The following is a 72,089-nucleotide window of genomic DNA, read 5'->3' as shown; positions in this document are numbered from 1 at the left end:
GATAAGGTTATGAGTTTACAGGCGTCAGCATTGTGAAAATGGCCGACTGCCATCATTATCTAAGTTAAGCCCAAGAAGAGAGGCCTGTCGGAGCCCACAGCCCAAGCCAGACTCTTATGGACTAGGCAGAAGAGGCTTGGTTCCTCTTCTTGTCCGGCCCTCTTGTTTCTGGAAGCCACACATTTGTAATGGCCTCGACTTACTTTGAGACCACCAGAATCCAAGTTAACCATGTTAATTTTGTTTTCAACGTATGTAAAGCAACCTCGAAACCAGTTATCAAAAGTGAGGTGCGGACCGGCTCATCCTCGAGGGCGACTCGGCCACAGTGATTGACTGGATTCGGAGTCGAGGTCGTGCAGACAAGGGTAGGCCGCTGCTCCTTAACATTCACGGACTACTGCAGCGGTGTGATGCCCATCAGGCTACACACGTTTACAGAAAAGCAAATGGTGCAGCTGATTGGATTGTCTCCTATGCGGCTCACCATTCTGAACATTTTGTTTGGAGGAAGAGTGACATAGTGCCGGATTCTTTGTCTGCTTTGTTGTTTTCTAATTTTGTTGGCCGTATCTATATCCATAGAGTGTGAGCCGTCGTTGTACCACCCCGCGTCTTCAACCCAAGGCATTGTGGATTAAGATTGGCTAGAGTCTCTATTACTAGGAGACCTTCACTAATATAGTAAAAGCTGGTGCATGTCCATTCTGAATAAAAATGGAATATTGTACAAAGTTTCATATGAGTGGTGGCAATTCCAGTACGATGGGACCCTAATATGCCTTGATCTTATGATTCCAACCACCCATCGTCCATAATATGAATCCGATTATTTAAGCATATTTATGTTGGGAACTGTAAGGCTTGAATTCTATATTTCTTTTGATGTAGGGAGCTATAGTGAGGGAGTGAGGGGGAAAAGGGAGAGGGGTACTAGTCCCCTTCGTTCCCCCCAAAAGATCCGACTTGGTTGTGCTGTTCCCCAAAAGGTTCCGGCTAGCTACACAACTCAATCCACCATGATCCCAAGGCTATGGATGGATTGCTTGTGATCACCGGCCGATGCTTCTATGGCCGCCAATACACTATGATCACTTCTACAAGAGAAATTTGATACATGTTCAACCTCCTTATGACAAGAAAATATCCAATCTGGAAATTTTAAAATACATAGTGTTATCGTTGGAAACTGGCCTATCCTAACTGCTGAACGAGCGACGTGACAATGTTGAAGTACTCGTCGATCGGCTGCTCAAGCTGAGCTTGGTGGAGATCTGTAGTGGATAGCTGCTGCTAGGATTCTGGTTCGATGGCCGTGCTCCAATCTGAAATAGCATAGATGAAGAAGTGGAGTGTATCCAGCTGGGGACCCTTCAATGCTTAAGTGATTACGACGCTTCGGAAAGGATAATGCGGCCACACCCTTTGTAAATGCAGGATCCGAAAATCTTCATTTCCCCTACGAAAAGGCACTGTGTATCCTCCTTGGTAATCTCTGTCAAGGTGACTCTTCTAGAAAAGCTACTTCCGCAGCTTGAGCTGGCAAGCTCAACTCAGTTGCGGAAGTGGGGGCCAAGTGATGTGCATCACGGTCGAGCATAACTCACCAAAAGGATCATCCAATTAGAATTCACCACGACGCTAGGGCATAATTGGTCAAGAGCCGCCACCTCTCGCATCCAAAAATATGCGGCCAGGTTCGCACTTTGAAAACTCCCCATAGCTGGCGACACCCTAGCCAAGATCCTAGGCGATCACTGAAATTCCACCAACTTAATAAGCAGGACGTTATCCGCGTACGAGACGTGATCCGCGTGTGACATGTTTGTGCCTGATATTCAAGGCGTGTGGAGACTAGCCATTCCTAGCTAACCTATGTGCCCGAATTCCACAACGATAGATTTTCTTTACCTATACAACCATCTATTGGGGGGACCTTCCAGCTAAGTGCTAAAACGTCCTAACAGACTGTAGTGTGAGGACCTGTGCAGACATGTATTTAGTCCCACACCGGTTATTCGTTGAGAAAATCTTGGATTCTTATACAGGACTAAAAAACCTCAAAAAATACCTTCCGGCTAGCCTTTTTGGGTAAGGTCCTGAGTTGTGACATAGATAGAACCTCCTTCTATTCCCTAGGCATTGTCTTGACTTAGGCATCAGAAGGCTCCCCGTCGGATACATTCCAACAAGAGGGCTTTTTTGTCTGTACTATTTCAGATCGAAGCACGGCCATCGAACCAAAATCCCAACAACGGCTGTCCACCGCAGATCTCTACTGAGCTGGGCCGAGCAGCCAATCACCAAGTTCTCCAGCATCGTCGCATCATTCGTTCAATGCCTAAAACAGGCTGGTTCTCCCAGCAGCAACACATAGGAAATTTTTTTTAAAAAATAATTATTTTTGATGCGGCAAATAAATTAAAGCTATAAATCAAAATAAAACTAATTATTGTGATGCTGACCTAGAAGATTGCAAGGAATGGGATGCAGCGGTACACACAATCTCCCCCTCAAACCCTGAAAAGAAAAGAAGACTTAGGCTAAATGCAATAACTAAAATAGTCATGCTAATGTAGAAGAGAAAAATTAAAAGAGATGAAAGAGAGAAGAAGCAAGCTCCCCTTTTTGACGTGCGGAGTCCTAGTTTATACCCTTCTCCTGCGAGCCCCATCGAGTCCTCCACACCCTCCCAGAATGCAAAGCTTAGGAATTCTAATGATTGGCTTTTCGTTATTCCCTCGTAATTTCTGAATGCATGCAACCGGCCGGAGTGGGAGAGTAAGAGAGGAAAATTGCATAGCATGCAACACTATATATATATATATATATATATAATGAAGAGGGACTTTTCTGAGTTTACAGAAGCTAGCTATTTATAAAGAATTTGTAAGAAAAAAATACAAAAAAATAGTAAAAATCTCTTACAAAAGGCATGCAACATAATATGCATGCATACACAGAATACACATTAACTATAATCATACTTTTTGGAAGATTATCTACTTAAGACTACGAATTAACTCTGATAGAAAGCCCTGCAATGAGCTGCTTCCCAATCCGAAGCTAAAGCATAAGGAGCTGCATCCGTCAAGCCAGCAGAAGTTTGAATTCCACTGTATTGTAACCATAGAAATTTGATTGCAATGAAGCTGTAGGCCAATCGATCCAACGCATCCCTATCGATACCTTTTCTTGTTAATTACTGTTTCCACTAAAACGTAACCAATCTAGACATGCTAATCTATTATGTGTGTGTCTTATATATATATGTATAGCATGATTCTTGAAATACCATACTCATTTAATAGATTTATCATAGTCATTCTTTCTAGAGATAAGTTCTTTTATATATCTTTCTACAATTAAAACCATTTTATTTAAACAAATATTTTTTAAGGAAAGAAATAGAAAGCCAAAGTTAACAGTAATCAGTGACCAATAGCATACAACGTGAGAAATATCACCATTAGATGGAATGACATGAACCCAAAAATGTTTTCATTCATATAAGAAAATAATTTCTTGCTTACCTTTTCATGGATCCCAACCAAGTGAGAAATTAAAAGTAATCAGACTCTTAAATCATTTGATATAATGTTTATGACATTTTCTGAGATGATTAATATGTAACATATAAAATAAATATTAAAAATATATTCTTCTAATTCAACAAAAATATAGGAAAGAGAATGGAAAAAATATTTTACATGTATAGAATTATAAAAAAGCGCGAACCTTAAACTATACTATGAAGCTTGGGTTTAGATCTACTCCTTTGCAAGATATGAATACAAAATATATTTAAAAACCCAAAGATCAAAAAAGGATGATGTGGTTGCTTGGAGGTGTATTTTTTTCTTCATGAAATTTTAGATTTTCTGAGTGGACTGATATAAAAACAAATGAGCTTCGGTTGTTGAAAGGAAGAGGCCTTATCAAAAATTCTATTTAAAATTTAAAAATTTTTGATTTGATGGCCAGAAGGAATATTGAAAAAATTAAATAAATCTTTAATGTGTTAAAGAATACACTTGACACCTAAGTCCCATGCATGTACTGCCAATTTCACTTTGGAAGACTAATTAGAGATAGGACAACCGTAAAGTATTGCCAATGCTTCGAATCCGGAGTAGCTTGCAACATTTTTGCAAGGTTGTAATAGAATTCTCGCAAAATTCATATGTTGCAATAATCAATTTTATATTATTTGCAATAGAGTTGCTGACAAAGATGCACGAGAATACTAATATATATTTTAATAGTATATATTATTAGGAGGACGGGTGAGGAAAAACCATCTTGCATTTGTGTTTTTAGAGTAAGAATAGGTATGCAGAAGATGTTGAGCACAAAAATGATAATGGGTCTTCATGTCCTTTCACAATGTGCATTAATTTTGAGTTGAAAAAAGATTGGCTTGTTGTATTATAGATTTAAAAAGAACATATTAAGGGAAGAAAAAATAAAATAAGGATATTGTTTCTTGGAGTTTCTCCACCAAATCTCCTACACAAGTACTATGGATATGGAAATTCTAGGTTATTTAGGATTAGATAGATTCAATAGAAATAAACTATAAATTCTTTTGAAGGATCATAAGAACGTCTTTATGCTGAGAATAGAAATCATCATTCACTCTCCATTTGTTTAAAACATTTTCTACGACTATAATTTGTATAGACTAAGAAATCTCTCTCTTCCAATCTATGAATATGGATTGAGATGAAGGGTTATTTGTAGCTAGCAAGTTTGATTGCATAATATAATCATGTGGAGGCACTGTACACATAAATCAAGAAGTTATATGTAAATCAAATGGATCGATAATTTTGAGGTGATGATGTAATAAATATCATGGTAGTGTTTTAAGGGGTTCTCAAGAATCCCATATGCTTCCAAGTTGATCATTTTCATATATAAATGATTTTTAAAAATCATCAAATTATTCTATAATCTGACATACCCTAACCAAATAAACCCCTAATGTCAATGGGTTACTCGCCTAATAAGGATAACCTATCTTTCCAATTTAAAGGGGCAGGCTACTAGGCTATGCTGGAAAACTAATGTCATAAAAGACAAATACATTTTTATGTTCATTTTTTTAATTAAAAAATCCACTTATTTATCAATTTTGCGAAAAAAGTCTTTTTTTTCCCCAAAAAAATGATATATATTTAGGGTCCCCCGGCAATTTTGTCCTTGGCTCTACGTATAAGATAATACATATTAACTAAATGTCCAATACACATATTTGAATATATGCTATTATATTTGTTTAGACTAATGCCCACATCTTATTTAGATCCAAGGAAAAAAAATTCTAGGGACTCCTTATATATTGTTTTAACAGAAAAAACCTTTTCTTGCAAACTTATTAATCAACTCAATCTTTTATACAAAATCAATATACATATATACGTACTTATGTGAAATAATTTACAAGTATTAGATGCATGCAATTATTTCCATGTGTGTTATTGAGCTATAGTCTGGTATGTTTTCACTCTTAATGTTATCTTTTCACTTTCATTATAGAAAATAATTAGCCAATTTATGGAATAGATATATGAAGTCCAAGGGGCTGCATATTGAAAATATGGATTACCAAAAAAAAAAAAAAATCAGTCGGGCTCAGCCACTCAGGTCGTGGGCCTATGTTTTGATTGCTGGGCTCCCGTAGGCTAGATATGGACTTAAAAATTGAAGTACGGTATCAAGAGAGGCTGATATGGGCACTTACCTACTAAAGCTCAATGAGTAAAGCTTATGACTAAAAACTCCAGAATCTAGTAGCAGTGTGTTTGAGGCAAGAAAGTTATGATGTTATCTATGCTGATAGATAATATATATGACAGAGATGGAATTATAAGACTACTCATTCATCCAATCCTTTTTAGTTCTCTATAAAGATCAAAATTTGTTAGAGTGCTAGATGGATAAGAAGACTTAAAAATACATGATCAATAAAGATTCCAGGAAATCCCCAAGGTGCTACTATTAAACAACAATCCCCATTGATTCACGAGTGTTCAGGTTTTTAGGCAATGTCGACTTAGAAATATCAGCACTAGCATCATTTGCATACAATCTTCTACAAGTCTAGATGACAACATAACCTTCATTACAATGAAAACGGAAATTTCCGACTTTGGGGATACACGCCAAAATTTGCTAGTGCATGTCATCATTATAGCTAGATAAAAGTGTCGGTAATTTGGTTTACATGCCAAAATTTGCTGATACTACTAAAATTTTTTTTGTTGTGTTATTATATGACTTTTGTTGTGCATGTGTTTGGTGTCTACATGTATATAGAATTTTAATTTTTTTTAAATATTTTTTTAAAAAAATAATTCTTACCCATCATTATAGTATATATATTAGCGACGCTTATTAACGTTGCTACTTGCCGACGCTTTTAAACGTCGGCTAGTAGTGACGCTTTCAAAAAGTATCGGCAAGTTGTTTTTTGACATTCACATTGTCGACGCTTTTGCGGCGCTTTAGAAAGCGTCGGAAATAAAAATACCGACGCTTATAAGCATCAGTATATATAATAAAAAACATCGGCATTGCTTAATTTTCTTGTAGTGCTTGTCTAGTTCTTTTTAAAAAATTAAAAAAAACACGATCCGATGCAAATTTTGTGTGGCATCAGAATCCTGACTATTTAATTTCAATTTCTAAAACAAATTTACAGCAAAAACATAAAGTTATTTCAAGGGTGAGTGAGGCTGAGCAGTTGGAAAGAGGAGTCGTAACCATCCAACAGACCTAGAGACCTAACTTTGAGTTTGGCAATTGGATGATGGGCTCGTTTTTGACGCCATTCTGTCATAGGAGCATATAATTACTATATTATGGACTGTAATCTAGCTAAATGCCTTTCAAGGTATATAAAACCACTCTGGAAATACAATTACAGCTTCTTTTCTTTCCTCTATCTCCTTTTACAGTACTCGATAGACATAAGACCTACTTAAATATTAGTAACTAAAGAAAATAGTGAATGACAGTGAACTTTATTTACAGTACTCGAACTTTCTACTGGTTTTTATTGTGAAGGGCAGCAAGCTCATGATCACAAGTAGTCCTTGTGAGATGACCTAATTAGATGTGATCTCAGAGGGGGGCAAAGAACCTCGATAATTGGGTACCGTGGTTGAAGTCTTGGAAATGTATTCGTGGGAAATTTTGTCCTTTAATCGTATGGCAAACCCCTCAAAATTTCAGTAGTTGTTGCCCATGTCTGCTTAACAACAGCGAACTAGTTGCTTGGTGGTTTGAATCAAGGTAAGACTCTAGCAATAAATAATGTTCTCTCAAGCTAGCGATAGTGTTCTTACATTACATATATGGTAGCTAGCCTCTATGAAATATTACCTAACTAGTCATTCTGAAGATTTCTTTATCTCATATGGGTTATTATCAAGAGGTACTATCCTTAAGTGAAACAGTAATATTGAAGATCCAAGGTACTAGGTATGGAAAGCAAAAGTTTCTTTTTTCTCCCTTTTTTTTTAAAACCAAGCTGCGGACAATTCCATAGCACTTATCTATGAAGGAAAGTAGTCATTTGAAACTAATTAAACAACTATCGGATGAACATGGTGCACTACCAGTTCAAAAGTAGTCCTTGGCAAGGTGAAGAGGATCAAAGGAAGGCAAGTTGCTCCATAGAATAGTGGTATGGAGTTGGTCAGCTATTTTAATGGAGAACTGTCACAACTCTCACGTAAGAGATTTTTGCCCACCACAAGCAATCTGAAAGTCGACCGTTGACACCATGGAAGCCAACGATGGTGGCGCTTTTTTTTTTTCTTCCGGCCGAGCTCATGCAGGCTGCCAAGAGATCGAAGGACACAGGATGAATCCAAAGCGATCGCCATCGCCCACATGGGCTCCTCCCCCATGGTCGGCAGCCATGGAATAAATTAGTACCCGGGATGCCCGCTGCTTCGAGGATTAATTTAAGCTCGGCATGGGAGCTCTCTCTCTCTCTCTCTTCAGCTGGTCTTCTGTGAGTGGATGAGGAGCACCCATCACCGGTCACCACCGGCGCAGAAAGTGGACTCGAACGAAAGCGAAAGGCGACGACAACGCGTCGGTTCGAGGCGGTTGTTGGTGCCGGTCACATGGATGTGGCTGTTTCCTTTGAGTGGTCCCCTTGCTTCGCTTGGTGTTTGGAATTATTTATTGGAGAAGGTTGATGGATTAGCTTCTTTTACAAAGAGTGGAGGATCATGATTAAAATATGGATCAGAATATGGTTGTGCTGATGGCTTTGGAGTTGGAACTGTTCCTAAGTCTCTTTCCACTGCTGAGAGGAAGGATAAGGAGGACTCCATTCATCATAAGCATCTGTTCACATATGGGTTTATCTCTTGCTTGCTACAAGGAAGTAGAGAAAATGAAGCAAGAAAGGAATCAGAGACCAAAAAGGTGCAAAGAAACTAGGGACTCAAAAGGTGACGTATATGGAGTGACCTTTCCGGGAGAACGACCTGCCACCCTTCTTTCCTGAAGCAATACAGTGAACTTTGAAGGCCCACCAGTTCTATATGGACTGCTTAGATACCGCATGTTATTCCTTTTGTATCAAGCTTACCACATGCAAGTCTACGAGAGAGAGACAGAGAGAGAGAGAGAATGGCTGAATAGGTCGAATGTTGGGGGTGAAGTTGTTGTCCCCGCAAGGTACGGTAACTTGAGTTCAGTCTGGAAATCTGGATGGGCATGCATCCAGGCCCATCTGATATTGGCTTTTGCCTCACTTTGTGAACGGAAAAGAACAGTTTCATGCCAAAAAAACAGAGCATGAACAGCAGGAGAAAGGACCAGAAAACTATTTCTTTTGGGCCTGCCGATTTGACATCATTCATGGTTGGATGTAAAAGCCAGAAAAAAAGTTCCTAAAAATTCTCCTAATAGATATTTTATTATAGCTTATATATTTCTTGAATTTACATTGCCAACTTAAATATTAATCCAGCTATTTTTGAATTTTGACATGATTCAAGTCAGTGGATGAACTAGATTGTGTTCGACATTTTAAACACCAGTCTTAGATCAAAAACAGAAAGTTTAAACACTTGTCAGAAGTTGGAAGAGATGACAATGTGGCTTTGAAGCATTTGCAGCTTATAGATTATTATTAGATAGATAGCTGGGATTATTTTCAAATGCTATATATGTTTTCATCTTTTGTTTGAGAATGTATCCATCATTTTAACTATACTTCTCCTATAAAGGTGAAAAAAGATTAATGACATATGCAGTCCAACTAACATCTATATTGGCTTGTCCATAATTTGTAGATAAAATAAATAATTATCAAGATTAAACATTAAAGGAGTTGATACAGAGCATTTCATACATGATGATACCATATTTATGAACAAGTAGTATTTCTATGCCTCTAGCTTGCTGAATGTGATGTCCTCGAATTGTATGGCAACCTTCTCAGTTTTACCTATTATATCGGTTTTCTGAGAAAGAATTAAACAACTTAAGAAAAGAAATGAAGATTTTGATGCTCATTGAAAATAAGGAGGAGGACAGGGAGCTAAATAGAGTTCAATAAGGAATATCCTGACATTGTCCAAGGAAGTCGATAGATGATATCGATGACAACATTTTTCAGAAATCATACTTCAAAAAACAACTTTGTTTCAGAAATTACTATACAAAATGGAAGATAACAATATGGATCAACAAATTATTACTGTCATTGAGCAGTGATTCTGTTCAACTACATCAAATATAATTTACCCAGATATGATTATTAAAATCATAATGTATAATGAAAAAAGAATATACTTAACCCAGTTCAGATTCAAAGGTACCGGTCTCTACATTGAAGTAAATGGGAGAGGAAAGAAAGCGACTCTGGCTTGATTGCAATATTACAAATAGTTCACATTTCATCTAGCAGACCTTTAATATTATACTTTACACATACATACATCATCCTTCAGGATGGTACCTACTGTTATTCCTAAACATGCCATAATGGACCCTCTCTTTGGCTTTTGCAAGACTAAAGCTCATTCCTACTCTAGTGTACTTACTATAGAATCTAAATTTTGTCGCAATTTTCTAAGGAGTCAAAGTTGATTCTCATGAAATTATCTTCACATCCATACAAATTTGGTCCAAGAAACCTCGAAATCTCTCCTATCACCTTAATTTCCTCTAGTTAATGTAGTGTATTTCGTGCATATGGATACTTGATTGCACCTCTTTTGGTAGAATACTTGATTGCACCTTGCTTTAGTCCATCTGATTCCATGTCATGCTTTATGGTGCATAATATCTGTAATTTTTCCCCCAATGAAAATTTTATTATAAGATGCTAGTCTTACCATGAGGGCTTGTTTTGTTGTACATAATTGAATTTGCTGAAATTCCAATTACTACAGGTAGCTCAAATCTAGTACTTAGTTACTTGTAATTCAACATGCAATGTGTAACTATGAGTACATATCTGGGGTTCGAATGCAGAATTTCGACATACAACCAATGATTGCAAGTTGAACTGTAACAGTCTGAGAGTTGATACACGATATCATCCATATATATATAGTGCTGGGCAACAATATCATGAATCTATGTGCCCTTTTAGAAGCTAATTAAGTTGATTGTTTTTGAATGCCATCACTAAGGTTAAAGCCTTGGACCTCTCGCATGTCGAGGGGCACGCCAACCAGTTCAGCTAAGGTTGATGGTCTTTCACTTGACAAGTAATATTAGATGGTTGTGATCTCCTATATATATAATGCACATGAGAACTAATATGGATCAATAGTTGGGACCCTCCAATCTAATTGAAGTAATCGTTATTCATGTTATTTGACACCTATACTCTTAATTTTCAATTGCTTACTTCTATGTTTCTCTCCTAAAGCACAATCAAAATTAACAAGATGCAATGGTCTCATAAAGGAGTGGTTATAGTTGTGAAATACATTGAGACGAACAATGGGAGCCTCAAAGCATGACTATTGGGATTGGGGTTTAATACTATTAGAATAGATACAATAAAGCATGTCATCTTATTTTCCTTAGACAACACCAAATCTTCCTTAAATCAATCAAACTACTGCCATCATAATTCTCAGATCTTCTACTCAACCAATTATTCTAATTTATCCAGTTGAGTATCCGAATGTAACAATATATAAACGTACAGGTTCAAATTTATTATTAGGAAGTCATTCTAGCAAGTTTGTTATTGCTTAAAAGAAGTATTTTTTGCAATTTTGAAGCAAAAATATTTCCTAAAAATAAATGTCTGGTAATAGTGCCTGAAAAGTTATTTCTACAAGAAGAAAAAAAAAATGCTTCTAGAATAGTTTTAAAAAACCTAGCTCTGGTTCCTCCTTCTCTACTCATATAGCAGAAGCAACACCAAACATGCATGCCAACCTCTTCTTTCTTTTCTTTTTCTTTCTTTTTTTAATTGATGAAGAATAACATATACTCTAAAATTGTAATCCAACTTCTAAAGTGACTTAAGTGGCATCCTTTCTTTTTAAAAAAAAATAAAACAACAACAACAAAAAAAAGAGAGAACATCATCTTCTCTTTTCCCTGCTCTAAAACATCTTCTCTTGTTCAGCATGTCTAAGGGTGAATCTACGCATTAAACAAAAACTACTAAACTTCCAACAACCAATCACTTTTTTAATTTTATCGCAACAGCGTCCCTTGTTGAGTAAATGAATGCCACCTAATGTGAAACCTCTTTCTCTTTTAACCCTAGAAGGTAATTTGGTTGGACTAATAATTCGATGAGCACCGATGACACTAGCAAAGCACCATGTAATCAAAAGAATTTTTCAATGATTTAACACGCTAACTTTTTGCGGCCATCGATCAGAATGAGCAAATATAACATGCATGCGTGCTTTCACGAATGTGTTTTATTATAAAAGTTCTATTCATCAATTAGTTTCCATATCTTTTAGAATTTCCATGTCTAATAACTGAAGACTTACAGAATTGTCATTTAGAATTCTATGTGTTATATATATATATATATATATATATATATATATCAAATTAATGCCTGCATCTAATGAGGTCTGTGATGAGCTAGAGGACTAATGTAAGATGAAAATTTTCATATAAGAATGTAATATTTGTGATTATTATAAAGCCATATATGCAGCCACTTGGAACTTCCAAAGATAACCGAAGTTTTCGATTTTCCACCTGTCTTAGCCAACTTTACCTGTCCTCTATCTCTTACTTTATGGAGCACCACTGGTTGGAATTTTTCGAAAGAAAACGGTAGTCTTCATTGTCTACAGAATTTAGTGGCAGAAATATAGGGGTAAGGAAGAACACCTAAACCCATGGAAGGGAAAGAAGATGCTCCAAAGTGATGTGTATCACTAAAACATCACCAACTCCTTTGTTTCAAGATCTTCTAGCCAGCAAAGGGACTAAGCGATGGAAGAACTTAGAGAAAAGAATAATTCTAAAAGAGAGTCCCTTAGGCAAAGGAGAAGAGCTTGTGCAAAGAAAGCGAAACACGTCTCTCTCTCTCTCTCTCTCTCTCTCTCTTTCTCTCTGCTACTGCTGCTGGGCCTTTATCTCTGAGAACACTGGAGAACTTTGCCGCCCATGTCCTTGTCCTTCTTCCAGCCTTATAATGGCGCTGTTTGCCTCGTGAAGGAGCTCCTTCAGAACAGCGCACGTGTAGCCCAGCCCCTCTCATTTACGTCCACCCACACAAAAAAATCCCTTCACTTTCTTTGCATGACTTTACCACTCTCCATCTTCAACTACGAACCTCTTACCAATCCAAAACCAAGCCTTGTATTTCTTTCGTTCCCCCTTCTTTTCCACTAAACAACCGTCACAGAAAAACCCATTAAAGCATGGCAATAAATAAAGTGACACTGTACCAACAGTATTAACAAAAACGCTGGAGATAATAATGGTAGTATTCTTCTTGTTCTCAAAACAACAGAAGTTTTCTTCTCCAAAGAAAATGCTGCTAAGGGAACAAGGGTTTAGAGTAGGTTCATGTTTGTTGCGCTGGGTGGTAGAAAATTGTTAAGACCAGCTATGTGGATGGGATGGTAAGCATGGACTTAGAGGAAAGAAGAGAACGAAATGAGCTGTTATGGTCGGAGTTTGTGGAGCAGCAGTTAAACCGATGCAGCTAAAAGTAACATATGCTTTGAAGACTACAAAGTTAAAACAGAAAGAAATCCCTAGAGCAGAAGTACATTGAATCATTTCCTTTCGGATAACTTTCTAATTTTCTCCTTTTTCTTCCTCAGTTTGCCTTTTTTTGGGTCTTCTAAGGGGTATTGAGAGCTACAACTCATTAAGATCTTGAAGTACTAAAACAAGAGTGTAAATTAGCTGTCGAAGTGTACCAGATCGGAAGATGAAGCGAGACAAATGAAGAGAAGAAGAAGAAAAAAAAAAAACTCATCATTCTTCCATTATCTTCTTCCTCTACAGCTAGCTCGTTGTGTTGCGGCCACTCCTTTAAATTTCTTCATCAAAGTGAAACCACCAATAATTCATAGATTTGTACAAGCATCTTAAAGCAGAACAAAGATGAGTCATGCTATCAGCAACTAAAGAGAGAAAAAGCGAAGAAAAGAAAGCATCTAAATATAATAAAAACGAGAAAGAAGAAGAGAGAAGAAAGCCTTAATTCTCTTCACCCCGAACTGGCCTCATCTTGATCTCTTGCAAGGCTTCCATTCACAGCTCATCTTTGTAGAGTAACAAACAAGAGTAGCTTAGTAGAATCAATACAGCGGACGGCCTCCTCCGGCGGCCCAACCGTATGCATCGGTCGGCAACTGGACGTTATTGAGTAGATTCGGCGGCAGGCCATGGAAAAGATGCGTGTTGGGGTCAGGCAGCAGCTGCTGCTGCTGTGGCTGCTGCTGCTGCTGCTGCTGCTGCTGCTGCTGTGGTGGTGATTGGCCAACCAGTCCGGGGGACCCGAGAGACCCCGGGACCGGTAGAGGCTCCTCCTCGTCGAGGGGGAGCCTCTCGTAGACGGCGTTCCCGAACGACGCCGCCATTATAACCACGGGGCCCGACGCGATCAGGGCCCCGAGCACGCTCCCGCCCACAACCTGCCCCTGCCCGCCGGCCAAGTAGATGGTGAGGCCGGTCGCGGCAGGGGGGGCGGGCGGGGGCAGAAAAGATCCGGAGAGCGAGAGGATCTCGAACCGGCCGTGGAGCGCCACGACGGATCCGGGGGAGGCCGGCTGGCGGAGGGTGACATTGGTGACGGTGCCGCTGCCGCCCAGGATACAGACGCCGCGCTGGCGGCGGCGAGCGAAGGTGGAGACGCTCTCGGCAATATCGCACCCACCGGCGATCTCCATCACATGCGACCGCAAAGCGTTGGCACTGTCCCTCGTGATGATGATCGGCGGCTTCGGCCTGTTCTTCGACCCGGCAGGCCGGCCGCGGGGCCGTCGTGTGATCTCCCCTTCTCCACCACTGCCTGTCTGCGGTGCAGGCACCAGATCCTTCCCATCTCCGCTGTTAGCTCCATTATTGTTGTTATCATTGTTGTTATCTTCGAGCTCCCGTTTCTTGCCTCGGTTGATGCCAGTGTGCTCCTCTTCTGCCTTGGGCTGCTGCTGCAGCGGCGGCGGCTGGAGATGCGCGAGGTGCTGCTGGTGGTGGAGATGGTGGAAATCTCGGGTGTGGAAAGGGGGAGGTAGGTGGTGGCCGTGTGCAGAAGCTGCTACCGGATCCATTCTTCCTTAAATTTGTTCTTCTTCCCTTTACTTTTTTCTCCCTCTTCCTCAATTTTCTTACAAAACACAAGTGGGCTAGACACCTACGAAATGGAACAGTGCAACAGAAGCAAAGAGAACTAAAGAAAGAGGCCAAGAAGAGGAAGGTGGAGCAGATAAGTAATCAGTGGTCGGGGAATTCGATTGATTAAGAGAGAAGGGAAAGGCTAAAGCGGATGACGGCTGTCTTCCCTTCTCTTTTTCTTTGCCTTTTCCCAATCAAGCACTACTACATGCTCGACCGCTGCTTGACAGAGCTACAGAATTCCCAACCGAATCTCGCCGCCACCTTTCCATTTCCTTTGCTCCCCCCTTGTTGGTGGTGTAGTTGTTCTTTGGTGGCTGGAATTGTTGGAGGAGTTTAGGGGGGATGGGGAGTTTTAGAGCTGGGTTAGGGTAAGGGTAGGTCAAAAGAAGGAAGGAGGCGATGGGTGAAGGTCTTTTGGGTTATTGGTTTTGGTTTGGATGGCAAAAGACAGCGTGCATATGGGCGGTGGATGGGCCCGGCCCCTATCTCTCTCTCAGCCTCCCCTCTCTGTCTTCCCTCTCCCCCAACTCTCTAACCCTCACCTCATCAACACCACCTCTCCCACTTTATATATCTTTCCATCGCCTCTTGAACTCTTATCTCTTCTGTCTCTACTCTCGCAAATCTCTTCTCAGTTCTCCTCTTGGGCAAGTAGGAGAAAGCTCTCTCCTTTCTTCTTCCTCGGTCCAGGGTCAGTGTTGGTAGATCGCAAGCGATCCAAAACTACCCCTATCTTTCTCTTTATTACGTTCCTACCCCTACCTGAAAACCGCTGACTGCGGCCGGGTTCGACGTCGCAAGCCCCAGCGTGCGCCCCACGTCGTTGAATCGTAGAGCAGTGGCATTGTCATGATTAATTACAATGTACGAGGGCATTTAGGTCATTTGGACCCAGCGGCTACACATGTGGCTCGCTTTATTGAAATGATCCAGCGAGGTCCGGCGTTGTCCTAAGGCTCGAATCTCGAACCGACTCATGAATTGCGGGGGGCCCACTACGTGGCGCGCTGCCACGTGACAGATTTCTGGCCGTCCATCGGGATCAGAAACTCCCAGTGGGTCTGACGAGCGTCCATAACGGACGTGACGTCTCGATCACCGCCGTCCGACACCTCAAAGGATGGATTGGTGTATCAGCAGGCGGGAGTACCGATTGGACGGCCGCTGATCCACTGCCGCTGCTCCCATTTAGTGCTCCCGGCATCACACGTGCCGAGGCGCCCGTGCGGGGCGGGGCGTGGAACTGCCGAGTATTTGGGCTTTTTAAATCGCCACATACGGAGACCTTTACTTCGGCCGGGGAATTCAATGGGGGAAGTACGCTGGGACACGGGGGGGAGATCTTCCTTGGATACAAAGAAAATCTAAGCTGAATGCCCTGTGGATTCTTTTTCTTTGACTGGATTGCCCTTGGAGGACACAGCGAATGGTGCAGGATAGAAGGGAAAGAGTGTGAATTGGAATGGTAACATGCGGACGAGGGGAGGGGTAATTATGGAAGGATGAGAAAGGGAGGGGTAAGGTACTATCCTAGGAGGCTAGGACTGGGGCTATGTAGTGCACACAGAACATTAGGTTATTGGCAGGGAGCGAAGGAGTGGCTCAAGGCTGATATTGCAAAAAGGAATGTATGGTGATGTTGACTAAAAAAAGCTGTGTAAGAGCTATATAAATGCAGTAAAAAAAAAAAAATCCAACAAATTAGATTAATTGATAAACTGGGTATTATCAATTTGATAAATTTAGTAAAAAGCAATTAGAAGATAAAAAATATTATACTAATATAAATTCTCACAAAAATACCTCTAAATAATCAAGAGGTAAATTGCCCTCTTCATGAACATAACTGTATAGATATCAAATCTAGCTTTCCTAGCCAGTTATATATGCAATCTATTATTTATACATTTATATGTGTTTATGTGCATATATATTTATAGAATGCATAGAAATATATATAAAAATATGTGTAAAGATGGTATGGTAAATTATTCTTGCTGAGGATGAAGATTAGATATTATTTCTAAAAGAAATTCATTAGAAATTATGTGATCTATGCATGGGTTTTAAGCTGATTGGCCATTCATTCGCAAATAATGTGAGTTGACCGGCTTGTACTTTTTTGCCTCTGATATTTTATATTTGGTTATCTTGAACTGATTTTTTTTACCCCAAGTGACTGGTCGAAGAAGTTGTCACGTCGTTTAAAGTAATACAATATTTTATAGAACTCTCTTATTCTGACAGAAGATTGATAGTGTAAAGTTACTTGGCAGGAATCTGATACACTACTTTCCTTTTTATTTTTTGATAGGTATTAGCCTTTACACCACTTGGCAATGTAGGAACAATCTCTGAGAAGACATTATGTAGAGCTTATCCAATTACGTACGTAGCAATTCATTATGTGAGATGTGTAGCTGTACAACATGACCACAGAAACCATAAACATCAACTTGTGTTGGAGGATCTCGGATCCCAAACTAACTAATGGAAAGCCTCAATAAGGATGCTATTCCCATGTAAGCATGTAATTATCACCTCTGATTGTTTTTAAAAAAAAGAAAAACAACTTATTAAAAAAAAGACAGAGAAAAAACTAATCCCTAGATGGATGTTTGGGAAAAATAAAAAAATGATAACTGTATGATGCTCATTAACTGAGAATACCAGGGAAATAATGGAGAAGAACAGTAAGTGTTGGCATTATATATTGATCGTCTATTGCATGAGTAACTTTTTAAGTGACATCTCTAATTTAACCATTTCCAATCATAACTAACATAGCTATTTGTGAACCGGCTAGAAAAATTATTTAAACAAATACAGTTAAATAGCATCCAGATAATGGCAGAATATATACCAACTGCTTTTTAATACCCATTATGTTTCCTCGAGATTATAACAGTCTTTGGACATCCATTTGTGATGGCCATTGTCTAAGCTACACATCCATAAGTCAAATTTATCATAAAAGGCAAAAAGATCTTTGCCATTGATGAGTTTGAATTACTCCTATTCCAATTTGAGGGGTGCACAGGGGTCACATTGGCTCTGGTGGGTTTTTGAAATATTCAAAATATGAAATTTATTTATTGTATCAATAAAATTCGCTAAGAACAAATAATGGATAACGTGAGCCAATAACTTAATTAATAACCTATTCAAGAATATTATAAAATAATAGAACATAAATAATAAAGCACAAATTTTGGACATAATATATTATTGTAGAAAGATTTAATAAGATACAATATAACATAAGCCATGAGCCTAGGATATATAAAGCAATCTGATATGATATATTTGTTAGAGTAACATTATACAAATTTATATTTTTAATGATGAAAAATTTAATTACAAATTTGTTACTTTTGTCATTAAAAGTTTTTAGTGATCAAAAATATTTCGTCTCTAGATAGTCACAAAGACCCTGTAGCTAAAAGTTTTAGTGACCCAAATATAAAATCGTTAAAAAATATATATTATATTTAATGACGAAATACAACTGAAGAACAGTTTGATTCGCGTTAGATTAGGTTTTGTAACACTTTGACCTAAAACTGAACTAATTCAAACTATGAGAATTGGAAGCAAAATAATTTATATTAATCCTTGAACCATACTAGCCCAACAAAACTAGCTCAAATTAGTTCTGGTGTTGACTTGATTTTTGCTCCCTCTCTCTTGCTCATATCCACCCTTTCCCGCTCATGCGCTTTCTCTCTTCCTTTCTTCTTCTTCGTCTTCTTGTTCTTCTTCTTTTATTCTCTCTCCTTTCTCATGATTTCTATCTTTTCTCCCATTGTGCTGGCCCCAAACGGACTCTCACTATACCACCTCCCACTCACACCCTGAGACAAGAAACAAGATAAGGTTAGTGATCTCTTCCCCTCTTATAACGATAGTAGTTTGAAAATTAAGTTTTTTGAGAATTCTAGAATTTTTTAAAATTATTTTGAATTATTAGTTTGTGCCGCTGAGTAGATTCATATGTGTAGTTTTCGATTACTAGGTCTCAAAACATCTATGTGAACTGGCCGGATTATTTGGATTTTTGAGATCTGCGACATAAATGACTCAACTCTTCATGGTATGATTCTCATAAATTTTGAAAAATTATAGTCTATATTGCTTATTAAAGTACTTTTTATTATTTTTGTATTTGTTTAATTAAATGATCTAGCATGTTTTATTTTATCTTTGAAAATGATATAAGAATTAAATAAGTATTTTATATTTCTAAAAATGAGTTATTTTGAACACGTAATAGTTGAAAATGATTTTAAAATCTGACTAGAGGACTTGTAAAAATATTTTTGCAATTATATGGCTATTATCTTACCTGACCCCACCAATAGAGAATAAATGTTAGTCTTGTTGACTTATAATCTGATAAATTAGTTTCGATACTACAACACCGGTGATTAGAATAGTATTTATTATTTAAGGATCCATTATCTATTATCTGTTATCCATAATATCCATGCCACTAGGCTAGCTATATGGCTCTAGCTAAATGTTGGAGTTAGTAACATTTTGTAAAAAGTGTGCTTTTGAAAAAAAAAAAAAGAGAATATTATTCTTTGATATTTGATTTTGCCTAGTCAATGATATGTTATTTGATTTTTATCTGACCCATTATGAAGTATTTTATCATTTACTAGGCTCTCAAGCTCATTACTTTTTTTTTTTTTTTTTTTTTTTATTTTCATATTCCGAACTGTGATTGTCTGCTGGGTGCGAGGAAGTGCACTCGGTAGCTTATTAACATTTTGTAAATCTTAGGTATTTAGTTATCTCTGTCATTTGGCCTTTTTATTAGTTTATCTTAGATCTGGAGACTTTTATCTAAATTCTGTTAATAATATCTTAGAGCTTTATACCTTTTGTTATCCTAGGTTATATGTTAATGAAAGGGATTGTGAAATTTTATTATATCAATTCTCGAGAATTGAAGTTATTTGGTATTAATATTGTGAAAAGATTAGATTGTTGTTAAGCTAGCCTTGCACGTATGTAAAGTTCATCTTGTGGGCATGCGACATCTGTTACACGCTTGGTTCGGGACGTGACACCTTCTTGGAAAGAGAGTAAAGTAAGAAGTATAAAAGCCGGTCTGTTTATAAAGCTCAGTATACATAACATGCAGCTTATGAGTCTAGCAGAAGTATATATAATGTAAAATAGGTCCTCCAAAGCAGTTGTTATGTCATGATCATTTTAGACCTTGCACAGATGATATAAGTTATCTGAAGAAATATTTCACCCAAAACATTATTACATCAAGAATTAATTGTTGACTTCGCCCTGGGACCTTCTTTGTTTTTCAGGGACTATTGAATATAGATAACCATTCTCGGATTCCATCTATTCGCCACAGTTGATTAGACCTAGATGGCTAGCATTTGATTCCAACAGTACCACTTAATTAGTGGGCATCAATGCCTGAAATGGATTGTAATCTAGCTTCATATGCACTTGTAGAAAGTCAAGGCTTGGACCATCTAGGAGCATTTGGGAAAACAATCCAAGCTTTGGATTCCATAGGGCATGTCCATTGTCCAAGAATCAACGAACATGAGGGTAGCTTGGTACGGTACAAATATATTCTGAAGACTTTAGAGCTAGTGGTCTGTGACATTAGAGTTTAGAGTAGTGGATTAGAATCTTGGCATATCATGCGAAGATTTATTACAATTATCTGAATGAATAGCGGGGGTTTTAAGCTTATTTGTGGTTGTCTCCTTCTAGTCAATAGTCCTATCCATGGCCAGAAGTTTGGGGGCTGGAAACATTGCTTCAAAGAGGTTCAGTTTTAAATAAGCCCATTTGAAGCCAGAATGCAACTTACATAGACGAAAACTAAAGAGATAATCATTGACATAAAGTTTCATAGGATCACATGCTTAAACTTTTGTATTTCTGAAAGCATATCCAAAGTTGATTGAATTCGATGAGAGTATATTATTTTGTTTGGAAAGCTCTTTTGGATACACAAGGGGAAAGGTCTATTATTTATGTTACTGAAGTAGTTTCTCTTCATCATATGTTCAAATTTTTAACACTTCTCTGATGATAATCTTGTAAAAAGAAAAGACAGAAATCATAAGTAATTAAGAAAGAAGTTGGTTCAATGAATGTTTATGAAACATTCATGAAAACTGGTAATATTAATGCTATCACTATTTACAGTAAAAATAAGGAGTGTGGATGATACCTCCTTGGAGATTAATTACTTTCAAATGGTGGAAAGCTATATATTTTCTTGTCTCAGATTCTTTAGGCACTATAGTTCTAGGCAAATAGCTTCATCAGACTAACTAATAGTGTCCCTGCTGCTACTGAGCAATTCATATAGCATAGTAGTAAGTCCTCCTTGCCATTATGATCGTCTCATTTATTTCAAATTCTCTACAAATGAATTAGTGATATCTATGATCAAGGACACCATGTTTATTAGACCAATTGTAAACACCAACTTTTGAATATAGTCTGCTATATCCTGTATTGCATAAAACTTACGTTTGAGTGTTCCAAGCCAGAAAAGAAAAGACCTTGTTACTTCTCTGAAAATGAAAAATATTTGTCATAAATTGGGCACTGTCCAGTAGTCGCACTATTCTACCTAACAAGCAGAGGTTCCGCGTTCAGGCCTTGCAGGGTCATCCCCAAGTACGCAATTTAAAGAAGAGGTAATTAACATCTGATTTTACAATTAATCCTTGATGACAGAAAGTTTATTCCCACCCCTTGATTTCAATGGCTATTTAATGTTTAGTCTTGGTCCTATCCACGTCAAAACAAGACTACGTACACAAGTTTGAATATGTCCAAGACAAGTGTAATATGTACGTGTCCAGAACATTGGTCTGACTATGTGCAGGACTTAATATAAAAATGTCCAATGTGTAAAGGATAAAAGTAAAATGATAGTCAACTAAATTAAGGACCAGCTCTAACCCCAAAAGAGGGGAAAATATGAAAACCATTTGCAAGCATAATTTGGAAGTAAGTTTCTTTCTTCAATTGATGATAGCAAATAAAAATGTTGAGCTCACATATGCTGTGAGTAGGGAGGGAGAGAGGAAGAGAGGAGAAAAAAAAAGATGATCTAGAATTTTTTGAAAAAAAGACTAGCTGAAAGGTATTATTTGAATTTTTTGGTTTTGTATAAGTATACAAGATCTACTCGGTGCATAGCTGACATGAGACAAAATATAGGTCCTTACAGATTCTTACATACTCTCCTAATTTAAGTCTTGGCATCCTCACCAAGCTAAGGATCTAAATTCATTCAAATATTTCAATGACATGTATCATAAATCCAACCATAAACATCACTATCAGTTCATGTAAATGCAAATAGACCCATGCTCCCAAACGACATACGTTATGAGTCAGACCTACTCAGACATCATTTGTAATGACTCAAAACCTCTCCTATAATAACTAGCTAAAAAATAATACTTGAGTTACGTGGTATTATATAAATATCCAAAATCTATTCAATGAATAGCCGGCGTAAAATAAACACACGCTAACACATCTTGTCATGCACATAGAGAGAGAGAGAGAGAGAGAGAGAGAGAGAGAGAGAGAGAGAGAGAGAGCTTAGTGAGGCCTATCGATTTTATTAGATTACTTTTTATATCACCCAATCCAATAAGATGCAGATAAGACCGAACTTATTAGATCCAACCCTCTTCAGTTCTAACAAGCACTTCTTCCAAAGTTACCCCCCTAACCCCCTTCATGGGGTGCAAGCCAATCCCTTAGAAATCCCAAGGCTCGAAGTTTTAAGGGATCTACCATAGTTTTGCTGGACCACAGACTGGATCTCCATGGCCGAAGGGAATCAACCTCACATGCGTGCGGAACAAAGCGTCTTCAAACTCCGGGTTGACAACGGTGCGGATGCTGAGGATTTGTCCCTGGGCCAGCTTGGGGACGTCATGTGCATGCAGCTGAGCCGCCGCCAGCATCGGCAGCAGGCCAAGGCGTGTCGCCGTGACCGAGGCCAATTAGGTGGTGGCACTACGTGCCACGCTCCATCGCCGAAGACTCTCACCACGTCCGAGGACATACGACGCTCGCCTTTAACTGGCCTTGTCACTTAGCTCTACAGTGCCCGCCTGGATTCGAGCAACTGACATCACCCACAGAACAAGACGTTCAGATGGCCATTTACGAAACCAGAGGGTCATCAGCACCAATGCAGTGCAATGCAATGCAATGCAGTGCCCCTCGCCCATTATTGGTGGTGCTACGTGGAGTATGATATTGTGATATTTTGTACCTTTTTAAGTTCAGGTTCATTTTGGGGCGGTTGATTTCAATGCATGAATGACGTTGAGATCCGTGATCAGCACATACTTGATCAATTTTGCATGGACCTAGCTGTGAAGTAGCATATTACTGGAACTTTCATTTGTCTCCATTCAGCAACAGACCTTTACAGCAGGTAAATTTTGCTGATCTATGTGGTTGCCTAGTTTTTGAAGGTTTTTCATAAATTTAAATTTTATAATGATAAGCTTTGAAAGAGTGAAGCAAAAAAAAATATGCTTCTTTGTGAGTGATACTTCTGTGCCACGCACATGATAAAAAGCATGATGGGATTGTTGAAAGTTATAATACTTAATGATCGTACCTTGGGGCCCAATCCTGGTACCAAACTTTTTCTTGCATTGCTGGGATGCAACTCATGAGTTTGGTGTGATTTGCAACTTGCAAGAGCTGGTGATATAAAGCACGTCCTTATGCTACATCGGGAAGCTATCTTGTTGTGAAGAGACCATTTTATATAATAATAGGGTTTGGCCTCCTAAACTTTTCATGTTTATTTTTCTAACACTATCTTAGATATTGACTGCACTCCTATTTTGGTTGTTCAAATTTCTTTGTGTCTCTTAAATAAGGTGCCTAGCCAAGGTGGGTGCATTTAGTCATGCTGGATATTTGGTTATTACACTTGTATTTATTTATGTCTTAAATAAAATAGAGAAGAGAAAACAAACCATAATGGGTAATGATATGCTTCCAATTTGGCTACAGCTCACCAAAAAGACCAGCTAGCTAATTAAAGCGTGCCACAGCCCTAATATATGGTGAATCAGGAGCAATCCACCGAATGGGCCCAGTGCCATACTACCAAGCTTACCTATCGGAAGCTCTCTATAGTTGGTCGCATCTTTACTGGGAGACCTAGTAATCATCACAATACCATCGATTTGACAAGCAGGATGTCGTTATGTGCAAAATATTTACGCTCGATATTCAGGCCATACTTAAATCAGTCACTTCAGGCCGACCCACATGCCCATATCCTTTGGTGGTAAGTAAACTCCTCCACCCAATATACACAAAAGAAGATAGGTAAGCAACCTCCTTCTGTTCTCTAAGAACTATACTGACTTAATTTTTGTTTCTCCTTTGAGATTCTGTTGTCGCCTAAGGCTGTCAAGAGTAGCTTGAGTTGAACTCAAGCTCAAATATACACTCAATCAAACAAACTCAAAGTTAATTGAGCCAAGCTAGGCCTCAACAAGGCCTGAATTGGGTGTATATATATATATGTTAATGTACAAAATCTTTGATCAATGAACTAGAATATTTTATTTAATGGATCGATAATAAATTTGATGCTATACAATATTTTTCTCTTGAATTTATGAATAAGAATTTCATTATTGAAGTATCTAAAATTTTAAAATCAAGCTAAACTTGAATTTATCCATGCTTTAATTGACGATTGAATAGTTTTAGGCTATCAAGCTGCTTTAAATATGTTCATGCTTAGCCATGTTTGAAATTGGGACATCAACAAGCTGAGTAGAGGCGGAGCAAATATAAATTTTGAATAAGCCCGATCCAATGATCCGGCCCAAACAATATAATATAACATCCATGAATCAGTCTGTCGATCGAGCCTGACAAAATTGATTTCAAGACAAGCTTGATCAGACCTAGACTAGATCGAACCCTACTTTCACCTTGCTTATGGGGAACTCACCCACACTCAAAGCTTACTCAATGCTTAACAAGTGAGATTTCCATACCCTATCAACACATGAACAAAGCCCACCATCCAAAAAGTTGGACTCAAGAAGGATAGGTAACAATCAAGAGAGAGAGAGAGAGAGAGAGAGAGCCAAGGTCAGCTTGAGCAATCCCCATGGAGTGAGATGGAAGACACCCTTTGATGGGTACATGGAAGGCTGAGATGGGCAACAACATGATTGATGCAAGGGAATCGAGTAGTCAAGCAGGACATATAGGAGAAGAGAAGGGCAGGAGGAGGAGGAGCAGCAGCAGCAGCAGCAGCAGCAGCAAGGCCAAGCTGCGACCTCTCCGTCCTGCCGGTATTATTGATGGACCGCTTGACGGGGATCAGATCGAGTGCATTCACGTCACCCGCCCCCCCACCCCCACGCTTCGATAACCGAGTGGGCGACGCGGGCGGTGCGCTGACACCCGCACGTCCGCCATCGCAGGCTCTTCCATGCTTTTCGTGCACTCTCTTTCTTCTGCTCTTCCTCTCTTCTCTCTCTCTTTATCTCCATCCATCCATCCATCCATCCATCCTTCTCTCTCTACAGCGTCGAGTGAGTTCAAGGAATCCCACGAACAGAGATGCCCCTTGTCGGGCAGGTGGGACCCAGCTTACGAGGATGGGGCCCATGCACCTTACCTTACCCTTACCTTACCCTGCCTTACCTCGGCTTGAGTTCAGTAGTACTTTTACCTTGGTGGTGTGACCGCTGCACGTTTGGTTGGACGTCAGTGGCCGCCTGACCTGATTGATGGGATTCACTTCCACACGTGAGAAGAGAAGGAGGGGGAGAAAAGGAGGGAATACTGCAGTCGCATGCACCGGTATTGTGGTCTCTAAGCAGCTGCTCTGATTGGCTGCTCGTCTTGTTCCTTTGCATGGGTTTATGTTTAAATTAATTCCAAAAATAATGTTTTTTTCTTGGTAAAAAAACAAATATTGTTGTTTCTTTAACTTTTGTATTGATGTATGGATCACTATGTAATTCTTTTTTTGAGAATGTTGCAAGTCCTTCGCATCTTTTATACTGATCCATATCAATATTTCTTTGAAATTATTAGGTCTAACTGGATCATTTCTTTAACTTTATACTCATGTTCGAGACAAGTTTGCTACAAATTATGCGTTTTATTTGCTCGTCCTTTCATAACTTAATTTTGAACTCTTTTCAAACGTATTTTGTATTGTTTAAAAGATACTTTTATGGCTCTTAAAATATAAAAATACTTTCTGAACACACATATATGTATATATAATATATATGTATATATGTATGTGTATGTGTTGGGTTACATTGCTGGAAAAATATTTCTAAAAGAAGAAATAATTAATAAATTTAATATTTAGCTCTTCATTCTATTTTTTATAAAATAGAAGTAGCATCATTGATAAGCATGGCAAAGAATGTTTTGTTACGGTAGATATAAGTTTTTTAAAAAATATGTTTGCAGAGCGGGGGTTACTCTTCATTGTTTCACATCACATGCGAAGGTGAGGTAATCAAATAATATCTGAGCGCTATATTTTATGAGATAAAGAATATAGAAAACTCACAAGGCATTAATTTTTGAGAAAATATTGGATGTTATCCAACCTCATTTATTAAGAAAATGAAGTAGACTACATTAATAAAGGAGCCCACAGCAGCAGGCTCAGGATCAGAGCATTACGACACTGTTTAATAAAGAAATATACCTCTCAGAGCTTCTTCTCTCCAATTCCTATATTCCATCCAACTTCTTGGCAAAAATCTTAAACGGGCCAGGAGCTTGTCTCTCTCTTGAAATCATTCATTAACAATATGATTGTTTCCATTCTTCAAATCACACAAGCAAAATCACCACAGCTATCACATCCCTTCTTCCCTTTAGGACGCTACTGCTTCGCCACCTCGTCCGTAGAGCTCTAAGCTATTTGATCTTCCCCAAAATTCACCTCCAAATTACTCAACCAGTTCCTCTCTTTCTGCCAGTCGAGTTTGGCTTTCAACCTCCACTCCTATTAAGAGTCTCCAAGGGAGCCACAAATATCAGAGGAAGGAGGCTCCGACAGCACCTCAAGCAGGCCAAGCCACTACGTGTCAAGAAATTATTAGATGAATCAGATCCATTGGCTCAGCGATGGGCTAGTCCAACTAGAAAGCAACATGAACCCCTACTCTTTTTTTCCTTTTGAGCTAGTAGACCAATCCAACTAGAAAGCAACACAGACCGGCTCCTTTTTCCCTCCAATTTCTTCTTTGTCCGTGTTGCTTCATGGTTGGACTGGACCATCGCTAAGCTGGTGGACTTAGTCCAACTAATAATTTCTCATCCGTGTCTATGATTGAGTGAGCAAGGTTTATAGGGTGGGTATATGACTCAACATCTTAGAAGAAGAAGATACGCGCTCCTATTGGGTGCTACTCTTGTTGTTGCATGGTGTTGGGTTGGGCTCCCAATTCTTCAAGATTAGCCAAATAATTGATCTACAAAAGAGGTCATTTGCATAGTCCCTAGGCCCATGGGATGCCCCATCAAGTCTTCTAAAGACGCCAACTTCTCGATGTCCGTTTCAACTTCTAAAAGTTGTATCCTGAACAAATCTTAGATACTTGTATAGGGCCAAAAAAACTTAATTTCTTAGATACTTGTATAGGGCCAAAAAAACTTAATTAACACCTATTTAACACCATCTAACTAGCTTTTTTAAACTCAGATCTAAATAACACTTTTTAGCTAGCATTTTTTAACCCAATTTAATTTAAAAATTTAAGTCGTTAAATTTCATGCCCAATTATTTATATCAATCCATCTACCTAATAATTATTGCATATGTGATTAAAGACCACACATGATCCTCAACATCAAGGAGTTTAAAACTCCTGTTGGATTCTTCTAATATTGTAGTCCTCAACTCTTTCTTCCTACCACCATGTCAGTTGTCTGGCGTATGAGGGGGGCAAGAGATATGAATGGTGATGAGTCATCATATCCTGATACGTCCTCTAAAGAGTCCGAAACTATGAAAGCCTTCTTCAAAGGGGAGACCAGATATTTACCTCCAAGTCTAAGATCGAAGTCTCGGTCCTTCTGTATCTCCCACCACATCTTCTTCTATTAACTTTAATCTAACCATTATCCTTCATTGTCTCCTTAGGTTATTGATCCCTCTCGTAGATGTAGAAGGATTCTTTTTCTCTAAAATTCACCGTTTTAGTTCCTGACTTCGTACCAGTGCCACACTAGCATCGTATTGGTACCATATGGTACGAAGTCTTTTCAGCAGTCGGTACGCCACCCATATAAGGTACCGGTATCAAACGATACAGTACGGTATACTTCATATCATTCGGTTCGGGCGAGTGCAGCAAATCATGCTTCTCTCCCTAGAATATTAGGAGCTTCTCTCCTTGGCAAATCTTAGGTTTTGGAATTTTTATTTTTTTCAAAAAATACTGTTTAGGGAATTTTAGGCTATATATTTGATAGGATGCGCATCGTGTGAGAGCCACGTACCACAGGAAGAAGGAAAAGAAATTTCTCAAAGGAGCCTCAAATACATTATTTCTAAAATTGAGTTGTAGGGCTTGCATTTGTAGGATTCTAAGACCCTTGCTTTGCCTAAAACTCATGCAAATCATTTAAAAAGTGTGTTTCAATTAATTAATTTGCACTCAAAACATATCAAAATCTAGGAAAATCTATACTATGATGTGATGTTGTCCCAGAGATGTACAACGATCAAGTTTTCCTTACTAATTTGACACATCTGAGCCTAAATCATACATGAAATCGAAAATAATGGATAATGGTCTTGATTGATGATGTAATATCTATTAGTCGAAAAGCTTGCTCACGGGACAGTTAATAACAAATTGTATCATAGATGTCGTATCTATGAAGAAGTCGAGGGACCGGATCATATTTTCAATAAAAAAAATTCTCCTCTATGTTTCTGAAAGGGATATTTCTGCTACCAATTAGTTGATCAAGTTCCATAAAGGCTATGCTTCCTTGCAAAATAAGATCACAAGGATGCCTACTTGTCAGTATTGTACCTAATAATAAAGACGCCACAACTTCTATTCTGTTTTTCAACCTGATGCCTTGGCATCTTCCAGGAAAGAAACGCCTATAGGCAACTGCCTTCCAGCAAATGCAAAAATCATAGTTGGAATCTTGGGGAATGTTCCTAAATGTCTAGCTACATTGGCGTTCTCTAAAAAGGAAACACCATCATCCGGCATGTACAAAATACCCGATCAAATTGTAAGGACTCGTGCAGACATATATTTCGTCCCACATTAGTTATGCATTGGATAGATCTTGAAAACTTATACAAGACTAAGAAATCTAAATAATACCTTCTGGATAGTCTTTTTTGATGAAGTTCTAGATTTTCACAAATGCTAACAAAGCCCATCTGTCCTATAGCCCTTGTAGACTTGGGGTTACTACAGCACGAGCCCATTTGAGTTGACTGCAGGCTGATCGTGCTACTTGCAATTGGATCTGAATGAATTTCCATTCTTAGTCTAGTGAGGGCGCCACAACTAAAATAGAACAAGCATGTAAGAACTCGTGTGGGCGCGTATTCAGTCCCACAACCTTTTTGGTGAGGCCCCAGGTTGTTGCACCAATCCTAGGTAATGTTCATAAATATTTAGTTACCCTATCCACCCGATATCCCATCAACACAAAGGGCATGTGGATGGCAAACTTGCATATCCATGAGATATTATGATACAAAGGGAATGTGCGAAAAGATACGCTGCAAGGATGAACCAGGTCGAAGGAACTCCATGGATCCCATAATCACAAGGTATGTAAGATGCCAGAAATCACTTTTTCTTAACAACTAGGAAGTGGAGGGAGGGAGGGGGAGAGAGAGAGAGAGAGAGAGAGAGAGACCGAGCAGAAACCTCACAAGTTTCCATCTCTCATCCTTTCCATTGGTTCACCATTTATGAGACAAGCCCAAAGTCTTCGACCCTTCAAAAAATTTGAAGCAAAGATCACCTACTCAAATGGGTGGGAGTATCCGCTATATGAATGAGATTGGAGACTCCGGGACCTGCTCTACTAACACTTTCAAGCAGGCCCTCCAATGTAAAGTTAGACTAGCATTCTCAGAGAAAGATCTAACCAGCTTTTTAAGGATTCCTTAAGATGGTAGCACAGTTGAAACGAAGTCTAAGTTGGAAACACGCGGATGTCGATTAAATGTTAGAGACCCGATACTCTCTGCCTGAACATGCTCGGTGGAAACGCTATCTGATTCAACTGACACTGAGATGGCGCTCGAGTAACGTACTCACACGTAGGATGTCCCACGAGTCGGAGAAGATATAAGCAAAAATTTCTATCCGCATCAAATATTCTCTGATGGAACGAAGACCCAATAAAGTCTGCTACGCGGGTGAGATTCCCCCCCCCCCCCCCCCCCCCCCCCCCCTCCCCTCCTATTGTTCAACAAAAAAAAAATAAATAAAAAAAATAAAGCATGGGGTATATTTGTGTACATCCCAGGTTGGACCGCCAACTTGAATGGAAAATATTTTCTGGCCCCCGAACAATGAACACATGCATTTAAATAAATAAATAATAACCTCTAAAATGATGATTAAGGAGACCACAAGCATGTATGAGTAGAACTGTAGGATTTGTTTAAATATCATCAACTATCTTAATGTTTATATGCAAGCCAAGAAATTGCACCAGATGCTGTTGAACTTGCAACCGAACATGAAAAAAATCATCTTGGGACTACATCAAACAGTACTGAATAAAGTGTCCAAGCTAGGATATGTTTTTTCTCATCTGCCTATATAGGGCTATTTTGTATTAGACAAGTTTGACCTACGAAATAAAGATGATAGATATACACATGCATTCAAGTAAAAAATCTCAAGTAACCTGCAATCCTTCACCATTTGATATGGGATGATACAAATATAGTTGGAAATCTCAATAGGTTAAAACCTCTAGCGAGTTACTGTTAATGTAAGTCACAACCATCTTATTTACCTTTTAAATCATATACACACTTGTACAATAGCTAGGTAGGTAGGCGTGGGTTTGGCTGGTATATGAACAAAAAAGAATTGACGACAGGGATTCTTGACCTCCCCCTGAATTCAGGGTTCGCAAACCCAAGAGCACTGCCTTCTAGATAGAAACCGAAGATTCTTTAAATTATCACAAGTTCAATACTGGAACTTGATTCGAATTCACCTCATTTGCCCAGACGATGCCAAGCAAAGCCTCCTTCGTACTTTCTACCCCTCATTCCTTGCAGAAGATGCAACTCAAAAATTTATCTGCTACTTCTCAATTTACATTCAATGCATGGGGCTCAACATCAACATATCTCAATATTCTATGCGTAATCTTCTCAACTCTGATTGGAAAGTAGGGCTGGAAGTCAGAATCCGGTGTGCCAATGTCCTAATATCTTCTCGAGAACAATCACGTGAAATGCGAACCAGCTCCCACAAGGCTCCCTCACTAATCATATCCTTTGCATTTACTTCTGCAAACAAGAATTAAAAATATCAGGTCACAGGCACAAGTTTTTACCAGTTGCCAGGTCAGAAGATAAAAGCTAACTTACCATGTTGTGCCAAGTGGCATAATGCAAGCTCAATGTGTCTTCTAATTGGTGCAGCTTCGTTGTTGGCATTTTTTACAATCCATGGAAGTGCTCCATCTTCAATTAAGAGAGACTTTCCTCCTTTATTTCCTGTGGTGATCATTTATGTATCAACACTCATAAGCAATTTTTTTGCATTAAGATGTCCATGCTATTAATTAAGAAAAAGTAGCAATAAGAAATGGCATCCTCATAGGAAACTTGCTTGACACGTACATAAACTTTTGTATTTATTACAAAGTGACATAGGCAAAAGGATTAAAGAACCCAATGAATTCTTGCAAATTGGCCACTGCAGTAATACTCTTCATCTCATTCTGTTTGTGGATTCCATGGGAAAATCTGAAAGATGTGTCAGTTTCTAAATCATTCTCAATAATTTATGAGAAAAACAGGTTTTAACAAACGATGTACATTTAGAAAAAAATGTTGCAGAAAATAGCTCGGGCCATGTGCTTTTTATTAGGTTGAGAGCGACCCCTTCTTTTTTGGGGGTTCTCCATTTGTTTTATTTCATGAGTTCCTCTGTCACGTTTCCTATTAATAAAACACAGTTATTCTTATATGAATCAAGGGTGAGAATCTTATATGGAGAGGTTGATGCCTAACCAGTCACATTCTAATGAGGTTTCAAAAATTCCAACTTGAAGGTGGATGTGTTGTTTTGGCAACTGTAGTAAACCCTGCAAAATAAAATGGAGTTGGATTTGAAAGACTTGTAATTCCAGATAGGAATGGTGGAAATAGGGAAAGGAATATCCAAAGGCCTCAGTAAAGCAATGGAGAGGGGAAAGAAGCACCGCTTTCTGGTGAACATGCAGAGCAAACTGAGGAAAAAATAAATAAATGGTGAAAACTGCAGACAATAAGCTGTCCTCAGGATACAAAAGTTAGGGTTCTTAACCCAAACAAAATCAAGTATTTAAGGTGTCAAGAACCTTCTAATGGTGACACACGAAAAAATCTGTCTGTTCATCCGATAAGCCATAGAATTATTTTAAGAAAGTTAAAAAATAGTTTATAGGGTGATTATGAATTTTTTTAATTAACAAATGCTGGAAGTGAGTAATTTGGCATAATACACAAATTCACTGTTTTTATGAGGCAAAGTGTTGTAGGTCTTGGCATGCAAGTGAGAGAGCATTTGCTCACAAGGGGAAAGACTTGAAATTATAAACTACTGGGATGGTTAAGGGTGGACAACAGATAAGGTGGACTAAGTAGATCCATTATCTGTCCCTACCTTGGTTTTATCTCTTACTAAGACTAAACTTACATTCTAGTTGAGGCCAATTTAATTCAGCTCGTAAAGGATAATGTTACCAGGACTTGGCAAGCATGGCAAGCTTTCAGGTGACCTGAAAGTGTCTGACACCTTTTCTCTTTCTTTTCATGAAAATTATCCCAAGTGTGACACTGTAACCTTTAAAAAGAGCCAATGCAACTGTATGTTATGTATATACACATAAACACATATACACCTATATACACATACAGTAAAATTAGAATACTTACCATCAATTATATCTGGCTTAAAATATTATCAATGCAAGATTAATGGCAGCCCTTTCAAAAGGAAAAACCACTCCATTGATTATGATCCATAACATTAAGTTTGCCTAAAAAACAAAGGTCATTGTGTTTCAAATGTCTCTTATCAAGCATCCAGCAGACAAAAAATGGATGGATTCAATACAATTAATGAACTAAACTATATTATAGGCCATATAGATCCAGCATTCAAACCACTTATCTGATCTACCCATATTCAGAACACAGAAACCCAAATTCAATTTATTTGCATGCTTCTAAGCTATAAATGAAATTGGAAAACATGGTATAACAATCCTGACTGGCAATTCATATCTCCATGATACGTGGATAAGAGACCTCCAAAAACATGATTATTTTAGTTTTTAAGCAGTTTAGGCATTGTAAACCATGAGCATCACAGATTTTCATTTTGAAAGGTCTACCACTGATTTAGCATTGACAATTATTGGGGCCAACTACCATCAATAGTATTCTAATTCTCTGTCAATAGAAAATATTCTCTATATATAGAGGCACATATCATACATATACATATAGAACAAGGTTATAATATATCGACAAATATATTACCATGATATCATTATATGGGAGCATTTATAATTGAGTTTGTGAAGGTAGGGCTTTGCACCAGCTGCCAAATTTGATGAATGGAGATGCAAAAAGAAAATGTAACCTGCTGAATGTGTTCTACAATTTCTAAAATACCTTCAAACAGAAAATCATACATTCTAGAGACTTCTTGCCTATGCATCAAGTAGTCCAAAAATCAACACATTATATTGTTCCACTATAGCTGTTAATTTGAGATGATTCGATGCACTGTAGACCATGTTGATCACATTCAATGGTTTAGATTTTTACTTTGCAACTTCAGTCATGGAATTTGGCAGTCGCTGCAAATTCCTTCCTATATAGCCTGTCTATTATAACCATGTGTGTTTGTCTATGTATGTATGCGTGTATCTATGTTGTATGTATTATATACACCCCTCCCCCCTTCTCCATATTATTTGACAAGTTAATAATACATGAAGTTGCATTTCATGTAATATTAGATTTACAAGAGAGGAAGAAAATGTATGACGCTTCACTAACCTTTTCTCTAAAGTCTGTTTAAGAAGATATTCCAAAAATGCTAAGCCAAGTGTCAACAAATCTAGCTTCAATGAGAGTACCCACCATTTTTTAAGGTGCCAAGTACCATGATGTATCATTTGGCATTCAATCAGAACGTAATGTAGGTACTCCAAAATTCCTAAAACTTGATGTGTTAGACCGGATGAAGATAGAAAATTGACACTAGTGACTCCATGAAAAAGTTTGAATTATGAGAAATGACATTAAGAATTCTTTCAGAGTATCAAAAGCACCAATATCAAGGCAGCCTTGCAGGCTTTTGACAATAAAGGTTCTGACAGCCACACCACTCTCGCAATCCTCTAAAAGTAACCATAGTCAATGTTTTAAAATCTGGACCAGACTGGATGGTTGAACCATCAACTAGCCAGGCTCGGTTCGGATGCACCTAGAGAAATTGATTATGCTAAAAACAGCATATTTCTTTAAACCTATTGAGAACCGTGGTTAAACTGGCAACTTGTTTGAAGCACTTTGAGTTCAGATGAACCGGCCAGTTTTTGAGATGTAGGGAATCACTGTATCTTGATGCAGAATAGGATTAGAGCCAGTTCCACTCGCTCGATTTCTCTCTTCCTCCAACCACAAGCTCTCCCTCTATGGGGAAGGTGATGGACAACCGGTGGAAGTGGCTGATGTACAAACAACAATGCCCTTCCCACCATAAAGCCCAATGGTAGGTCGGCTGCAAAAGCCCAACGGTAGGTCGGCTGCAAGAGCGCCCCATCTCTTTGTCCCCCCTCTCACTAAATGAGGCTACAAGACCCAATGCCAAGATGACGAATCCATGTGAATGCGACATCGGCCTCTGCTATATTTGCTGTTGGTAGTGATTAATATAGTTTAATTTTTCCTCCACTAATTTTTGTATATGATGATGACTAATAAATTTTAATTTTTCATGCTAATACTTGTATTTAATGGTGATTAATAGATTTTAAATTCTTCCTCCACTAATCTTTGAATCCCATGATGATTAATAAATTATAATTTGTCCTCCAATCTTTGCATCTATTGATGTTTGATAAATTTTAATTTCCCCACTTATCTTTGTAATTGATGGTGAGTAATAACTTTTATTATTTTGCAATTTTCATGTATATTTTTATAATTTATAATTTATTTTTAGATATAAATAATTAGTAATTAACATATTCATTATGTCATCAGTTATGTCATGGTTCGATTCCAGTTGGCCCAACGATTGAACCGATAACCCATGACCCTATCCCTTTTTCAATTTGATTAGTATGGATTTTAAAACAATGTGCATATTCCCCATTTCCTGACTTCTCTAGAGTTTATAATTTGAGTCCCAAGATGATAATTAAGTGGATTTGGGATGAAAGTGAGCATCAATATGACACTGATTTCACGGAGCTTTCTCTTTCAGATACAATTAAGAGAAAGTTGAGAGCAACTAAGGTGCAGAGAATTGTTTTTTGATGAGAAAGGGAGGGAGGTGTAGGAAACTGTAAAGTATGGAAATTTTCTTTAACAATTATTATAAATCTTAAATATTTTTTTAAAAACAAACTCTGTTATTAAATATAAATATTTTGGGCAAAATCTTCTAAAATAACATTGCCACTTATCCTTTTCTAAGGACTACAATTTCCCTGCCCTGGTTCTTAACTTTTCTCCAATTTTTCAGCTCACATTGCGACAATGTACTTGATCCATGCATCAAAGGACACAAGTTATAGACCTATGGATACGTCCATGTTTACCATTATACATTGAGATAGCAATTAAATAATACATGAAGATAGATCTCATAAAACAGATAATATCGATCATTGGATTGGAAAGGAAAGAAATTTAAGCAACCTCACAAGGAAAGATGTTATATGGATAATCAATTTATAGAACACTAATAATTGCAAAAGATAAAGTTTAAACCCCAAAAAAAAGTGTTGTATATGGATGACTAAATACTAATACCACATGAATACAGGCTTCCTAATAACAACTCCCTAGTAGAAAATAAACATGAAAAATTGTATCAAGAAATAAAATTCCACCATTCAAATGGTAAGAACATCAGTCAAAACAGAAGCCTTTACCTTGTGTGGAAGCTCTAGACTCGCACTTTGCAAAGTTTGCTATGCCACGTGCAACTTGAGCAAGAACATCAGAGTGCCCACATCTAACCATTCCTAGCAATGCTTTAATGCCACCTTCTGCTCTCAGCCTTGTTTGTAGTTTATCTGTTGAAAATAATAGAAAGAATAGATGTGATACCACAGACAACTTTACAAGATAATTTTCTTTCTCACATATGGCTGCATCTTCACACAATATATGCATATTCCAGCTTCAAAGTACTCATTAGTAGCAGCCAACAGTACCAAAATATTTCATACCATAAAACAGAGCACCAACCAGGATGCATAGCCTAAATAATGTAATATCAGATGATCCTATAAACCAAACAGCCAATGTAACTGCTAAGGCAAGAAAATCTAACTAGCATTTTGGATTATAACTAATCCAAATGACAGTCGTACTGGAGAGTTTTGCAATTCTACTTCATATAGGGCATACTATATCATGTCAACACCATGGCAATATCAGAAAGTCTTCAGACATGCCCAGGTTTGATATAACTTTGCTCATCTTTGATAATCTGAGGTTGTTCTATACATCTCCTGCAAGGCTTTTAGCACCAGAAGTGCAGAAGTGATGGTTGGCAGGAAGTATCCCAGATGGATTCCTTTTGAAACCAGATGTAGTTCTGTAGTCATGGGATTATCATGATCATATTAGACAAGTCAGCAATATATTGGGAATACGTCACCAGTATGCCTAAAATCTTTCTAGATTATGCAACAGCTAATATTCTCTTCTTTATACATTTAGGATCCATAAATATTCTGTTTCAAAACTATAACATTTTACTTATTAGGCTTTGGTTCAACTTGAACATTCAACATGTTTTGTTGGGTTTATTCCCAAGTATTTTGTCTTTCATGGACCTGCACAAATCTGTGGTCGCTTTTGAGCTAAAAGGAAATGTCTAGTACAACAGGTGGACTGCCATGAAGGAATATTCAGCTGCCAATTGTAGAGTGGTTCACCCTTATAGGATCATGAAAAGGAGAAGGCACACAATCTGACTAAACAACCATGGAACTCCTCTTCCATATAGTCTTTCAATTTTCTTCCACTTCCTTGCACTTTCGTATCTCAATTTCTTTCCTTTCAACTTTTTTAATATTATATTCAACTCCAAAACAAGAGATATTATGGTCCTAGTCTAACATACAACCTGCATGCATACACCTATCCTCAGGCATCATATTCTGGGGATACAATTTTCCACAAACCTACCCTCCTTACGGAGGCTAAGTTCTAACGTCACAGTATGTTGTCACAATCTATTTCCCCATCTAGGGATGGCCAGGGCAATATCACACTGACTATCAAGACAGCTATCAGGGATAGGATCAGCCATATTATCAGCAAGAAGAGTGGTGGCAACATCCGGGGATGCATCGAATCCACTGGCTTGACAACAAACATGACCCAGATATCTACGAGGCCCATAGTGTCTATACAGGACTTAAAGTGAGTAGGCATTATCTACTTGCTTTATGAAAGTGTTTATGAATTGAAATGTTCAAGTTAAATCCTGTTACATTCTAATTTATGAATTTCTTCGATATTGGGTCATGTTTTATTTTAATTTATTGTTATTTTCTTTTTTTATTAATCATGGTATCATTATCATACCACGTTGATGTCAAAAAACGAAAAACTTTAGGACCATAAAAAATTATTAAAATAGGAGGAAAAAAAAGACATTCAAAACATATAAAAAGAAAGGAATGAACCAAAAAAAAAACTAGTCTACCAACTCTGGCCAGCATGGTGTAGCATATAATGTGTCAGTGCTGGACCATGTCAGTGCACCCAGTACCTGACCAGCACGAGTGCTGAAACCAATATTTAAAACTTTAATCTTGACAAATGTGTTAGAAAATCAAATAAAAGAACCTCAAATAAAATCAATTACATAGCAAAGTGAAAATAAAGAAGGATAATTACTAACATCGCATTTCTTATCACAAGCATGTCAGGCAAAATGGATGCTAGCATCGCTGTGGCAGAACTACTAGATATTGGAAACCATAATCAAATAACCATACTTCATCTAATTGGTCTCAAAGTAACTAAGATTTCTTTTCCATTTGCTTCTATAAACAAAGTAATAAAGCCGATGCAAAAATATTGTCAAATGTTCCCTCACAACTCTACCCATGCTCACTATGATTTTAGTCCCTATTTTATCCTGCAAGACAGTCTGGAGTCTTCTTCTCTTGATTGGTCTAACTCAATTTTCATCACAAAACACCGTGTCATTTAGATAAGACACCATCACATTAACCACTATTGACATAACTTTTATCTTTATGGAAATAGATGCCAGTGGAATATTGGGCAGGCTACAAAGCACAACTCAAAACCAAGATAGTTCCAAGAGAAGGGCCCTGTGAAACCTCTATATAGCTAGGCAGTTGGTAGTGAGATCTATTTTTGCAAAGAGTCTAAAAGAAGGATACAGTGTCAACTTTTGAAATGTGGAGTCATATACTTCAATTTTTTCCATACAACTCCACTATGTTTCTTTAGACCTTCCTCACCTCAATGTTAAACCATCCACACCAGATGAAGATCACCTCCTAACTGTGCTTCTTGTATCTTCATTTCACATGCAATTTAGTCATACTTTATCATCTTACTATCCATCAACATAACCAATAACTTTCATGAGTTTAACAGATCCTGTCATCATTCCCATCTCTACAGAATTCATAAAGACTTCATTTACCACTTGAATCTAGAAATGAAGCATTACTGCATCACCACTTAAGTCGTGGCAACATTGCAAAATTGTGCCCAAATATTCCAGAATTACATACATATCGGAACTTCGTGACAGTTCTAAGGAAGTGTCCTTCGCCAGATGCTCTTTGCAGCCCAAATTAAGTTGGTTATTTTAAATAAGCCATCAAATCTGCAATATACTTGATTCCCTTATGAAAGAAACATTCATATCTCTTCTAAGTGCTCTTTGCGACAGCACCAAATATTTACAATAAAGTAGTAAAACATAAACAAGAAAATATTAAGATACCTTATCAAGAAATGTATCTCTTTGATTCGAAAATCCACAGAGTACCGGTCTTGGAGAGAGAAAGAAAATGACTTGAGACAGTCAAAGAAGTGGCAAGAATACATGATGCGGCAGTAAGAACTCTTTACCAAAGGCCCAAAGAAAAGTCAAAGACTTGGTTTATAATATGTGTTTCTGTCTTTAGTACAAGTAATATAAGTTTCCTTCTGTCCAATGATGTACTTTAAAACCTCTGGAAGAGACTTCAACTTCACCACTTTTATTCTATTAAAATGTTTAATTACTTCTACGAACCAGAAAGAATATCTTTTTTGCTCCAGAAATTTGTAAATTATTTTTTTACATGATGCTCAAAACTTATTTTTTTAGCAACTTAGCAAAACTAAATGCAATCAGATTAAAGCAGAGCATCGACAATCTGACAATGGTAACAACAAGTGTCAGAGGATTTACCATTTCCGCATAAATTGGCTACAGCTCCTGCAACCATTCTAAGAGTCTGGGGGTCCTCAGCATCAGCTGCAGTCATTGATAACAAACTAATGCCACCTTGAGCCATGATAAGCTCCTGATTGGTTTCTGCAAGGGTTGAAATTTGAGAGGCCAAATAATAGATTAACAAGTAACCAACAATGGCTAAACAGAACATTTTACCAGCATTGTGTCAACACCATGTAATAAGATCTAGCATCAAAAGCAATAAGTACCGTCATGTTACCAAGCATGTTTATTTACCATTCATTGCAAGATTAGCAATTGCTCCAGCTGCTACTCTATGTACTGTTTCATCCTCTGAGCTTCTCAAGAGCATCAGCAATGACGTAAGACCACCAGCTTCTACAATCTTCTCCTGATTTGCTTCTGAATATAACATAACATTCGATCTTACTCAAGACAAGGAAAAGGTATAAAGAAATTGATGGAGCCAACAGAGTAATATACATAAGATCCTCTAGCAAATAAAATGAAAAGAGAAATTAAAGCAATGCAATGCTAGACAGATTATTACACAAAAACAAAAAAAAACAGTAATCAAGATGCTATAGGAGTTCTCAGAGAACAAGGAACAATCCAAAAGCATAAGCATGCATACAAGGAGTACAACACATTAATATAAATGGCATGCCTAGGTGGCCTTCCACAGACCTTTCTAACCAAGTCATTTTTAAGGGTCACTGTGCATTACTGATGCAAGCTTTTTCCAGCCCAATCTGCCAACTCTTGAGCAAGTTATATCTAAGTACTCGATATGCTTTAAATTACTATTAACATAACAATCAAGCCTCGCCCCACATATTTTTTCTTCACGGTGCACGTAAATCATAGACTTTTCAATTCATCAGCATGGCATATTTGATTGCCACTTTTAAAGATGAGAATGGAATGGCAATGGCTAATGCAACCACTGCACAAATTTCCACAGCTGACACATTATAACTGGTTCTAAGTGAATCTATGGTAGGCTATCGTGATTTAAGAAATTCAAAAATGTTTAATGCAGAAAAGGAACCTATAAATCACATTGTAACAGAAGTAACCAGGATGAGTTGGTACTCAATGAAATATTAATCTCTTAATGGAACGAGAAACTTAGCATTATCTTAAATAAATTAGAGTTGCACATTGCTATGATGCAGTCTTACATACTAAAGAATTAAAAGAAAATTGATGCTGCTGCTGCAAATTGAGGATCCTAGAACAGATGCAGATTCTCAAAAATTTTCCATACTTTTGGATATTGTTATGCAGATAAAAGGATCTTTTTGAGAATCCATTATTTGATCAAAACAGATAAAGATGATCGTGTACTTATCACAAGTTGTGAGAAATTAGCACATACTAAAGTTGGATATCTAGCACCTACAGTGAAGGCCAGAACCTAGACTAAAACCACCACCTCGAGTTTGTGCTATAATATTGCAAAAACAAAAAAACACATAAATGTTTTTTAACATAAAGAGATTCACAGGGTTAGTGAAAAAAAATGTCTTTTATAGGAAAAAGGGACTGACTAGAGATTGGGTAAAAAGGACTAATATGTCAATCTCATTAACCAATTCAGCATACAGATACAGAGGACAGAAGTCATCCACCTAGATGTGGTTGTTTGAATTATACTTCCTTTTTCTGAAATTTAGTGCATCTTTAATATCTTAAGAAAGCTTTTCTTTTACAATTAAAGTTATATACAATTCACACAACCTTGAAAATTTCTAGCACATTTCCGATTTCTTAACTTTTTTAACTCTTGATATCTTAATTTTTCTTTCCAACATCTCTAAAACATGAAAGTTGAAAACAATACACATGACAAGTCTATAAATAAAATAACTATCTAGGCCCACCACAAGATATAAAGTAGTATTTAGTGCTTCTCAATTTTAAACTCTGAACCTACCGAACAGGCAAACAATACGTAAATATTGGTATAACTATATCCATTGGGTACTGCTCCACTGGACTGAAACTTGATTATGAGAAATCTATATTACAGCTACGAATTTGATATGTTGCATCATGGTAGGGTGGCCAATTAAAACCAGCATTATAAAACAAGTCATAATACAAAGTAAAATTAATCAAATAACACAAGAAATTTTAAAATCAATGTTAATATATTAAATCTTAAGTCACCTTCAGCTGCTAGGTTCGCTACCACCTTTACTGCATGAATACGGATATCAGCATCTTCTGATTCAAGCAATGACAATATTTTTTGCAACCCCACTGCCATATTGAAGTATCCATTTAAATAAAATTAATAAGAATTGCATGCTAAACTTTATTGTCTTAACAATATTGGTTTATCACAGTACCTTGTTCAAAGAGTTTAGCAATTGATGCCTTAGGTCCATTTCCTGAGTCTCTAATCTGTGAATGCCTAGCTTGAGACATAAGGGAATCTAATCCTGTTAAGATTTTCCCAGACCCACCTCTGTCAAGACTCCTCCTTGTCTGATGCAAGAACATTAAAGAATTAAATAACTATAGCCATAACAACTGGATACTAAGTAAGCAGACAGGTGAAACTGTAATCGTTAATCATAAAATCATTTAAGATCAAAATTGTTAATCATGCACATCCCAGTCGCAAAAAAATCAGGTACGAGTTGACTAATAATGCTTTAGTAAGAGATCGTAAGTATTTGGTCAAACCAGAAAATGTCTGAAAAATAGTATTCATTCAATTTAAGGTGCATCCTTCTATATGTAAGGAGAAATCTGTTTTCATTAAACGGTGTGCATAATGTAATATAGCATCAGTTAAGAGATGAAACTGCCTCAATGCATCATAGAGTCTAGATAAAATCATGAGGGGCATTTACATCATTGCTCAAGTAATGACTTAGTGGTGCTGCCTGAAGAATTAAATTTTTGAACCCTGTACATAAGAAATGTATGCTTGCCCAATCCTCAGTGTATACCTCATCAGCTTCAACACTCAACTGCAACAGCTGACCCTTTAATATTGTTATTTCTTCTTCAAGCTTCTGCTTCTGATTAGCTTCATTGTCTAGCATCTTGCGGAGCTTTATAATCTCAGCACTTGCTGCTCCCTGACAAAGGGAAATCGCACATAGAACATGTTATCAAAATAATCAAATCTAAATGTCTCAATGATAGCAAACATAATCAATTACTGCAGAACAACCATACTTCCAAATTTTTCCAGTGCAACACTTGGCTCTTAAGGTCATTAACCTCCTCTTCAGTAGATTCTTGTAAGAGCTTTTCATTCTGGAGTAACTGCCTAACCCCAGTAATTTCATCCGAGTTAGATGCAGTTGATCCCTACAGACCAGAAAATGGTTATGGCAACTTCCAGAGAAATTAATCAGTTATCTAGATCAGAATTAATACCTGACAAGATCAAACATTATTTGTTTAGCTATTTGTGAATGAATTCACTGCCTACCAAATTAAGTGGGTATAAGTTAATTCAAACACATATTATAATTGTCATATGTAATTCTTAGTTTTGATTCCTTTGCTAGGAATAAAGTTTTTTAGAGATACATGACAATGAAGTAAACTGACAGTAAACTTTCGCTTAAATGTTGATATAGTTATTTTGTACCCAACATGAATGCTGACATGATACATTTATCCATTCATTTGTTATGTCAAAAGAAAGTTATAATTAATAAAAAAATAAAAAAAGCTCAAGAGGTAATTTGTCACGCCCCAGATCTGGAGCATGATTTGTCGCGCCCTAAATCTAGAGCATGACTTGGTCGTGCCACCGAGGGGTAAACCCACGATAACACGAAGCCAAACGTTTCATTGAAAATTTCAAATGCATCTCAAAGAAAATATAATAAATAAAAATTTAATTTCATTATTCATTAAATGCAACGAATATTGGTTCGGAGCATTTACATCAAACATAAATACCAACCCATAATCCTCAATATTTAGAAGATTACTAAGCTACAAATTCATAAGCAAACTAAAGAACTAAAGTTCTGCTATATAATTTGCCAAGCTTGCTAGCACGAACTCCAAGCCTGTACCATCTTTCGTCCTTACTAACCCTATTCGCCTAGAGAGAAATAAAAATGGACATATATGAGAAACACAGCTCAGTAGATAGAGCTTTCATTACCTTATCGGATCAAGCATAAGTTTTTCCATGTAACAGTTATTGCCAACATAAAGTTATAAAGCCAATCATGCATGCCTAAATCAACCATCTTTTTCGTAAACATAGTTCTAAGTTTATATTGCAAATAAATTCGTAAATCATTCTTCATGTCATTTAACCCTATTATAGATCAAAACATTGCTCACAGATGTTCATGCTACAGTCACTTTATACCTATGATAGGGCCATGTTCGTAATCGACATAAATTCATTTTCGTATGCCAACTTTATACATGCTGGTAAGGCCTGTGTTCGTATGGATACTAGCTTCGGGCGTCGATTTTCTCAATTCTAGGGATTATACATAGCTATCTAAGAGTCTTTAGAAAGCTTATATCTTTTTCTTAAAACAAATATATAAACAAAAAAAAAATACTAAATGGCATAATTAGATACATATTTCATAACAAAGCTATTTTCATCAAAACATTCATAAAACTATTTTTCATAATAAAGCATGATTTTCATAACACATGCTGATCCATAATTTTAAGAAAAGCATGATATTTCTACAAACAAATTTTATGCATGAAAAATATGATCATTTAAAAAATAATATGTAGGATCTACTTACTTTTACCACTTTAGACCGTCAAACTTCACTAGGCAAATCTACTGCACCTATTTATAAACATGAAAAGTAAAATTAATTTCTATTCGATGATTTTAATCGAATTAAAATAATAAGAAAAGCAGACGGTTAGTCGGGTGACATTGTTCAACGGCTCCAGGCAAGTCAGGTCTAAGCAAGTCGATCAATGAATCTTGGGGTATGGACTCGATTAGGGCTAAGATCGTTCGACAGAATTCATAATCAATGAATTCTGGAGACACTTAACAAAGCCGAGGTGATCGGTCCAATAGGCAGTCCAGGCACTAGGATATTCAAGGCCTCTTTGCAGGGGTCCGCCCGGGTCCATAAGACAAGAAGATAGGACTCGGTACATAGATCTATGGGTCTTCTTTATGAGAAATATAGAGATGAGAAAGAAATGAGAGAAAATAAGAGAGAAATAAGAGAGGGATGGCTCTCTCTCTCTCCTCTTCTCTTCTTCTTTCTTTCTTCTTTCTTCTTACTTTCTTCTTTCTTGGAAGCAAGTGAGTGGTTCAAGGTGGCTGTCGTGGTCGAGGTCCGGCAGGTGCCAGCATGCGGTGGAGACATGAGGCGGAGGGTGGTCGGCGGCAGCGGTCAGCTGTCCAAAAATCAAACTAAAAACAAGGCCGAGAAGGAGATTTATTGGCTCGGTCGTTCTCGAATCCCAGCCCGCTTGCCGACGGCTAGGATTCTGGCTTCAGTTTGGGGCCGATGAAAGGAAGGGGCCGAGGCTCTCGGCGATGAATGCTGGCAACGATGGTGGTCGAAAAAAGGGAGAAGGAGGTGAAACAGAGCAAAACAGGGGATCCTTTTTTTGAGTGGTTTTCGGCTGATTTCTCGGCCGGCGGCCATGAATCCTAGTCGTCGGAAGAAGAAAAGGGGAAGAAAGCTAGGGCATTACCTCGGCTCCGACGGCGTCCGGCAACCCCGATTCCGACGAGCCCAATGACGGCATACCATGAGTTTGAAGGGAGAAAAGATCGGGGCAGTCAACAGTGGTGGGGGGCTCGCTCTTATAGAGGAGCCCCTAGGGTCCCCGCAACCCTAGGACTCCTCATCCCGACCGAGATCGCCGGACGGAAAGGAAAGGAGTCTTCCTCGGCTGATACGCGGGGCGAACGCAATTCAGCCCCCCCCCCCCCCTCCTTGGCCCAAGCTTGAGCCGGTCAAATAGACCGGGCCCCGGTGGGCGTTCACATAATTAGTCCATCTAAATGAAAATTCATATAAAGCACAAGCTATAGCCATATATGCCTCAAAATTGAGAAACATATAACTTTTATATATGTATTATGCTTCTTAAATATGTTTACCAATCAAGTGGATCAGAGATAATAAAGAATATAGAAAGGTATTAGATTACTTGCAATTCAGTCTGTAGATTCAAGGTTTGTCTCATAAAATCAAGAGTTTTCTTCAAGAACAAAACTATAATAATATGTACTCGCAAACATGTTGCAACAAATCCAACATTAGTCCTCAGCCAAGCAAAAGGATCTGGGTTACATAGGTTATATATTATGGCAAATATGGACTGTCTTCCTTTCTTTATTTCTTCATTTTTTCTTTGAAACAGTATACACTATATTGAGTTTTTTCAAAAAAGCTATAACCAAAGTCAAATGCGGACAGTAGCCATTAACACATGTACTCACAAAAATGTTTAAATAATCTGTACTCACAAAAATGTTTAAATAATCTGTCCTCACAAAAATATTGCAACACATCCAACATTAGTCCTCAGCCAAGGAAAAGGATCTGGGTTACATAGGTTATATATTATGGCAAATATGGACAGTGTTCCTTTCTTTGTTTCTTCCTTTTTTCTTTGAAACAGCATATACTATATTGAACTTTTTCAAAAAAGCTATAACCAAAGTCAAGGGTAGCCATTAACACATGTTAGACATATACTTGATCTGTCACTGGACCTCTACTCTGAATCCATTACGACACCAATTTTCTACAAAACAAATGCACCAAGAACTCACCCTACAGAGCACCCTAAATTTTAAACCAAAAGCCTAGAGATTGAGTGAATTCTTGGTAATTGGTAAATAAGTTAATTCATTTCTTTTTAATTCTTCATCGGCGGTAAGTGTCATTTAGTTCTTGAATATAACAACTGCCATGTTTAAAATAAACAAGTTGTGATTCCTCCTTTTCTTTGTGTGGGGAGTGGAGGATGGTTGATATAGTCCAGCAATGTAGATTTATTACTTTTACCCACATTTATTAATGATGATTGTAGATAATCCTGCTAAAAATTTTAAAAACTAATCTTTTTTCTCTAAGCATCATAGATGTGCATCAGTGCATGTAAAATAAGTGAAACAAGCATGAGCAGATCCATAAAATAAATTATCCTCATCAAATTTTTTACATAGAATGAAGTAATCAATAAGTTTAAGGCAAACCTCAATGTTACATGGTTTGTCCAAACATTGGACATGCTCAACTGTCGTTTTGTCATTATTGCTGATTTGCTGATTCATTCTCCACTTCTTCTCGAGTTTTTTTATTGATTCCATATAGTCTTTCTGGTACTTCAATCTCTCGTTCTACAAATAAAAAAAAGGAGAAAATTACGAGCCAATAAAATATTACAAGGCTAAACCTGGTAATAGTAAGGAGGCCGGAAAATTAAATGCCCAAAATTGAAGGGTCAAATCAAATTACCAAATGAGGCTTTCTGTACATAAGTACTTTAAAGATGAAAGATAAAGCATACAATTAAAAAAAAATCTAAAAAATGGGGGAAAATACAAAACAGCATGATTCATAGTCAAAGAGATCAATACACTTCGTTATACAGTCATTTCAGTTCTCACTTTCTACAGTAATAATAGCCTAGTTTGTCAACTCCAGATCTCATAACAAAACCATCATGATTTATCCATCATGATTGTTAGAAAATATCAGACAGCTTCCACCAAACAAAAAGTTTATCAATATTTAAAATTTTTATCGATGTAAGTTTTTTGTATTCTATCAGGACTTGTATAATATTAGGATTTCTCCTTAGAAATATTGGGGCTTCCTAGCAAGTCTCATATGACTGGAAAGTCAGTAAATTCTTTTTTTAGTTATATGTTGACCTGAAATAGTCCTATATTTATCAGTATTGTGCAGTTAAGTGGCTTAGGTATCATTTAATATGGCACTCCATGATGATCAAATTTTTTAACCTCACAAATGATTATTTTCAAAGCTAAGTGAGTTTTATGTTTCTTTCTATATTTTGGTTGTCTGCCATGAATACTAGTTGTAATATCTTGGGTTAAGACTCATTTTAGCTATAGATCAGATTGAAGCAGACCCAAAGACATTAGGATTTTGAGTTAGAGCATCTGGTGTTGTTCAATACAGATCATTATGTAAGAAAGGTGCCTTAGTCATGAAGAAGAATTGCATTGCACACAATGAAGAGGAGCTTTCCTTGTTGTACTCTCAGCATTACTACAGAAATATATTTCAGAAAACCTTCCCTTCCCCCTTCCTCATTTTTATCCTTTCTTTCAACTTCATGTTAGGTATCCCTGATGAACTGAATTTACTTTGGATCTACATTGACTTTATTTCTGAACCAAATTCTAAATATCAAAACTTCGTTAGGATCACAATGAGGACTATTATACACCAGTAACGATGACTTTCTACATTTTTACTGGTCCAATCTGAACTTAGTCTAAAATTTTCAGGTGCTCAGGGATCAGAAGAGTAGGTATGAGTGAGAACCACCATTTAGAAACATAAATTCAATAAGGGTGTGATTGGTTGCAACCATTTGAAAGTATAAATGCAATGTATGCATAATGGTACTCATGCAGTCAGTGAGATGTAGAACATAATTCTGGAAAAAAAATCATATGTTTGCCATCTTATACCATAACATTTTGGATAGATGGGAGTCTTCAGTGAAAGAATGAGCAAGAGGACAGTGGATTTTGTTTAACATGAGTGATAGGAGGAGACCAATTAAAGAGCAAATATGCTTGTCATGGATGGCTCTCTCAGGCAATTTTACAACTGTACTAGTACACAAACCCTTATTCAACAGAAATTGAACTCAAGCCCAATATGCATACCCAAATTCAACCAACTTATCACTTTGGTTCGAGGTCCCAAACTCAGTTTTAGCTTTAGTTCTACCAGGACTAAATCAAGATTTATTTTCAGCAGCTCTGAAACAACTTTTGAATTTTCAGATGAAAAAATTGGCTAAATGTAGAAAACAATAAAATTACAGTAAAAACGAAAATTAATCAAGGAAATATAAAACATATCATTTAAGAATATTTTGTCATTTTTGGAACCTTCAGGGATACTCTTTATAGTTTCATTGGTGCAAAACTTTCTCAAAAAGTACTAAATTTATTTAAAAAGACAAGAAAATATCTAGAGAAAATAAAAACTGGTACAAGTTATCAAAATATATTTGAAAACATTTTAGAATCAAAGTACGTTATTTGGTGAGATTTTTCTACATCAAAAATAAGAATTCATGCACACATAACAAAAGCTTTGTTTTCTCTTTACAAGGTTATAATTGTGAAATTTTGATTATTTTGTGACACTTCACCTACTGTAACCAAGTTCTCCAAGATCAAGTTTTCTTGTGCAATTTTTTTAACATTAATGATCAGATGTCAAAAAAAAACCTACCCTCAAACTTCTCACAACCCAAAACCAGTGTGATTTTAAATCAAATTAAAACATGCAACACCAAAATTTCCAAGAAAAGAAATTGAAAAAAATTGAGATGAGACTTAGCCTTGCCTCTGTCAATTTCAGCCAGAACAGCCAAAACAAGTTAAAAGAGGACCCAATATGGTCATCTTAATCTTGATAAAAATCAATTAGCAGATATATTTGACCCAAAATGTTTAAATTTTGGTCAAAAAAATTTGATCTAAGTTAAAATCTAACCTTGCTTTTTTTTGTATCATGTTGGACTGAATTTTAAATCAAATTATTGCCTGAATCTAATTTTTGAATGACACTAGTTTTAATGGTCCTGGCCCATGTTCAACATATATTGGGACAGGTTTAGGACTGGAACCCCTCAACAAACCAAAATCTCACATTAAGTTTGAAGAAACAGGTCAGATTGTTGTTTAACTGACCCACTAGTCTCCGCTTATCCTCCCCGAAAGCAAAGGCATAATGGGAGCCCACATATATCAAGCCCCCCACTTATTTGAATCATGAGATACAAACTCAAAAAGTGCATACAGAAAATCTCCATTTCAGATTTATGCACTCTCGGTAGGATTTATAATATAGAGCTAATGGTTTAGATTTTTTGAAAGACAAACGGCTGACTGCAAAAGAAAACCCACTCTTAGGATTTACTTTACAAATATAACTTCAAATGAGAAACAGCTGATTCTAAAATAAAATAATAACAAATCCTTAGTTTGCTGACAAACAAAAACAGCCTAAATGAATGGTAAACCTGGAAAAAGTTCAAAGAAACTGAGAAATCAAAAATTCTCGATTAATAAAGAAAAAAGGGAGCGACCAGGAATTATCATTAATAAAAGTGCGTACGTTATGCAGGGTTTGTAGAAAGCAACAAATTTCAGCTACCAAGAATATATTGCCTTCAGCAGAAGGGCAAGTTAATAAAATGTATCGCACAAGAAATCAAAATAATGGCTAAGTGTTGACCAGACAAATAATAATTTGAATTTTGAACAAAAAATTACTTCAAAATTAACTGCCTTTTTGAACTTAAATAATTCCAGATCATTTTCAAATGAAATACTTTGCTTCTCAATGTAGCAATTAAAAAAAAAAGAAAAATCAAAGCCAAACCTCTAGAGAATTCATATAGTTTCTTTCAGCCTCAGAAATATGACTCTGTGCTTCTGCCCTTATTCTCTCAACCTCATCTTCAAAATCTTTCCGCTGCCTTTCATTTGCTGCAATTAACTTGTCTATCTCAATATCAAGCCTCCTGCATAAGCTTTTGTAATCAAATTCCTCCTTTAACTTCACCATGTTCTCCACCTTCATTGCCTATCCGCGATGATATTCACAAGAAACTGCCTTATCAGTAACAGATGTATAAATGCCGAACAACTATGAAGAAGTATGCAGTATGTGAAACTCATATAGCAGATCATGTTGATAAAAAGATAGTGAGCAAATTGTAGTAGGTCCTACAGCATCAGTCTTGTATGCATTTCATCTATAGTATTAAGCTCAGCTGCATTTAAAATAATAAAGTTTGTATTATGTTTATCTGTTTGTTTTCTTTTTAACTATGACTTCCTTCCACTTCAGCTAGTTTGAAATTTTTCACATTTGATAATATCCTATCCATTTCCTGTTGGGCAAGTGAAGAAACAACTAAAGAATATTTGAAAATGACTATAAAGATAATAATGTGGTCAATTTACATGTTCATTTACACATGGTTTGCATGCAAAACCCCTTCAAATATTGTAAAACATGAGGCATCTTTAATTAATTCTTATGGACAGGTGGGATTTATAAAAGAGCCTTCAGTGAGAAAATATAAAGCTGAGGGTCAAATAAAGATGAAGCAGCACATACAACCAGGAAAGTTGAAGTCACATATAGAATTACAGCCATTTCAATAATCCAACTCTCAGTCTAAGCACAAGGATGAATATGAAAATGTACTGTAGGGATAAAAGTAGTACATTGAGTATTAATTATCCGAATTCCATTCCAAAAATGCAATAGAAATACCATGCTATACATTTATAACTCCACTTATTTTAGTAATGAATTTCTTAAAAAAGTGATAACGGATGGAGATAACTAGAAAAGATGTAAATGAATAAGATGATCCGAACTGAAGCTTCTTGAACTGTAACATGGAATAAGCATTCAAAGTTAGAAACATTATCAAATCCTCATTGATTTTCATCATTACAAATATATGTTATAAAATAGATAATTTAGCATGTACTGAAACATAAAAATTTCAACCACAAGTATGGTAATGATAGAGGTTAAGAAAGAACTCATAAATAAGAAAGCAATATAAGAACCATACTCTTTGTCCAAACATTATAGTACTTGCCGTCTCTCCTCGATGGCGTGGAGATGGACCAATTGTCACAACCAGTGAAGTTCTTGCAGTCCCTGTTAATTTTTTACAGTTGTTAGGTGAACTACCTTCGAGTTATTTTAACTTCAACTGCAAGCCTAAATTAGTTTACATATGGCCAGCTTTATGTACCAAAGTAAGCAATGATCAAATTTCAGAATGCTTTTTAACTAACTGTTAAACAAGGACTGGGAAAAAGAACTTGCCATGAAGACTGTCTCCAACTGCAGATGCAGGCACAGTATGATATAAGCAATACCTAAGTGCAGTATAAAACTATTGTTCACTTAGTGTTGATTAGATAACAAGCAATAAGGTACTTTTCACAGGAGACTCCGTATATTAATGCCAAATTTCTACATATCTAACTGTCGTAAGAACTGCATTTTTGAAGCATCATGGACTGCCATGCCAGGCCTTGATGTGTTCAAGTGACAAAAGAATTGATACTCTAGAACTCCTAAAACCTGAAGTGTCCAAATAACACAAGACAAATATATTGCAGAATTTAGGCAAAATACAGGACATATCTCTTTTTTCCATGGTGTGTTTCCATGACCAAGTTGCCAGCCCCATTAAGCATATATCATGAGACATTTTGGTGCTATCATGCTGCACATATCAATCCTTTTTCCCTATATTTTAAGGTTAGTAATATTGTTCACATTATTTCCTCAAGTACGCTTAAATTTTCCAGTAGATCTAATTTGGAACACCAATAGCCATCAGTTTCTTGAAATCGAATTGTTAATTATCACTTTCACCCTTTAAAGAAATCATAAAATACAAAACTAACGTTATCCATTCCACCCAGCAAAATAATAGCATTGTAATCCCAGCTTGAAATCAGAACCATAAAACCAAAATAAGCCAGAAACCTAGCAAAAATAATCCCTGTTAGATTGCAATTCTAGGCTCTGATACTAGAACTCGAGTGTTGGAGTACATGCTCAGAAACAAATAGAACTTTGTAAAGAACTCTGACCCTACTTGTCAGACAACACATAAAGCGGTGTGAATGCCTTTTGTATTTATTCAAGTGCTTATTGTAAAAAAAGATGCTTTCTCTGCCTAGGTTTACAAATTTAAAAAAAAAAAAAAAGAATAAATGAACAACACAACAAACATGTAGTTATTTCGCAATACATGCATACATATATTTTGTGTTTGTAAACACTTATGTGTGTGCAAATATATATAATACATGAATATACATATATACATATGTATATGTATGTATGTGTGTGTGTATATAGAGAGAGAGAGATACCAAGGGTTCAAGTCACAAGGATCAGTACAGTATCGATGGCTAGCCAGGATGGTATGATCCTTGATATGGGGGAGGTATGCCACAGTATGCCTCAGTATGAAAAACGAAAAAAAGGAAAAAAAAGCATACCGAGCAGTACAAGGCCAGTATACCATGATACAGAGTGATACAAGCCTGGTTCACTAAAACCCAGCACATTCCAGGGTTCCCTATAACAGTCCCTCATCAGTAAGGTATATATCAGCTGATACAGGGCCTCTTCAATTGGTAGACAGACATACACAGACACATACATATAGTCATAAACATAGATGTATATCTATAGGTACATAAATGACATAAGTTTATCTGTAAATGTTTGTATATGTATGCCATGTCCTTCTCTTCCACTTTGGCCAATATGAGTTCACCTGGCACCAGCAGCTTTGTTCAGGATTATTAGTAAGATGGGGTGTATCTTAGCTCCTCTGCATGCTACTTATGATGCCCTCTTTCAGTTGGATGTATTCATATAATGTATGGATGTATTTACGTACATATGTACAGGTATATGTAAGGATGTATGCATGTGCATACATATGCATGTAACCAAAAAGCTTCAGCCTGTCCACTTGGACCAAATTCAGGAGGCTACAGATTTTAGCTTTCATCTATGAGCATATAAGTAAATAAATCCTATACATAGTTGATATATAACAATAAAAAACTATACCTGATTATCACTTAAAGTAATGGAGAAATATTGAATAAAAAATCAGAGTTATCTATGGAGGGTGGATATGTAAAAACTCAGTCTAGTGTACTCAAAAATATTAATATTCTCAGCAATATAGAACAGCAGGGGGTCACAAAATTGCATCAAGTTTTCTTGCTTAGGTTATTAAAAATCATGTTACAAATCATAACATTTGGCTTGCAATTTGGGTAGAGGATATAAATGGTGTGACTAAATATAGGTTACTAGCATTAATATGCACAAGCTGTGAAAACAAGCAACCATCTAAGCTTTAGAAGTTTTCACCAATATGGCCTCGAATGCTTCAATATCTCACCTCCAAATGAATCTCTAAGGAGTCTTGTCAGCTTTGAATCACGAAAGGGAACATGTGGACTATTTTCAGCTAGTGCATTGATGCATTTTCCTAATGCGCTTAGTGATAGATTAATAGATTTTGCTTCTTCCAGCGTATGTCCCTCACTTCCTGCCAACAATAACAGCTTTTGAAAATAAACAAAACAACCCAAAATATGATTGAGAATATCCATGGCAAATCAGAAAGGAACAGTTAACTAACATAGCTTCTAAAAGCACTCCAAATACTCAGTTTAACAAGCTGGTAAGTTAAACATGTCCATAGGTGGAACACGAAAATACTCAAGTATTTACAATACAACTCATGCGCCATAAAATTAATAGGATAAGAATGAATATACATATTTGATATAACTGCAACAAGCACTATAGACAAATTGACTGGATGGCCATTAGTGACAAACTATTACATATCTACAAGATGGGAGAAAGTTGTAATAAACCATAAATAAACACATGCAGTCAACAAGTATTCTATGAAGGTCGATGGGTAGCCATAGAATAGAAAGTAGGTAGACGAAAGAAATTTAAAATTCATCCAGCTTGAAAGAATAAGATGACTTCAGATTAGAAGTAAAAGATGTATACATTGATTTATGAAATTATCTTGATTCACCATGTCATAATGAAGGATATGACATTTAAATTAAGTTGATTCACCATGTCATGATGAATGATATGACATTGGCTAAGGTATTAATTCTAAAACATGGAATACTTTCAAAGTTATGTTACAGGAAAAGGGCAACAAAGACAAAAAGTAAAGAACAACAACTAACAATACATAAGAATAATAAGATGAAAATAAAGAGTGCCTTTCCTAATGAACACTCTAAGGAGGTCTAAATGCAGCCACCATACCACAATTTTTGAACCACCACAATGGCAGAAACCTCCATAGAACTTTATACAGTTGCACTAGAAACCATACCAAGTTTCAAGAGATTTATAAAGGATATGCTCTCTTGACATTATATTTTTCAACATTAATGCAATTTTTGTGCTCTGTCTATTGTAATATCATATCTGCTGATTGCATATCCATTCCATCTTCAGCATCAATTTCACAACAAGGATTCTAGCCCCCTTAAAAGGTCATGAGGCTGCACTCTTTTATCAAGGATTAGTTTGCATAGTTAATTTCTTTTATGAGTCATGTTTGATTAGTTGGTACACACAGCGGATAGATTAAGAGAGTTCAATTTGAAGGTTCATCCCACAAACAGTATTGCATAGCCTTGTCTACTTGGCATTTCTCTAGAAAAGATTCTAAGTCGATCTGTCAATGCTCGCTGCTCCGCAGAATCTACATATTATATGCCCTTCTTGATACCATCAAGAGACCCTCGCTTAATTCTTCTTCGACGAGCTCTCACTCAAGATTCAGGCCCTAACTATACTAATTCCATGTCCCAGCACTAGCATCTACAACTTCCTAGAAGATAGCCTTAGCTTCTAGAAAAGCAATCAGCAAAATGCCTAAGCTCTAAAATTAGCTCTCCGCAATGTTTCATGCCTCATAAAACCGAGAGTGGTTTTAGCATCTGCTCTATGACTTTTAGGTGTTAAGCACTTGACTACCTCCTAGAGCTGATCATTGGCCACGCTTGGGCACAGAAAATGTCAAATTTTAAATAGGCATGGCCCAATAACTAAAAATGAGTATAGTTTAGGCCCAAAGCCCAACCCATGATCAGCTCTACTATCTCCTCTAGTTTGATAAATGGAGTAATATATATTGCCAGAAAGCTGGTCTTTCACAAGTGGACAGAACATCAAAACCTGACTACCACTTCTTTCAAGTCCTTTCATCCACATTCTCCATTCATAAATTACTTGGCAAATTACATAATTCTTCATAAAGTTGAGAACATGGCATGCCGTACCGGCCCGAAACGGACAATATAGGACATACCGTACCAGTACCGGTACGGGGGCGTACCGAGTACGCCAAAAAAATTTCATACTGTAGTGTACCGACACTATGCTAGTGTAGCACCGGTACAGGGTCCCGTACCGAGACGGCGAACCTTGGATGAGAGTATTCCTGATCTGCATTCCATCACAACCTATCGGAGGAGCATAGAAATAATATTGTACATTAGTGTAACATTATTTAACTTGTGATTTTATACATATTATACATCAATGCACTATATGCAAAATCTGTAAAGTTATAGAAATGCAGATAAGGGAACAAAGAAAATAATAATAGTAATAAAAATAATCAAAATTTATAGAACAATTTGATATAAAAAAGACCAAGAATAGATTAAATTTTCTTGTACAGGCAATTGATAGAAAGGTTTTGCAAAAAGACAAATGGATGTATGTGGTTTTTAACAACTTGGGTGAAGGATAATAAGATACCGAAAGCAACAACTCATATGCATTGAGGAATTTTCTCAAAAAATATCCTCTAAGGAAGGAAGAAATAATAGTTGGTAAATTCAAGTTGTTGAAGATATGAATGATAGCAAAGTAATAAGAGTTGGAAGCAATTGTTGCAAGACTATTGGGTGTTCAATAACATTGTTGTTAAGATCAGGTTGGGATTTTTTTTGAGAACTTTCTAAATACAAAAGAAATGTGAATATTGAAATATGAGTCAAATATAAAGTAGATAAATATTGAAATATGAGTCAACTATAAAAGTCTAGTTTTTGCCAATACAAGGCCATGTATAGCATGTCTAATGAAATAGATATTTTGTTTGGTCAGCAAAGAAATTTATATACTATTTATCGAATTAATTATTGTTTTAGGTAAGAAAAAAGTGACAAGACTTTAACATACAGATATAAAAATACAAAATTTTGCATCTTGTTTTAACTCTATGAACTCCAATAATAGGCATGCTAATTTTAATACTTGAGGCTTGTCGTTGATAAGTAAGTTAAAAGCCACAGACACATAAATTATAGAAAATAGACCTACCTATGATTTAATATGTAATTAGTGTAATCAAGTTGGATCCTATGTTACAAAGGAATGTATAGTCCAACATATGGATCTAAATTTCATGATCCTACACTGATCATGATCCAAGGATGGGAACCAGATTGTTTAGGGCCATTTTGATCCGGATCGTGAATCATAAGATTATAACAACAATCGTACATCAAGGTTGCAATTAGCCAGCATCAGCCTAGACCAAATTTGAGGAGAAACATTATGGATAAGCCAATGATGTAGCATTTGAGTGATGAAGCAAGGACAAGGTAAACTATCAAACTAGAGGTATATAGAACAAGAAAGAAGCACAATGACTAACTTCAATGATGTGAATTTTTGACCATGTCTTGAGAACGAATTAAGCAATTACACCAAATATATAAGCATGTGAGGCATGGTAATATCCTTATCACCCATTAGATTGTTTTTATAGGCATAGTATGGCAAAACTAAAATAAATAGTACTTGCATGTTTTTACGGTTCACAACATAGAATTATTTTCCTAGCACGACGAATGATGATCAACTATTTTCCTTGAGTAGCTGAACCATTGATGAGGCAACTAAAATTTGGTCATGTTGTTCGCATAGAGTTCAAAAGGTCGAGGCAACGGGTTAGCAGTTTAGGTGAATGTGGATCACCATGATTGGCCCACTGATAATATAAGTAACAAAGACCTGCTAGCTGGTCAATTCAGATATAGGTCAATCCCGTATACCGCAAACCTGAATTTTGCCATCTCTCCACAAAATGAGTGCATTTACATGCAAATATAGTTAGATATAAGATACCCAAATATCTATAAACAAAAAAAAGAAATAATTGAAAACAGAAAGAATATTATCCATCCAGGAACGTCCATGTGCAGAACATGTCTTATATACCCGACTTATCTATTCGCTCTGATCCTGCAAGATCAACAACAACAAGCTTGCTTTTCCGAACGATAGGTGGCCTAAGAGAGGAGACAAGGCGGGAGGCATTGCCATTCTCACTAGGTAAACCTGGTTCGGCATCGTGCCTTCCCTTAACAGACCTCTTAACATGCACCTGAACCAAAAGAAAGATATACAATTCATTCTACTGGAACAAAGAGAATCCATGTTTACCAAATCAATCACAAATAGGACACAATAAACAAATAACTGATGAGTCACCATAAGGATAGCATGGCTGCGAGATGACTCCGTATTCAATTTTGTGTTTGCAGCAAAGCGGTGAGCTTCCCCCAGTCTTAGAAGTTCCACAAAGGTCCTCTGATCTCTTATCTCTACGATGGTGGTCCCAGGGAGTGAAACATCCCCCGTCTTTGGATCTTCTACAATGGCAATGTTATCATTTCCAGGAACAAGAAGGTCCTGAACAGTTTCCATGTATAGCTGGACAAATCCATAAAGAAAGCAAACATTAGCTTGGAGCCAAAAACTCACTTGTTAAACTTAAGTTTTAGCAGTCTTGAGAAGCAGTAGGGAAATATCCACTGATATTAATACACAAAAAAAATAATATCTAAACAAAAATAGAGCACTATTCAATGATACTCATGATAGTATATTGTTTTAACAGCCTGGGAACCTGCAAGTAGGATACAGATACAGAATCTGTATCCGCAGATACATCTGCAAGAATATCCTCCATTGCACGAACCATAATTCCCCGGGCAGCATTGTCTTCCTCTCCTAGCATTCCAAGAGTGAAAGTCTTCCCCGTACCAGTTTGTCCATAAGCCATAACAGTACCATTATATCCCTCCAGAACACTCTACAGAAAGAAATGATGCTTCATCACAAGCTGCAACAAATGAAAAACCCTAGGAAAGTAATGACAGGGAAACCAACTAGAAAGGGATGCAGCAGCAATCTAACATGCATCAAAATTACATAGCCAAAGCAACAACAAGAAGCTTAGCTGTAGGAGCCCGGAACATAGACATACTGAAAGTGAACACAAAAGAATAAGTCAGATCTATGATAAGGAGAAGATATAACAAGCGAGTTTGGTTAATTTTCTTGAAGTTTGTAAGGTGAAAGAATATTGCTCCAAACAAATAAACAAGTGGCATGTTTGGCCATTTTGTAAATATTTCCAGCAATCAAGAGCATTTAACCAAAGCATTGAGCCATTTCTTATCCATGTGGCGACAGCCTTATGGATTAAGGTATATTTCACTAAAGGTTGAGAATTATTTGCAACAGGTTCTCGATGTGACATCTCTATTAGTTAATGATAAATTTGTGGGAACGCTCCCTAATTTTATTACTCAAGACTTGTCGGTGATAAGTAACTTTAAAAGCCATATAGTCAAATAAAGCATAGAAAACGGATTTCCACATGATTTAATATGTAAATAGCAGTGATCAAGATCTGAATCTTATGACTGAAGGGACTGCCTAATCCATAATATGGATATGTCCTATGATCATAATTGATCCCAATCCAGTGATGAGATACAAATTGTTTAGGGTCATTTTGATCCCAATCATAAGATCTGGATCATTGATTGTATGATTGTAGTAACAATGACACTGCAAACAAAATTTTCCCAGAAGGGGTTTTGATATCAATATCAAATAAGTGAGTATAGGTTGCAAGTGGGTTAGATTGAACGAAGGATGGTGACAATCAAAATCTAATCCATATTTGAATCAGGACAAAGAATTGAACCCAAACCTAATCCAATTCCCCTCAGCTTGAACTGGGTCGGGTATAGTATTTATCAATCCATCAAATTTTTGAGGTCAAATTGGGTCAAAATAATCCAAACATCAACCATAATAAACAAATAAAGAGTATCTAATTATATCATAAACATATTATACAATAAAATAATAGGAAGCAACATGTAGGCATTATCAAAAACATATTCTATATAAGATGCGATTGCTAACCACATATAATAATGATTAACAACACAAATTATTGATTATGTTACAAAAATAAAAGTAATTTCTTATATTCGAGGGAATATATGTATGTCTGTATGTATTAGTTTTAGATCGGTTTAAGTTCAGATTAGGAATTTAGTGATGCAAATCCAATACATATTCAAATTGGCTCATGTTTTTGAATCCAAGCCTAATCCACATAAATTCGGTTCAGGCTTACGGGATTATTTCAATCAGAGACAGGTCTATCCAATTCACTTGCAGCCCTAAGTGGGTAAACATCTCCAAGTTTTAGAATATCACAACACAACATTGTAATCTGTTTAATATTTGCATGTTTGGCAACAAAACTCATACATTACATCCTTAAGGAAAAACTATGATTATGGATCCAGATTGTAGAGGCTCAATTACATTTAAATTAGAATGGCAGAAAGGCAAACAAAGGATGATAAAAGTGTCTTAGGACTTCATAAAGTCAAAACCTTCATTCAATATTTTTTCCTATCTTTGGATCGGAAGTGGCAGTCCAATGACTTGTTTTGTAGTTTGCAAAGAAATATGGACTCGTCAGTAGATAGTTCTGGAGAAGATCTAGAATTTAATATCTAGCATGCATCTCGATAAATGCAATGCAAGCCTATTTATAAAATAGCAGCCTAGTAGTTACCATCAAACCTGTCTTACAAACATGTCAAAGCTCATAAGAAACCAGCAAGGGCAGTTCCAAGCAATTCTTTTCCTTGTAACTTCACTAACTGCCCCAAGACCCATGATTGCTCTTGATGCAGCGAATAAAATGTATGAACTCTAAGATGAGCATCTGAGAATGTCATCGTAGTTCACTATTCCTATCAGTAACTGTATTGATGCAGCTGACGGGAATACAACCAGCTGTACTGGAAAATATTCTCTGCTGTTATCAGTATGAGCTCTAACATCATAAACTCAAATCTAGAAGTATATGTCTAAGGCCCTAACAGATCTTATTATATGCCCATATCATCAGACCCAAAGTCTGAGAGATACAGCTATTGCTCCTTTTTACAAGTTCATTTACAATACCACTGGCAAATCTAATCACCAAAGATGGCCTTTAAGAACATGTTTTCTTGAATTTAACTGCTACCAAAATGAAATTACAGAAGTATCCTTCTCTTTCTATGTAAATGATAGATATTTAGTCAACTTCACCAAATAATCCCTTAGAGTATATGTCAAAATGAAGGGAATCCTACCAAATTTTTGACCACCCATGAGACCCTTCAAGACTGTTATATATACATTCATTATAAAATTTCCATAATATTTCCATATGGATCTCAGGGTTTTTAAGACAGGCACAGCTTGATGAAAAAAATCCCACTTATCAGGGTATATTTGTGAGGCATGGATTTATCATTGCACTTGAACTCATGGCATTTGAAATATCTATCTTGTTATTCATCACTCTCAGGCAACTTATTTATTCATATGGCACTGATTGATAACTTGACCTTGCCCTTATCAGCATGAACAGTTGAACTCATTCTCCACAGATCTTGGTTTCGAACAAAAAACTTGTTAATATTTATTTTGCTTTTGACAAAAGAGACTTCAAAGATTCTAACTTTCAAGCAAATCAAGTGATCGTGGACTCTCAGGTCCATTGCATGAGAGTTACACAGTCGAATTGACCCTTTCAAGACAGCAAGCAAATAAGCAAACGAACATAAATAGATTTCCATTTGCATATCTATTCTTAAATCTACAAAACAAAAGACTTCAGGAAGTCTCTGCAGGTTACTATTCAAAAGAGAAGATGTTCCTAAAAGCTAACACCCAAGAGGGATGAGATGAAATAATTACACTATTGGATGTGATCTCTTTAAGTCCCATCAAACCCTAGGAAACAATATCAAGAAAACTCTAGTTATGGTTAATTGTTTCCATGAGACGGAACCGGATATCTTTATTCATAAAATTTTTGGATTTTAGAAGACAGTTAAAGGGAGAGAATTTGATGAAGATCGTGGCATAAATTAAGATACCCTCATGTTGTGGGAGGAGGGATTCGGCTTTTCCTGTGAAAGATTAGAGTCAGTATATAAGGGATGGTGTTGGAGGGAGGATTTCTGGGGTTTATAGAGGCACTTATGCAGACATCAGAAACATTCCCAATTTTTACAATAAGAAATTCAAATGTTAAATAAATGACCAAAGTGCGTGGGCAGCAAGTCTGAAGCAAAAATAATGCAAAAATCTCCTTAATCAACTTAGAATCAGAAAAAGAACCCAGCATAATTCACGCCCATAAAGCTTCTACCAGATAACATGAATACATGATTCACCATTACAAATCATAGAGCCAAACAACCAAAATCAAGCATGAGGATTTGTATCACATGTACCTCAACAACTGGTTTAGCAACAACTTCATAAACACGTTTTTGTGAGGCAAATTCTGTGAGAACCTCATCAAACTCATAGGTCTCTGAGTCCCAATTATTTTTGCGGAGCTTTAACCTTTTAAGCTGCAACATAGTAAACAGGCAATAAATTGCAAGATTCCAACACCAATATTCCATACAAAAGTAGCCACAGTGACATGAAAAAATCAACTAGCTTTGTTTGTACTTCTGTTCATCATCTTAAGTATCGGAATTGGGGTTTGTCCAATCTTTTCTCAAGACAAAAAAGAAAAAGAAATTATCAACTAGCCTTTGATATGGACATGTGAAATAAAAGAAATGAAGATGTAAAAAACCTCTGGTTGCAATTCAACACAATCCGCAAAATCGGCATCTGCCACCAACTCTTCTGCATTTCGAGGCCGGAGTCTAACAGCCACTCGAACTCTTCCAGGAACTGCTCATGATGTTAAGAAACAAATCAGTCAATATCAATAAGTAATCAAGAAGAAATATTAAAAATGCCTGCCATGAAAGATATAGCAATAAGCTTATGGCTGCATAAACTCAAAAAGTCAAATTTTTTTGAATCAATCAATTTGTTTACTAACGATCACATGTTGTAATACATAGAGAGTAGTAAATAGGTAACTCAGATGCAAGATCTGCAATCTCTATACCACATACCGTATCGGCACCTTACCGGTACGATACGGTGCGCATCCTGTATCGAAATAGCTCGTTAATCATTTTTCATAATTTTTATCTCGGTACATCTCGATATAGATCAGTATGCTTTGGTACGAGTTGGTGTGCATCTCGGTACACCTCGGTACAATGTGATACAAAACTTGTACCGACTCAAAGTTGAGTTTTGTACCGATTTTCTTCTGGTACGGTACGATACGCCCCATACGGGATGGTACGGCAGACCATGCTTAGATGTCATAAGCAAGGTGTGCAAGGACAATATTGGATCTAAAAGGGCCATGATGGAGTTCCAATGTGCAAGAATAAGGTATAGTGTATGGTGCTTATGCCAATTAGGCGCCGCCAAGATCTTCTATAAAAAGTCAATATGCAGATACAGAATTGAAAAGGACTGAAATTATGGGTAGGTATCATGGCAAGGTAGCTATTCGCTACTCTGCACATACAAGATAGGAAAGAACAGAAGTTTGTGAAATTATTGGCAATTACCGTGGTAAAGTAGCTATTTTCTTCAAATATTGCTGGAAAATGAATGCTTTAACTGTCCTCTACTAGAGCATAGACGTATCTCAAACTAAAAACACAGTTTAACTAATCTACAGAAATCTAGGATTATAATCATCCTACATACCTGCAGTAATTGCTATTGCATGCATTCCTGAAATCAGCATTTTAAGGACCAATCTCTACCATGTGGTACAAGGAATACTGCATCAACCCGGTGTTGATGCAGCTGAATGCTAGTCATCTGAAGTAGGGATTCAGATTTCTACTAAGAGATGTCACTAGAGTAAACCATATAAAGGAACACATCAGTCTAAAAAGAAGATTCACCAGCCTCAACATAATAATCAGAATTTTCATATAAAGCCGCTTTCACAATATCAGGCATCGAGTTGGCTTTCCATCGCATGTTAAATCACCCTAAATTGAGGATGGATGAAGAAGTTAGTAGTGCATCATCAAAGACATGTCGGTATTGACGTACTTCCAGAAGATTACAAAAGTACCATTCCACAGCCCATAATCTATAGGATGATTTTTCTGTTATTTTTGTACACATTTTTGTGTTTCTTTCCTCTAGAAACACATGTTAGATGAATTAGAAGTCTAGTAGGAGTTGTAATATATAATTTACTATATATCTAATATTTATCTCTTTATTTTTTTAGGAAATTATATCCTAGGGGAACTAGAAAAGCCTATTGGCTCTAGGAAATCTCACATATAAATAGGCCTTACTCGTACTCTTTTGATATCAAGTAATTATCAATAAAGTTTTGAAATTCTTCTTCAATTCCTTGATAGGAGTGATTCCTTGCTTGCCATGGTATGCGACCGTGATCCCGTGAGAGGTAGCCGATGCAAGACCAGAAGCTTCAAACATTCCCCAAAGAGATTGAATGTGCGAGGTCAAAGACCCTCAAGGAATTGGCGTGGGGCCATTAGTTATCCTATTTTCAAGTTTACTTCCATGAATTCCATACGCTCGTGTAGACTTGCCTAGTTTGCATGCATTTGATTTAGTATCAGAGCTTCAGGCTTGCCTACATCAGGTGTAGTACACGAGCTCAATATCAACCGCTACCAGGTGGTACAAGGTATACCGCATCAAACTACTGGAGTACGAGGGCTCGACACACCCATGAGTGTTGTGCCAACTCCAATGTACCATGTATAGCATACTTGTTAAGGAATTTGTGCAAGGTCCAATAGAAGACTTAAAACATTGCTTAAAGTGATATGTCATAAAACTAGAATTATATAATTACGATTATAGACTAACAACACAAATAAGTTCACATTTCATGATAAAGACTACAAGGGGACATGTCACTATGTGTACAATTTAACAATACATTGTAGGTCTTGTAGGCACACTACGAATACTAAAGAAAGCTTATATATTACTAGTATTTTGCGAAGCTTATATATGAACCACCTTTAATTTTTTTTAATTAATCTAATGTGGAGCAATTCCTAAGGGACTCTTCACTATGTTGACACACTAATGCTTATTGTATATATAGAATACCTACTGTCAAGATTGTAGTAACTTCTAGTGGTTAAACCATAGGAAATGCATATACTGTGGACTATCTCAGTTTCTATCCAATAGTCCAATGCGGAAGGATAACTTTTTACTATTAATAGTTTATATCGACCAAAGTACATCTCTTTCAGCTGAAAAGGATCAAATTCAACTGGAAGCAAGCCAAAACCAGCCCATATATTTTGGTTTGGCCAGTTCAGGTCAAAGTCAATGAGTTTTACCTGTTTTGGTGAAATTAACCTACGTCGATGAAACCACTTTTTGACCATCTGTAGAAGAGGTCACAGATGGTCACTATTTTCCTCCTTATCTCTCTCATTTTTATATTCATTTTTGTTGGGATTGTACTCCAGTGGCCTGATTTCTGATTTCTAGCTCAAACATTGCTAGTTTTTAGAGAATTCAAGTGTTGGATTCAGGCAAACAGTACAGCTAGGTTACTTTTTGCTCAAACTTAATTTACCAAAATCGTCAAATTTTGACAGACTACTTGCCAATCCATGAATACAATCATGGTAACTTGAATTGCACAACTTGCGCTTTCATTTTCATCTTGGATCTAGCAACACATTGCTAGAGTTTTTTGTTAGAACATGACTTCAGAAAACTTTGTTGTACTAATAACTTTTTCTTTATTGCAATGAAAGAACTTTTTTCAATTGCAAACAAAGCATATTGCTTCATCAATAATGAGTTTGAAACCATCTCACATGATTACCTGAAAGAAAAGGAATTTATTGCACGAACATCAGATATGGAAGAGCATTGATGTTGCCTATTTCTCCAAGAAGCAAACAAAAATAACTAAAATTAGCAAATAAGCAAACCCTTTAGCACTAAACTACAACAATTTGAGCTGGGCCTAGGTTGAAATTTTTTCAGCAAACATATACTAGATTGAGCTTGGAGCTATGGATTTAGCAATGTAAAATGTTGTTTAGCCCTAATGCTTTGAGAATGGGTTCAATACTATAATTTAGTGACTTCAAGGAAGTAAGATCTCTATCAATGATTAGGTTATAGCAACTCTTTTATGCATTTCACCCTCCTTTAGCTTCACCACACAATTTTCCTCCCTGAGCATTTTTCTGGAACTACACCACCAACAATTCTGAGAGAAACCTATGTGGTTTGAAGAAGAAAATTTGTAGTCCTTATGACAAGGCAAGTTCGTGAGTAAGCATTGAACTAAGATGGAGATGGTAATGAGGTCATGAAAATTGTGCTCAATAACCACAAAAGCAGCATCTGTCATGCAGCCAACTCTACAAAGTCATGATCTATCTCCTGAATATTTAAGAGCGGTTCAACAAATATTGAGGAAAAAGAAAAGTGAAACTTGGGAGTAGCAGCAGTAGCAAATAGAACTGCAGGATGACGAAGCTAGCAATGTGGGCTTGCAACAAAGTGAAATGACTGGATATCCAACTAGAAGTGAAAAGACTAGCTAACATAGTCAGTAGATACTCAAATGTCCAACCACTTAAAGTTCCAAATAGAATGCTAGTAATTTATTTTTCTACAAGCCATTTTGTCATGCTTGCTGGGGATTCAAATTTTCTAATTTTTAGCCATAGTTGTGATCCCTATTTGCGTTTATTTGATTCAGTCAAAGCTTACCATTCATGATTCCAATTCATCAGTAATTCATGCTTTCCCCCACAGAATAATCTCAAAATCAACTTCAATCCCGGATTTCAAAAATTCTTGCAATCAGAAATCAATGTTCGCTGCACTTGCTGCACAAGATGCATTTCAATTTATAAAATTTCCATGAAACATGGTACATTTCCAACAGAATGCGCATTCTTTAGCTGTTTGTAGCTTCTCCTTCTTATGACTAGTTCAATTTCACATGTTAAAAACATCAACAGAGTTGTCATCTAACAGACAAGAGCTTCAACAACCAACAGCCACCATTCAGGTGTTGCAAGCAATCTTATTTTGGAATGCAAAATTCATAAGAATCTGGAAAAAAATATATCTTTTTCCAGCAAATCCTTCCAAAATTCAGAAACAGGATGCAGAGCCCTCCATAATCCGAACGTCCATATCAACAGCATTGTACCAGAAGAATTCCAACAAAAATAGAAATAAAGGCATCAGAAAAAATAAAAGAAGCTCGAGAATGAGCCCAGCTTCGCAACCCGCAAGCCAATTCCACGGATTCAAGCGAGAAAAAAAACGCGGATCAAACACAACCACGTTCAACAAACACATCGCAGAAGCACAGAACAAAAGCGAAAGAGCCCATCCACGCGCCATGCACCACCAGATCTCACTTCAAAGAGATACATTTTAAGAGGGGAAAAAAGGAAAGAAGGGCGAGCAAACCTCCAGCGTCGCCTTTGTTGCCGGCGGGGGCGGAGGCGGGGTTGCCGGCGCAGCTGCGGCGGAGGCCGGAGGCGGAGGCGGGGGTGGCGGGGGGGCGGGACTTGGCGGATGCCTTGGGGGTGGAGTAGACGGCGGAGTGCTGCCGATCGAGCTTGGCCGAGAGCTTCGGACCCCCATTCTTGTAGCTCCCCGACGCCATGGCCGGAGACGAAGAGATCGAAGGAATCGAGAGAGTTAGAGAGAAAGAGGAAGACCGAAACAGGGCGGTGGGAATAAATGGAGCGCAGGAGGCGAAAGGGAGAGCGATGGGAGGGTGGGCTTCGAAGACACGGTAGAGGAGAAGGGGTTAGCGAGAGAAGGGGGAGGAGGAGGGGCCCAGGGGGAGCATCTGCCGGTCCTCGGAGAGTGTTGGTGAGATGGCTAATGGAGGGATGGGGGAGGCGGTCGCCGTCGGAGCGGCCCCCTCTTTTCCAGTACTGTTTGGTGCTAACCTTGCTTTTGGGGGGGAGTTCGCCGCACTTTTCCCATTTCTTTTTTTGGGTGGTTTATTTCCTAACCCGCCCTCTAGAGGAAGACATTCAAATGCCCCTTCCCACCCCCGCCCCTTTTTTTTTCCCTTAAAAAGGAAAATTGTGGGTAAATAGGCCATACAATGCAAGAAGGATGGTTTTATCTTTGATCTTTTTAAATTTAAGTAAGGACTAATTGAATCCAAATTATTCGATACACAATTGCGCGTACCACTTTACCAGCTCGATAAGCAGAAAACTTAGCTTCATTTAGAAAATATTGTTATAATAGATATTTTTCAATATATTAATTACTATAATTGTGTCAAAAGCTAAATTGATGAAAAATTGTCGCATAATTTTTTTTAGGCACTGGGCGTAGTGCACCCAAAAATTGGATTTATGGGAGAACTTTGCCGTCTAGGATTTTGGCTTTTTAGCTTTTTCACCTTGGCTAAAATAAAATTGATGTTGATGCTAATTTTTTTAAGATTTTAGGCGAAATATATACATATACGTATATGCATGGATTATAATCTGATATTTGAAATTTTCTTTTATTGTATAGAATGATTGATGTTTTGGTTAAAAGGAGTTTTAGACTATATATAACTACGAATTTAAGAATACCTATACTGCATATAACTATATAAGTGAGAACACATGCAGGACATTTAGCAAGTAGAGGGATTTCAATAAAGGTGCACCCATCCCGATCTTTTTGATCTTCCTTAAAAATTTTCTGATAGATTTTGCCAAAAAAAGAAATCTTACAAAATATGCAAGTTCATGAGGAAAAGGACAGCTATAATAGCTTCATTTATATAAGATGTGCATATAGTCCAAATATGTTTGGATTAAGTGTCAACTCAAATTCAGACCAATATTGGCTATTATTCAATTTTTGGAATAAAAAATGAACCAATCAATGTCAAAATCATGGCAAACCAAATTCATATTAATTTTTTTTTTTACTTAAAATGGGTATTTCATATATTATGTGAATGAATACACCCACTAGAATCTACAAAAACTAAGTTAGACAAGTGCCTTAGGCAATCCCTCCTCCCCTGTCTATAGAGTGTCTCCTGAGTGGCACGCAACATACACCACTACCCAGTTCGCAGCCTCGTTGGCCTCTCGATACACATGTTTAGCTTGAAAGGCAACTACATCACTCGCTATATCCCAAATATCTCAAAGTAAGGGATGTACCCTTCCCCGTCCGTTCGGGCCCTTTTGGACCCAACTGATCACGGTGGCTGAGTCATCCTCCAATATGAGCGAGGTAGCCCGGAACGCTCACCTTGGCATGGCATAATCCGATTCAAGCTGCCCACAGCTCTGCACCTGGCACAGAGATGTCAAAGATCTGGCGGCCGCCAGCAACGACCACTTTGGAATTCGGGGATAGGGGCTCCCAGATGAAATACACCCTACGGAGTGCTGCCTAAGCAATATGGGGGCCTCAGATGTTCCGAGCTATCAAAGGCCCATGATGTAAATCTGCCAGGATGATCTCAATTGGTTGTGCTCTGGTGCGCTCTACCACGAACCTCGGGGATGCACCATGCTCTCCAAAAGTCCGAGCGTTCCTCGCCAGCCAAATCTGGTAGGCTATATAGGTAGCTCATATGGCCATCTGGCACATCTGATTATACTAGTCCAATGTCGGATAGTCTGTAGAAAAGTGTCTCTCCACTCCAAGCCTCCTGCGGTACTGCAGCAAATGTCCAGGCCCTCCTCGCCCACCCACAATGGAACAACACATGATCCACCATCTCATTCGCCCGACACTCTAAGCACTGGGAGGGAATGCTCAATCCTCGTCTACTCAGCACCATTCTCGTCGACAAGCGCTCTCAGGTTCCCTTCCATAGAAATAAGGCAATCCTAGGGTGGAGTCCAAATCTCCAGATCCAGCCGCAATCCGAGCCCGACACGTGGTCCCACTGGAGGGTCCGAGAGACGTCCCCGACGACTCATCCAAAACAAATAAAAAATAACTTTTAGCATGATGATTAATTGTTTTCATTCAAGAAACCTACTAAGGACAAGCTATGAGCAAACATAAACTAATTGATAATCATTCAACAACATTATACAATAACAACATCCAAAAAAGGAATGGTAAATTTTTAACGTAGCATTTCACGACAACAAGCTCTACACTATATTCAACAAAATGAAAGTTAGTATGAATTATTGGTCTATGACATAATCAACCATGGCATTCTATATTATGTAATAATATATTACATATAATAAACTTTACAATTCAAACCATTTCATTTTTGAGTTGAAGTGGGTTGTCCAGATCCTTAACCTGGGATTAAATAATCTAGTTGAATTTTTCGAATTGAGAAGTAAATTAATTAGTCTATGATAAGACCCAAATTCAACTAATCCAATGAGGTTGATTGGTTTGATTCTTATGTTGACCTAATCATGTGCACTCCTGATTCAAGATAGCCATATACTGCTTAATGAGAGATTGAGCTTGGCATCTAATCAAATTAATCTCTCTTACCAACAAATATACGTTGACTTCAACTGACTATTCTTTTCTTTTTGTAGGAGGGGGAGGGGGAGGGGGCAGGAAGTCCTTTAGGATAAGAGGGATAGGGGAAAAATAATTAGTAGCTTAATCAAAAATACAAGAACTCAGTATTTAAACATTTTAAAAAATACTAAGGGAAAAAAGCTCATGAAAAAATGCCAAAATAAATTCATGCCCATGTAGTATTCTTGCTATAGTAATCTTCCCTCATCAATAAGCCAATATGGAATAAAAACCAATCTAACCTAGTTTTATCATTGTATGAAGCCTCTTCATACAACTTAATGATAATATCCTAAAAATCATTATATTCCGGTTGATTTACCTAACTCAACTAAACCTTATCACTTAATTCAAACCATTCAACTTGCCTAATTCCAATCAACAACTCCATCTATCACCAATGTTTATATGAGTCTACACAAAAAGGTATCTATCATTCTTCCTGCTCTCTATTTTGAAGGAATACAATGAACCTCATAAAAAGGAGTCTAATATTTCTTCCTTTGTTTACTCAATAAAAGAAAATCTTTCAAAAAGAAAAATGACTTTTCAATGCATCAACCTAATCTTGCTCTTTTCACATGTTCTAGATCAATACCACAAGCATCCCTCTCTATTATGCATATCCATTATTCTTTCAAAATGAAAAAGCACAATCATCGACATGTCCATTTTAGTCATTATGTCTTCTTTTTGCCTTGATCGTGATCAATTTTATATTTACCAGATCAGGTGTTCCTCAACAAAGAAAAGCATTACCATATAGTTAATGCCTTCTCTCTTATTTAAAACAAAACAAAATAATAAATAAATAAATAAATAGAACCATTTATTGCAACTCCTTCACCATTCCATATTGCCATCACTATTGTCATATATTTCATATTAGTACAATTAAACAAATCTCACCATTCACTTATTTAATCTAATTAGAAAATGTTAAGAGTTGAATGTAGCTATTCAATGCCACATTCAAGTTTAAAGTAGCCACCATGTATAAGCTAACTAGACCCTTCCGGTAATAGCCTCTCACAACAACATGGATGAGATTATTTTGTGAACACCAAAGTTTTTTTTTTTTTTGGCAAGTATATGATAATATAAGGTGTCATATGTAAAAATAAACTTAAATTGAGGTCATGCATGTGGGGTGATTGAAAATCAAGCGTGTAATTCTCCCATCTCTCCCTTTAAAGTTACGTTTCTTCTTGAATTTCTCTAGCTAAATTTTATCCTCTAATGTCTCTCTAGCCACATTTTTTTTGTTTTTATACCAAAAATCAAAATTAGATAATAGAAAGTTAGTAGGTTTTATCTGCCCATATGTTTTTTCTCTTCAACTACGAGAAGAAGAAGATATTCAACTTTTTCATTTTCATCTAGAATAATGGGCATGCACACAACTTGCTTAATGTTATGGGTGATCTTTTTTTCATATTAGTGGAAATTCTACCTTTAAAGAAGTCTAATTGCATGTATGTGGTATTTTATCACTATTATTGTCATTTAAGAGCTTGATATGGCTCTTGTATGAGATTCGTCTAATTGTATATTATCAACTTCATTCTCAAGTCCATATTAAGTACGTACAAAATAGATGTACTTTGTACTAATGCCAAGTAAATGCAACATACACAAAGAAAAAGCATTAATGGCG

The 72,089-nt window shown here is 37.0% G+C and overlaps 2 protein-coding genes across 3 annotated transcripts; both read right to left on the bottom strand.

The window, feature by feature from the left end:
* Positions 1–13,440: 13,440 nt before the first annotated feature.
* On the bottom strand, positions 13,441–15,390 carry LOC103708223 (AT-hook motif nuclear-localized protein 22-like). The gene has a single exon (XM_008793045.4). The coding sequence runs from the start codon at positions 14,754–14,756 to the stop codon at positions 13,785–13,787; it is 972 nt and encodes a 323-aa protein (XP_008791267.2). The 5' UTR covers positions 14,757–15,390; the 3' UTR covers positions 13,441–13,784.
* A 15,360-nt stretch (positions 15,391–30,750) lies between these two features.
* Positions 30,751–67,855, bottom strand: LOC103708222 (kinesin-like protein KIN-UB). Of its 2 annotated transcripts, none has more exons than XM_008793044.4 (19): positions 67,361–67,855; positions 62,619–62,719; positions 62,263–62,385; positions 58,563–58,748; positions 58,145–58,366; positions 57,872–58,037; positions 53,991–54,140; positions 51,615–51,703; positions 50,402–50,605; positions 46,999–47,142; positions 42,999–43,133; positions 42,767–42,898; positions 42,158–42,296; positions 41,976–42,068; positions 40,077–40,202; positions 39,795–39,920; positions 36,268–36,411; positions 31,472–31,600; positions 30,751–31,390 (listed from the first exon to the last, which is right to left on the bottom strand). In XM_008793044.4, the coding sequence occupies exons 1-19, from the start codon at positions 67,557–67,559 to the stop codon at positions 31,230–31,232; spliced, it is 2,769 nt and encodes a 922-aa protein (XP_008791266.2). In that variant the 5' UTR covers positions 67,560–67,855; the 3' UTR covers positions 30,751–31,229. The 2 variants fall into 2 exon arrangements, with proteins under 2 accessions (XP_008791266.2, XP_038970712.1); XM_039114784.1 differs by having other exon boundaries at positions 58,635–58,748.
* Between the last annotated feature and the right edge of the window lie 4,234 nt (positions 67,856–72,089).

The sequence above is a fragment of the Phoenix dactylifera genome, chromosome 17, assembly GCF_009389715.1.
Source record: "Phoenix dactylifera cultivar Barhee BC4 chromosome 17, palm_55x_up_171113_PBpolish2nd_filt_p, whole genome shotgun sequence".
In the NCBI taxonomy this organism is placed as follows: domain Eukaryota; kingdom Viridiplantae; phylum Streptophyta; class Magnoliopsida; order Arecales; family Arecaceae; genus Phoenix; species Phoenix dactylifera.
This window is presented reverse-complemented; position numbering and strand designations above follow the sequence as displayed.

What these genes read in the sequence shown, in the direction of transcription:
- LOC103708223 (XM_008793045.4), bottom strand. Translation starts at nt 14,756, where the DNA reads ATGGATCCGGTAGCAGCTTCTGCACACGGCCACCACCTACCTCCCCCT.
- LOC103708222 (XM_008793044.4), bottom strand. Translation starts at nt 67,559, where the DNA reads ATGGCGTCGGGGAGCTACAAGAATGGGGGTCCGAAGCTCTCGGCCAAG. An exon ending in GTGTTGAATTGCAACCAGAG is followed by an intron (nt 62,386 to 62,618) that starts GTTTTTTACATC and finishes ACTATGTTGCAG; the next exon opens with CTTAAAAGGTTAAAGCTCCG. An exon ending in TTGCTAAACCAGTTGTTGAG is followed by an intron (nt 58,749 to 62,262) that starts GTACATGTGATA and finishes TTCTTTCTGTAG; the next exon opens with AGTGTTCTGGAGGGATATAA.